The sequence below is a fragment of the Engystomops pustulosus genome, chromosome 6, assembly GCF_040894005.1.
Source record: "Engystomops pustulosus chromosome 6, aEngPut4.maternal, whole genome shotgun sequence".
NCBI lineage: Eukaryota > Metazoa > Chordata > Amphibia > Anura > Leptodactylidae > Engystomops > Engystomops pustulosus.
The window spans coordinates 34,069,225-34,141,313 of record NC_092416.1 but is presented as its reverse complement, the minus strand read 5'-3'; the positions used below and the strand labels follow the sequence as shown (position 1 = coordinate 34,141,313).

Below are 72,089 nucleotides of genomic sequence, written 5' to 3'. Positions count from 1 at the left end.
TAGCCTGCCTCTCCCTTTGACCTCTACCTCTCTTTGTGCCCTGTTGCCTGGGAGAAAGCCTGTTATTGTGACTTTTGTCATTTTCTCGTTGTGACCTCTGCTTCGTTCCCTGATTTCGACTTTCTGCTGCCTATCTTAACCGTTTGCTACATTTCCGACTCCGCTTATATGCCGCCTGTCCTGACCTCCTGCTTGCCTATGACTCTGATGCTGTCTGCCATTTCTGTACCTCGCCTTGACCACTACCACGAGCAAAGTCGGGCATGTGGAGCGACCTGTTGGTATCCTGCAGCAGCAAGTCTAACCTGCATTGCGCCGGGCTCTGGTAAATGGTGGGTGCCACTTGGACTCCACTCCCAGGTGTCGGCTTACATCATCACTCCGGCAGTTCAGTGCGTCCACCACCACCGATCCTGACAGTTCAGAAGAGAGATTGTTACCGTACTTTCAAAAACATACGTTTAAAAAAAGGTTGTTATACATTTCACCATTTTCACGTCCCTCCACAGATGCTAAATTGGGTTTATGTCCAGGCTAGAGTCGAGGAAGAGTTTTGGTTGTTGAAAAACTTCTTCTAGTTAAGGATTATGGAAGCCACTTGCTCTTAGGAACCTTGAGTGCTGCAGAAATTCTTTTGTAACCTTGGCCAGATCTGTTCCTTGCCACAATTCTGTCTCTGAGCTCCTTGGGCAGTTCTTTAGACCTCATGATTCTCATGCACTGTGAGCTGTGAGGTCTTATGTAGTGTCTTTTCTAAACAAGTACAATCAGTTTAAATAAACACAACTGGACTCCAATAAAGGAGTAGAACCATCTCAATGAGGATCAGAAGGAAATGGACAGCATGTGAGTTATATATGAGCATCACAGCAAAGGGTCTGGATGCTTATGACAATGTGATATTTCAGTTTTTCTTGTTAAATAAATTAGCAAAAAATGTCTACATTTCTGGTTTTATTCTGTCAAGAGGGGGCAGAATATGAGCAAAAAAACCCTTTTTTTGATCTTACCAATTGGATGCAATGAAACAAAGTGAAAAATGTAAAGGGGTCTGAATGCTTTCCATACCCACTGTTATCTGTTCTTTCAGTTACAGCTATGTGTCACCATGGCATATGACCACTGGGCCACTACTTACTATCTGTAGCAGCAACAAGTTGGTCACCGCAGCAGCCAGTAGTATCAGACTGGGGTTCTTTGGGCCCACCAGGAAAACCCCTAAGATACATATTCTGCTTTACTCCAAATTACCTACTGTATCTATGTCCAGTATGTTTGGGGCATAGGCCCACTGGAGGATCGTCTGGTACACTGGCAGCTAGAGATTGATTTCAGTGATGTCAATACAGGCAGCCCACTACTTAAGAACACCCAACTTACAGACTACTCTTAGTTACAGGCAGACCTTTCTGCTCAATGTGACCTCTGGTGAAACTCTCTGGATGCCGGTAATTTACTGAAGCTTAACCCCAGGCTGCAAGTATCACCCTTAAGTTGTTTTATATGAAAGCTTTATTATTAATCCTTTTTTCGATAACGTCCGTAATTTTTAAAATCCAAATATCACAGGGACTGAAAAATATTTTGACTGGAGTTGAACTCACAAAATGTGTTTCGATTTACTTACAAATTCAACTTAAGAACAAAACTACAGATCCTCTTCTGTATGTAACCCGGGGACTGCCTGTATGTCACTACTACAGCCAATAACTCAATTTACACTAAGAAACTAAGAATCAGGTACAGATATGGGTAAGGATAACTTAAATTGTGTTTTGTGCATGTTGTTGGTGCTACTAGCTCAACTCCACAGTCAAGAGAATGGTAATCATTCACGTAGCAGTCATCCATAGTCAACAGGGGTGATGATTACGTGATCCAGAGCCGGCGCCAGCACAAGGTATACCCGGGCTAGTGCCGGGGCCCAGAGCTGTTAGGGGGGCCCACATAAGGCTGCACATAAGGAATCCATGGGGGTGAGGTGGGTTGTATCTAATGAATCCATAGGGTGGGAGGGGGGCTTTATATAAAATAACCATCAGGGGAGCTGTATATAAAATACCCATGAGGGGGCTGTACATAAAATAACCATGAGGGGGCTGTTTAGGATGAGAAACTAAGGAATATTTTCAGGAACTGGAGTCTGTTTTAGTTTCTGAATTTTTAATGCTGCCATGTGAGTTCACTGCAAAGCGGCCCCCTGAGGCTCTGTTGCCCAGGGGCCTACTGAAACCTCAAAATGACCCTGATCTGAGCAGCTGTTTATTGAAAACAGGGAAGAACCTCCATCTACATAAGTAAATGCTATCACTACCCTGAGGCTAAACAGGGATACTATCTTGTTTTCCAGCAGACAATAAAATAGAGCTGTCACGGGTGCTCCCAGGGCCCGTATCGTGGGTTGCGGGCCCCTCGCGGGTTGCGTGCTCCTCCCTGTTCGTGCTGCGCTTGCGATTCTCACCTCTCCCCGATCCTGATTCCGGTCCGGGTCCCTGTGTGCGCGTCCCCGTCTTCTAGGGCGTGTGCGTGCTGGCTTCAGGAAGTTTAAAGGGCCAGCGTGCCGTTAATTGGAGGGGATACAAGGCTAGGACTGTTGCATTTCAGTATTGGGTCCTTGGTTTAAAATTTAAACCAGTGATGACATATTTATAATATATAATATATATTGCAAGGTTAATTTGGAATTTAGATGATGATGAGCCCCTATGGGGATAAGAAGAAGAGGCAAAGTCGCACTGTAAAGATAGCTGTATACTGCCTATTGTGCTCAGCAGCCCTAGCTTTTCCTGGCTGTGGTTGAAATCCTATACATCCTACAACACTTAGCAGTCCGGGTAACCAGACAAGTCAGGACAGTCCAACTGGATTATGGACTTGTCATTAACCGGAAAGGTCACGACCTGAAACTGGCGGAGAATGTAGTAATGTCACTTTCCATAATGGCCAAGTCAAGCTGTTATGCTTAAAATGTAGTTAAATCTGCCAATATATACATATTTGTGGGAAATATAACAGAATTGTATTAATTGTTTGGCTTAGGAGTCCAGTATTTTGAATGGGCACCATTGGCGCATGTTTGGGGGCCCATTGATGCACTAGGACCCTTCTAATGTGGAGCATTAACATTAGAATTCTGCTTAACCCTAATTACATTGACCAGAGGACATGTGTATAGAGTAACAATGACTGTCCGAGAGTAAACAACAGATATAACAATAGCCCAAGGGGAAAATGGCTTTTTGGCTTTGTGTTGCATTGACCACAGAGAACAAGTTTTGTATATACCACTGGCCAACTTCAGAAACAAGCCAAGCAGGAAACCGAGCTGTAATGTGGAACATTTATTCTGTATGCAGTTCTTTGCAAACTTATTTCTGTTGGTACTACTATGTGAAAGTTACTTCTTTGGGCTATAATATTTGGGTCTTTTGGCACTATTATGTGGAACTTTCATTATGTGGGCACTACTATTTAGGACTTACCGGTACTACTTGGCACGGGTGGTCCCGAGACCTATATCATGGGTCGCGAGCTCACCCGTGCTCTTCTGCCCCCGCCAGCGCATCGCCCGCCCTCCTTTCCCGCCTCGGCTCTTGTCCCAATCCCGTCCACCGTGCACGCGTACATAACTCCTATGGCGTGCGTCGGCTTCTCTTAATTTAAAGGGCCAGCGCTCCATTAATTGGCGCTGGTCAATTTCTTTAATTCTATTTAAGCCTGCCTCTTCCTGCAAACCCTGCCAGATCTTTGTGCCTACACCATTGAGAAAGCTTCCTTGTGACAATTCCTGAGTATTCCTGCATTCCAGTGTGTTCCTGCTCCTGCGTAGTGTGTTGCCGTGTTTATGTGTTACCAGAGTCCCCCCGTTTTCCTGTGTTACCTGAGTCCCTCTGTGTTCCTGTGTTACCAGAGTTCCTCCGTGTTGATGTGTTTCTGCATTGCTGTGTTTCTACGTTCCTGTCTCCTGTGTGCCTGAAATCCCATTCCCATCTGCCTGGACCTCCTGTTGCTTACCCCGGATTGGACTTGACCTTGCATCTCTGCCACCTGCCCTGACCATGTGCCTGGACCCGACCACGAGACTGTCTTTCATTAAGGTACCTCGACCTCAGCTTCCACCGCAGGCAAGTCACACCTGTGGAACGACCTTGTGGCACCCCGCTGCAGCAAGGCCATCCCGCTTTGCGGCGGGCTCTGGTGAAGACGGGGTGCCACTTAGATTCTGGTCCCAGGTGTCGGCCAGTACAACCTCCCGTGGTGGTCCAGAGGATCCACTGATCCCGAACCCTGACACTACTATTGGCACTACTTTGTGGAACTTTCATTACGTGGGCACTACTTTGTAGGACTTACTACTATTGGCACTGCTATGTAGGACTTACTACTATTGGCACTGCTATGTAGGACTTACTACTATTGGCACTTCTATGTAGGACTTACTACTATTGGCACTGCTATGTAGGACTTACTACTATTGGCATTGCTATGTGGAACTTTTATTCGCTGTATTATGTGGAACTTACTAGTGTTGGCATCACCATGTATAACTATTCTTCTATTGGGAGTACTATGTAAACCTACTACCGAATGAAACTGTGTACTACAAAATGGAACTTAATAGAGTTGGCACTACTTTGTGTAACATTATTTTGTTGGCACTACTATGTGGAATTTTTATTATGTTGCAGGTACCATATTTACCTTCGTGTCCTACAATGGGTACTACTGTTTGGAGCCATTACAATGTCTATGGACAATACGATAAGGCACAAGAATATGACACAGGTTCATCAACCTAATTGCTTCATGTTAGGATGAAAATGTCTAATTGGCTCTAAATATTGCAATGAAGTGCAAGTTTCTTACCTGCAATAGAGCTGGACCTTAGAAGAAGGCAAGTTGAGATGCTCCGGGCAAAACCTTAGATCCTGGCAAAAGGTGGATGTTACCGTAATATCCATATCGCATATCCTCAAACTAATGCACCCATGGAGCACATTGATGACCACAATATACCATCAGAGTTATTTTGGCGGGGTCTGCACAATATCAGGCAGGCGTTGTCAGTGTTTAGCTGATTGATGTGAAGATTTCCTTTGTTATACCAAAAATATTATAAAGTTTTATGCTGCATTCTTATTTTTGTGCTATTCATCTGCTACGGTGGTGATTTCCTCCGACGACCCACCATGTATTGTACGTTTTAGGAGATAGCTGCAATTAGTCCTGGCAATGTATGCCTTCTTTTTATAGGATTACAATATGGTAATTGCTTTCTCCAGTCACGCTCATTGCTGGATTGTTTTATCGCACACAGTCTGGCTCTTTTTAAGGAAGCCTTATTATTTTTAGTTCATTATAGGCAGAAAAGCAAGAAAAATATTTCACTGTTCAGTAATTGTATCAATTAGACATACACAGAACTTTACTTGTAATGTTGGCTTCAGGAGTACTCCGTAATTTGGCCTATGCAGCATATTATGTTATATTTCTTCTTATGAGAATTTAGCACGGATTCTTTCATATAGTTTTAATTTTATCTTTGTGGCATCAGGTAGCATCAGTTTCAGAGCAATGTTCTTGGTGTCCGCATTGCCCAACACTAAGCTTCAATATGTAAACCATAGTATATATGCAGCACCTTCTCACCTTTGGATACGCTATGGCAGTGATGGTTCCAGAGGTGGCACTCAAAGTCCTTTCTGTGGGCACCCAGGTCTTTGCCCCAGCACAAAGTTTGCCAGACAGGACTCAAGGCTCCTGTGGTCCAAAACTGCCCAGGACATGCCATGCTCAGTGCTATTTTAAAGTGAAATACTTGGCTGACAGTACTACAGGAGGAGCAAGAAGGTGTGGATAAAGATGGATTGTCATTGGAGCTCCTGCACTGGGTCCCCTGATTCATCCTCTTCAGGAGACCCTGAAAGTAAGCTATAACCCAAATTTCTCCATCTTCTTATTATTGTATTGATGTCCTCAGGATGCAAATACGATTGAAACCTGTGATACAGCAAGGATTAATAAGTTACTGCTTAAATTGTCATGTCAGCACTGTGCGACATATAAGTGGGTTTTGATTGTAGTTTGGGCACTCTGTCTCTAAAAGGTTCACCATCACTGCTCTATGGCAATCGGAATGGAGCTGCCGTCATATGGGAACCACTCCTTCTACTAAAGTGAATCCCCTATCAATCCCCTTTTGCTCCCATACCACCACTTTCCAGTTACCTCCTTACACATACATCCTGGCTTCCAAGGATGGACATGTGGATACGGTGGACAATCAATGACTGGAGGATAACCTTAATAGTGCCCAATAGTGCCAACGATTGGCTTCAGTGGTCACATATCCATGTTAATATGTTATCTCCCAAGGCCAAGATGGGGTCCAGCAGAAGACTTGGAAAGAAGTGGTATAGGAGGATCAGAAGATTGGCGAATGTCATTCAGGTGTTTTACCTGGTTTAGAAACCCATATTCAACTATTCAAACCATTAAGTGACCAGTAGTAGAACGGAAACAAAACCGGCTCTGATATAATAATGGAATGCTCCTGTGTGGGCTGGAGATCTTGAGTACTCTGGATCTAATGCTGGACAGAAATGTGAATCATCAAGGAAAATAGTGTTAGAAAGCTCCAGCACATTGCAACAACCATAACAGATGGTTAACAAGTTCTGGATTCCACCGAGTCCTTTCTCAGAACTATGACTTGGCATAGTCTAAAATGCGTTAATTATCTGTGATGATTGGTTTTATCCTGCTGCGTTTACAATAAAGATCTATTTTAGAAGATACTGTGATATGCTAGGTCTTTCTACCACTATTAAGTGACCATTAGATTAGATCTTGTGAGAAGCACATACTTATTTAATATCATATAGATTGGTTTATTAAAACATCTTCCTACTTAGGAAGGCGCCTAAGTAATAGTGTACCTATTCTACAAAATCTGCCTTTCCTGACCATTCTTGTTTATTAGGAGAAAATGGGTGGCGCACACTGGTGGAAGGGAGGAGTCACATCGATAGTGAGATAAATTAAGAATATTTATGTTGAAAATGTCTCAAAGGCACCAAACATTTCGGGGTTACCAAATACCCCTTTTTCAACTGAAAACAGACTGAAGCTGGGGGCAGTGGGATATCTGCCCTAAGCTGGGCCGTAGCAGTGAACATACCTTTATGGAGGTTAAAGTGTTCAAACCAGAGGGACAAATACATTTAGGACAGCGCGTCTGCACCTGACATCAGACAAGATGACATACAATGGGGGGCACATCATGCATATACTGAGAGTCTCCAAGACAGGCTATAGGTAATGCACCGTCACGGGGCATCGCCAACCCACACCAGTCTACTCACATGCTATTTCTTGACCTTCCCCACTCCATTGACGTCAATGCTGTCAGGATTGGAGGTGATGGAGCCACTGAACCACCGCGAGCGATGACATAAGCCAACACCTGGGAGGGGATTCTAAGTGGCACCCGGTATTCACCAGAGCCCGCAGCAAAACAGGTTGGACTTGCTGTGGCGGGATACCCCCAGGTCGCTCCACAGGTGTGACTTGCTTGCAGTATTGAGGTACAGAAACGGCAGGCAGAATCAGAGTCGTGGTTAGGCAGGAGGTCAGGACAGGCGGCACAGGATCGGAGTTGGGGACGTAGCAGAAGGTCAAGACAGGCGGCAGAGAATCAAGGTCAGGAAATGAAGCAGAGGTCACAACGGATAGATCACAATAGTCTCAATCTAATGCTTTCTCTAAGGCAACAAAGATACGGCAGGGGTCACAGGAAGAGTCAGGCAAAATATCAGGGCAGCGATCGGCCGCAGCCAAATAGCAGGCCCCTTAAATTTCACGGAGCTGGACCACAGGAGCTGTTACTGGAGCGTGGACAGGTAAGAATCGTTGTGGCTGCTGCGCTGGGATGCTGCTACACAGGGGCACACGGGTGCACCTGCAACCCGAGACGTGGGTCACAGGAGCACCCGTGACAAATGCAATCCTTGATAATTTCCCCATTGTACAAGGCTAACTACCTGATGCAGGCACCATTGTATGTTGAGGGTATTCAAGTGCAATCTCTGGTTCTTCTCTGGTGATATAGCATAATATATTGTTTGACGTCGGATAAATTATAAGCCAACATAAAACCTTAGTATACAACATATGAAATCAGAAATTCTCAAAGACATTCAGATCTCCTAGACTTGTCTAGTCTTGAGTCTAAAGGAAAATTCTCAGAAGACAGAGTCTTATGAAGCTTTAGACCTCATTGGCACTAGATATAGACAAGAAAATCTTACCACTAAATTTCACAATTTTAACATTTTAATGCTGCCAAAAAAAAAATCACATTCTCCTCCTTCAATCCGGCAGTAACTGGGCTATATCCATGCGTTCTACATATTTATTTACTCTGTACTTATATTAGTCGCGCTTGCGCCAAGGAAAACAACCAAACCTTGCAAAAGTGTTGTATTATGAATAAGACATTCATGTCTCATGAGAATTAACTTTTTCGTCTGTCGGATAATGATTTGTGTCTCACGTTATCAAAAGTAATTAAAAAATTACGAAGAATCTGGTAGGTCGCCAAATGTAAATGGGCTCTAACCTCACTGATGATTGTTTCACAATACATTTCTGCTGACATTGATGTTGCAGACATGACGCACTCCATTATTTTCCCGTCAATCGATTAAGTCAACCTGTGAGTTATGTTGGCTTCATCACTAAAGAGAATCCCTTCTGAGATCCTCAGATAACTCCTTACCACTGCTACGTTGTGACTCAGAGCTGTAAACCAGCCGAGGGATCGCCTCCAGGTGTCTGGATTCACTGGCTAAATATCTCACAACTGCTCTACCTTGTTTTCCTAAGCTCTACTCTACTGGCTGGGGTTACATGCCATGACTTTTTTTAATGTTTTTCATTGCGTGCAGTCCCTGAGAATGTTGACTTGATATAGACATTAGGTAATATGTGCTCCCCCGACCCCCAGGCATGTTCTCAACATGCAAGGCAACATCTTTCAGGCTGATTTTTCTCCCCTTCGTCAAGTGTCCCGTCTATATATGTAAACCTCCAATTCCCTTCTATGTCACAGGGAAAAACTATATAAATGCCAAGTTCAGTATGAGCATAGCAAAGGGGCAAGAGCAGGGCAGAAAACAGGCAGAGTACTGTGCATCGAGGAATTCAAGGAATTTTCTGCAGAGGAGCAAAGGAGTTTAGGGGAGATAAAGCGTACTCCTCATGGGCCGGATTTCAGGACTAGCGAGAATTAATAGTGAGGTAGAAAGATAGGCCTATCAGCCAATCACTGGCTCCAACACTCACCAACTTCTTCTGTTCCTTGGCTGGATCTGACGAAAAGGGAGGTTCTCCCTTTGAAATGCGTAATCCCTATTTACTTGAAAAGTAAACCTTGTTGTATCATGTATGTTTGGCACCTATATGTTCGGTTTTTTTTCTTTCCTAAACCCGATGTACCCCTACTGGATGGACTCCACTCCAGAATAAAGACACTGTACAGCCACCACTATTACAGTCATATCTTTAGCCTGTATCAGGTAACTACCCACTCATAGGGGTCTGGGATACCTGTGGGAATACATGTTCTATTAAATACTACTCTATGGAGCGCAATCGTATCTATTTATCTTATCACAGGCTGAGGTGAGTATCAAGGATTGGCTGAAAAGCCTTCTCTTGTGTCAGACAACCAGTGAAGGGGGGGGCAAGAAGCATTGGTAACAAAGGGGTAGTGGGTAAGGAATGTTATTATTTATTAATTTCTGTTTACTGGTCTCTTTTAGAACCCCTATTGAGTAAATATTATTTACTGGACAAACCAGTTTTATTGCTATCCCCTGATAGTGGCTAAAAATCTGATTGGTGGCCATCCAACCATTGGGACCTCCACCGATGACGAGAACAAGGGTTCAGTTCTTCATAATGAAGTGACAGGTCAAGCATGCGAAGGAAGAATTAAAAACTGTGCTCAGTAATTTATGATTCTTCCTTAGTGTTGGATCAATCCATCAATCAATCAGTGAGAATAGAACTCCAATTCTTACTTCTATACTAGGGTTAGGGAATAACAATTGAGGTAAAAACCTTTACGTTGGGGGCTAGAATGATTAGAAGTGAAAACATGTTAACTGCAGGATTTCTGGAAAATATGTAAATATGTTTTCCAGGTTGGGACGAGGAAAACCACGCCTCTTTTAGCTACCTTGTAGGGCAGATCACTTACCATCAAGCATGACTTTCAAGAAGCCTAATGGCCTGGAATGGAAAGACGTGGAATTAAAGCCAAACCAGTATATCTAGAAGGAACAGATTCCCAACTGTAGACAGCACTGTTTCAATGTGGTTGAGTCTCTTCAGTACAGTGTAGGGATGTAGAGTATCTCCTTTTTTTTTTCTTTTTCTTCCATGGCCTCCATTCATTAGCTCAGAAAACCCATGGGAGCTTGGTTTTCTTTTACATATAAATGACATATTCCAGCCATAACTGATATTATTTTAGAAGCCTTGAAATTCTATTATACTGTAGATTGAATGAGCATCTTGAGTTATTGTGAATGACTGAATAAGATAAGTGACATCGAAGTGACATGGTGCTTGTTAGACAGTGAATGTGCAGAAAGGGAAAGGTTAACGAAAGGATTTTTTCGCGAGCAATGTTTCCTTCTGTCTTCTGGCTGTGTCTTATCATGAAATACATCTTAAAGTATAATAAACTCTATATAATGAATAATTTTAGGACAGTTTCTTCCTAATTTTCTCATGTAACACCTCTGTTCTCTGAACCTAGGACAGATTGGGGCAGATTTACTTACCCGGTCCATTCGTGATCCAGCGGCAGGTTCTCCGATGCTGATTCCGGTCTGTCCAGATTCACTAAGGCAGTGCACCTGATGTCCACTAGGTGTCGCTGCTGCGCTGAATTCCGTCGGAGTTCACTGAAGTTCACCAAGCTACCCTGGGTGCAGGTAAGTGCTTATCGACCGACACATTTTTTAAAAAAAATATGCCGATTTTTACGAATCCGCCGGGTTTTCCGATCGCCACCCCCCCCGATTTCTGTCGCGTGCATGCCGGCTCCGTTGCGCCACAATCTGATCGCCTGCGCCAAAAACCTAGGGCAATTCGGCGCAAATTTGTAATTTTGGGGCACCCCGACGGAAAAACGCGATTCGGGCCCTTAGTAAATGACTCCCATTATGTCATATACTCCCGGATGAAATTATGTCTAAAAATAATGATGGGCTCCCATTGGAGCCAATGGAATCTTTATGTGACTCAAGTCTTATCTTGAATTTTTTCTTCTTATATGATTGAATAAGGAAACTTATTGTTTACATGTGAATGCAGCATAAGTTATTAGTTGTTCTGTCTTCTCAGAATTAAAGAGAGACTATGATATTTTTGTTCGGATAGGGCTTCAATATCAATGATCAGGGCATCAATCATATTACAGCATTTGGGTGAGCTGCACACACTCTTTATTGGTCAGCAGTGCTATATATTGTATAGTGGCTGTGACTGGTATTGCAGCTCAATTCCACACAAATAAATGGGACTGAAGTTCATCAAATTCATTCGACCACTGAAGAAGAAGAAGTCATTGTCATGAGAAGCAATAATGAAACTCAACTCAGTAGTGGGAGATACAAGCGTCAGACCCTCGCCAATCTGACCATAGTTTATAACTATCCCTTTAAAATGGTGTAAAACAATAAACTTAGCATTACTCACCGTAACGGACCCCACTCCTGTGCCGCTGTCAGCAATGACCTTTCAACTAGGACATTTCAGCCCTTTGCAAATGTCGGAAAATCAACAACCGGAACTTGACATATTCTTAATAAATCCCTTTAAATTCTAACTTAAGGCATTCTTTATTCTGAACATTTACTTTTTCCAACCAAAGAGGGAACTATATCTAGTAATGACCTTTAAACCTGAGATATGGAAAGGTATTCATGTTACTGAACCTTGGACGGATAGAGGCAGATAAGATGGCAGGCTGTAAGAGCGGTGACAACCTGCAATCTACATGCCGGGATTGTAGCAATTACAGATCGAGAATTCCATTTCTGAAATAGTGATCATATTTCCATTCCATCTATACAGGAGGAATAATATATGATGAAGATATTGAGGCTGAATATGATCTCAGCAGCCATTTAACCCACGGTTTGTCCATATGTCGCAATTTTACAGTCGATTTTCTCGAGATCTACGGCTATTTCTAACACCGGTGATAATCCTGCAAACTACCGGGGAAAGTACCGGGATAAATCACCCACAAGAAACATTTCTATGTAGTCACAGAGTGGACGGATAAACTCTGTCCCGAAATGTATGAGCCGCATTCGTACAAATTTTATGTTCCCACGGTCATGTGTAGAGTTCGAAAAAATATGAGATATATCATATATATCATTTTTATTTTTTCTTAAAATTGCAGTCCTACCAGTTTTTCAACTATGTAAAGTTTGTGTTATTTCGAAAAAAAAAAATCTTATTGTAAATTGGATGAATTTTTTTATCTAGTGGAAAGGGTTTTACAGAAAACAAATGATATTAAATAAGTCTTATCAAAATTATACAAAACACACTTCGACCTTTGTACCCTCCTCCCCACCACTTTTTTGCGTATTTTTTGGTTCCAACACAGAGACTAGTGACAGAGTCAATATTACAGTCAGGGATTGGCTGCCTGCAGCAATGACATAACCCTATGGGATCCCATTGATGGATTAGGAAGTTCAACAGCATTGAGATAGAATCGGTGGTAGACTCCGTAAGCGAGTATTGACTTTTTCTATTTATATACTGTACAGAGTTAATGACCGACTATATCTATAGGAATGCTTCCCTGAAAATGGTTTTCCTTGTTATTGTTCATCTAATGTTAGGAAAGGTAATTTATATCAAATCAGTGGGGGTCTGGAATCCTGCCGATCAATTTTTTGAGTGGTTGGGGTGCTCCCCTGTTGTAGATGGTGAAGGAGTGAAGAGCTTGCTGTGTTCCTCTGAACCTTGCACCGATTAGCGAATATATCAATCTAAAATAATCACTGATCCAAAATATAGGTATGAAAAATTTATAGAATACCCCTTTAAGCTCATTGCCGTTAACATACGGAATACGGTTCTATAATCCCTATAAATGTTACCAAGTGAGTGTACTTTGCTTTACAGCACCTCATACGTCCAATTCACAATCTTCATTGTGTTGTCATGACATTGTACTGTTGTTGTATACACAGTAAGCCTCACACAGATGGTCCCTTAGGACCTTCAGTTGCCATCTTCAGGTGTATTTTTGAGTTTTCTCCAACTCTTCTAACTACTACGCAAATACAATATAAAATTACAAAGGAACAGTGGCTTTATTTGTGGTTTGACTTTGGATAAACTTGTATTTAGGACATGAAGTACCACATCAGCAGGTTCTGAAAGCCAGAAGATAATTGTCCACACTAACTACGAAGACAGGTTACAGCCAGCTGGAAAAATAATTAAAAAAGACGTCCCATTCTGTAAAAGAGGGCAGGGCAGGAATGTTCTCAGGGCTTCCTGGGTGTGGATCAGATTGTGTAACCTTAGCTGTCTCATCTCTTCATCATATCTTCTCTGCTGTCGTTCATCACCATCGACAGGAATCAGGTTTCTTCTCCAGGCTAGGTGTGAGTCACAGTCAGACTACTTTCTTCTTTGCTCTACCTGTGATCCTTAAGTATCTCCACAGATTTAGAAGCACAAGGAATCTAGTGTTAAGAAGAGTCCTACAAAATCCAGGGTACTGATAACAATGGAAGATCAAGAAGTAAAGACAACCAACGGCTCCCTTTCTGAAAATGGCAACGAGAGTAACCAACAAAACTCCATAAACTCACCTATTGATGAAACTCCAGAGCTCCTCAATAGCCCAGGACCCGACCAAGGAGGGGTGAAAACAACAGTGCTGAAATCTAGTCCTGCATCTGGAAGTATCAAATTCAATCGTCTGAATCTTTATGGTGGATCTGATGCGAAACCACCTGGAAGTCCTGGTCCTGAGAGTATAGAAAATCGCAGGTCTGTTCGGGTTAGTTCAGGATCGACTATAGATTCTGATGATGTCCTCTGTGATTCCTGCATTGATGACAAAAAGAAAGCTGTTAAGTCTTGTCTGGTCTGCCAGACCTCCTTCTGTGAAGCCCACCTTAAACCCCATTTGGAAGGAGCTGCTTTCCGGGACCATAAGCTCTTGGAGCCCATTAGGGACTTTGAAGCCAGAAAATGCCAACTTCACAGCAAGACGATGGAGCTGTTTTGTCAAACAGACCAGACATGCATCTGCTACTTGTGTATGTTCCAGGAACACAAGAATCACAATACCGTGACGGTGGAAGCCGAGAAATATGTGAAAGAGGTAAGTGTTGATATGGGATAACTTTTACTTACAGTTGGCAACTAAACTGAATTTTAAGTCATAACACATTAGATCGATGATGACTGAACAGGTTGTTGATTTAGGTGGGACAAGGTGACCATCTCACATGTAGTGCCCCAACTTTCCCTCACAATTCGAGTGAAGTAGGATTAGAAGGTTGGATTTTAACATGCACTACATTTACATGATACATTTTCCTTATGAAAGATACTTCTTGGAGCACATGCACACCCAGACAACATGCACAGCCAGGAGAGCATATAGATGAGAGATCTGGAGGAATAGTTGTTGGTTAGAAGAATGTTTTCTCGACAGCTTTCTTATTTGTATGACTGGCCTTAGACTGCCCGATAATAAGGATCATCCCATAAATAAACTACGATGAAAATATTTTAAAGTTATACAATGGGAAAATCACATTTTGAATTTTTTAAAAAATAATTTACTACCATAATTAAAAAAAAATTACTTTGTAGAGATGCATTTTATTTTCTTAGCTGTATCAATCTCCGGTGGTGTAAAATCGGTATTGACACCCCCACCATAATGTATTGTTTATGTTACTTTTCTCCATTATGGCTCTTGAAGACCTCTAGGCCTGGATGAGACCGCAACTAAATATCTGTCCCACCGAGGGGCACCCCTAGAACATTAAGTCTATCAAGGAATTGGATGCTACACCATAGGACACTTTTGAGTAAACCTGAGCCAATACATTGTAACAAAACCATCTATTCTCCTCTACTATAATTTAATTCTGAGGTTCATAGTTATATTACGGCTAAATGGTCTTTAGAGGTTTGAGATTGTGTTCTTTCGAAAAAACCCTCATACTTTCCATCTGTTGTCTATAATGACTTAATCATTTGGTATAATTTCTTTGGAATCTTTTAGACTATTACGTTAACATCCATTTAATTTAAATGGCTTAAACATTATGTAAAAAGTGTCATTTATCTTTTTATTATTAGGTTGGAAAGGCTTGGGTTGTTTCATTGTGGAATGCGCAGTGTAGAAGGGGTTAAATCCATAAGGGCTCAAATTTTGCTGTGGTCCTGTCTGAACAAAACATAGACTGAGGGCGTCTCCTTTATTACAACATTTCATGAATGCCTCTGTATAATAACTAAAAATCTACCGGCTGTTGTGCTGCCACGCCCTGGGTGTGTCTCCACATTATGCAGACAAGCGCCTTGCCCGTAGCCTAGTAGCGTATGTGAGCTGTGAGTTACGCAGACTGACATCACTCCGACCCCACCTGCCGAGCCGATAAGTGACAACTTGCCGTTGTTACCTGTATATGCAAGCATGTTATCTCTCTGCTTCTTACCGTAATGGCCCCAGGCTTAGAAACTGGATGATTCCAGATCACTGAAAATTTAAGGTGGTGAAACATTTGATAAAATTGAAACTTGGGTAACTGCACTTGGGTAACTTGCGCTACTAGGCTAAGTCCTCAGTAATTGACTGTAGCCATGACATGTGTATAAGGACTTCCCTGCTGCCATGTGTACATGACTAAGGTAACCGTAGACTATGGTTACTATAGGCTACAATTACGCAAAATTTTATCGAACTTGGAAAACCTCTTTAGGTTCCCTTCAACCGGGCCTATTGGATTTCCACCATGGTGTCTACTATTTAACCAAGCAAAATAATACAACTGTGGCCAAGCATGTGTTTGTTTTCAATAGGAATAAGGACTCATGCCCACGATGGTGGAAAATAGGGAAAACATACAAATAAAATAAGACATTACAGAGTAATAACATTGTCATTTTAAACTATAGGAATGAGGGTCCTGCTTGCTAGAGCTTACAGTCTATGAGGATGAGGAGGTGACACAAGAGCTTACAGTCTATGAGGATGAAGGGGTGACACAAGAGCTTACAGTCTATGAGGATGAGGAGGTGACACAAGAGCTTACAGTCTATGAGGATGAGGAGGTGACACAAGAGCTTACAGTCTATGAGGATGAGGGGGCGACACAAGAGCTTACAGTCTATGAGGATGAGGGGGTGACACAAGAGCTTACAGTCTATGAGGATGAGGGGGTGACACAAGAGCTTACAGTCTATGAGGATGAGGGGGTGACACAAGAGCTTACAGTCTATGAGGATGAGGGGGTGACACAAGAGCTTACAGTCTATGAGGATGAGGGGGTGACACAAGAGCTTACAGTCTATGAGGATGAGGGGGTTACACAAGAGCTTACAGTCTATGACGATGAGGGGGTACACAAGAGCTTACAGTCTATGAGGATGAGGGGGTGACACAAGAGCTTACAGTCTATGAGGATAAGGGGGTGACACAAGAGCTTACAGTTTATGAGGATGAGGGGGTGACACAAGAGCTTACAGTGTATAAGTATGAGGGGGTGACACAAGAGCTTACAGTCTATAAGGATGAGGGGGTGACACAAGAACTTACAGTCTATGAGGATGAGGAGGTGACACAAGAGCTTACAGTCTATGAGGATGAGGGGGTGACACAAGAACTTACAGTCTATGAGGATGAGGGGGTGACACAAGAGCTTACAGTTTATGAGGATAAGGGGGTGACACAAGAGCTTACAGTTTATGAGGATGAGGGGGTGACACAAGAGCTTACAGTCTATGAGGATGAGGGGGTGACACAAGAGCTTACAGTCTATAAGGATGAGGGGGTGACACAAGAACTTACAGTCTATGAGGATGAGGAGGTGACACAAGAGCTTACAGTCTATGAGGATGAGGGGGTGACACAAGAACTTACAGTCTATGAGGATGAGGGGGTGACACAAGAGCTTACAGTCTATGAGGATGAGGGGGTGACACAAGAGCTTACAGTCTATGAGGATGAGGAGGTGACACAAGAGCTTACAGTCTATGAGGATGAGGGGATGACACAAGAGCTTACAGTCTATGAGGATGAGGAGGTGACACAAGAGCTTACAGTCTATGAGGATGAGGGGGTGACACAAGAACTTACAGTCTATGAGGATGAGGGGGTGACACAAGAGCTTACAGTCTATGAGGATGAGGGGGTGACACTAGAGTTTACAGTCTATGAGGATGAGGGGTTGACACAAGAGCTTACAGTCTATGAGGATGAGGGGTGACACAAGAGCTTACAGTCTATGAGGATGAGGGGGGGACACAAGAGCTTACAGTCTATGAGGATGAGGAGGTGACACAAGAGCTTACAGTCTATGAGGATGAGGGGGGACACAAGAGCTTACAGTCTATGAGGATGAGGGGTTGACACGAGCTTACAGTCTATGAGGATGAGGGGGGGACACAAGAGCTTACAGTCTATGAGGATGAGGGGGGGACACAAGAGCTTACAGTCTATGAGGATGAGGGGGGACACAAGAGCTTACAGTCTATGAGGATGAGGGGGGACACAAGAGCTTACAGTCTATGAGGATGAGGGGGTGACACAAGAGCTTACAGTCTATGAGGATGAGGGGGTGACACAAGAGCTTACAGTCTATGAGGATGAGGGGGGGACACAAGAGCTTACAGTCTATGAGGATGAGGGGTGACACAAGAGCTTACAGTCTATGAGGATGAGGGGGTGACACAAGAGCTTACAGTCTATGAGGATGAGGGGTGACACATAAGCTTACAGATATGAAAAAACAGGTGCCTAATAGACACAATTCAGTCATAAAAATCAGGAGTAAACTTCTGTTTTTCACAGATGAGAATCTGTTTGGTGATGTCCCTCTGATTCCTATGGCAGCAATTTATTCTACCAGAAAAGAAAAGATTCATTCTTATTAAAATCCAACATCTCTAATACTTCTTTGCATTAAAATCTGACAAAGAGCCCGGAGGCTAAATAAACAATAGATATTAAGACAAAAATCTATGGGTTTGGCCACAGTATCCTGAACCTCACATTCACCCTTTGTTTGGAGTAAACTCCAAATTTTTGGAGACTTGTCTCCAAAGGTTCAGCAGAAGACAACCTAACTTGGAAGCTAGTAAGACTTCTATTGGAGCCAGATCTATTATCTATTGTAGACTGAACAGTTTCTGCCTTTTAGGCCTCAAGGATTCACTCATTGTACAGATACCGGTGTGGAAAGGATATGTGTATAGGTAGACCACTATACTGCAAGGACCTCTATCTACTCTTTCTTCTTTGCCAAAATAAGCCGGTTTTACTCCCTGTTATCATATGGAATACAAAGATTGAATGCATTTTCTGCATACCAGCACTTATGGGCTTGTTCACATGGTGCTAAAGGTCATTGTTGTCATAGCAAAACAGGTTCAGGGACATTCACGTTAATTCATTATACTCTATAGCAAATTGCAGCTTTCTTTAAGGAGTTTCCTGAGCCTCCTCTCAATTTTTAACACTTAGATCCCATCACTGGTCTGTTGGCCCTGAAACCTACACAGTGGACATAGATGGAAGCAGAAGGCTCAATCCACTGTATGGTGGTGGTGTCCTAGTACTTATGGGAATAGGAACTGTGTTGCAGCATCCCTACAAGGACTCCAAATGGTGGACTTATTTTTCGACTTCCATAATTGCCCTCTGTATAGGTTCCAACATATAAAGGCAACCACAATGGCTGATTGGTGTGGGGTATTACATTGTACCATGGGGATGGGTCACAAGTATCAAAACAGTGTGGGCCAAAATCCTTCCTTAAGGTGGTCTTTAGATGTTGGGGGTGGATGATCACAATGGCAGACTTTGGTGGTTATGGTGGGGGAGGGTGGGTTGGAGGATGAGGCAGTTAGATTTCAGGACACCTGATCTTTTTGGTTAGGGGGAAGATAAGCTGCATTCTTTGAAAACGCATGGATTCTCGGCCAAAATTAGTTTGCACATGTACAAGGGAAGTGGGTTGGGTAGAATAGGTATGCGTCCAGGTATTAACTCTCATCTGAATTCTTTTCTTCAATTAAAGTGACACATAACTTAAAGGTGTCATGATGCAATGGTAGTCATGATTTGTGACTCGGGACCTTCAGGGCTACAAGAAAATCAAAATTCCTAGCACCATGACAGCAGACTACAGGCTGCTTGTTCATTGTGTGTGTAAGTAGGGTGATAGCCTGAATTTTAAACTTCCTTGCAAATTTTATCAGATAATTCCAACCTGAAAGTGGAAATATTATGATAAAATTATATCCGAAAAATGTGACTTATGCAATTTTATAATTAAATATTTCAAAACTACATTCCCTGAATAATGTATGAAGCGCAGTTTCAGATACCTGATATAACACATGACAAGTTACAATTTGCTATAAAATGCTGCCACATATTTCAGATTTTCATTGAGAGGCCTCCTATTCCCTAAATACTATGATTCTTACCTTAGTGCTGTCACAGTCCCAGTTGTATCTGATATATTTAATGGGTATTTTGGGTATAAGCTTTCTAGTCAGAATAGTCCTACAAAATATCTCAGATTGGGGTTATTCGGGGCATAGATCTTGACCTTTTAGGAGTTGACGAAGATGCAGACGACTGGTTTTTCTATCCCATTTGCACAAAATAATTTGCACAAATGAAGATATTCGCCTGGGTCATCAGAAACGAAAGGTGTATTGAAGGTTTTAAAAAAAAAAATATAATCCAGAATGGGTCCAAAGATTTGGAAGTAAGTAATGAAACATCTAACTTAAAGGAGTTGGCATGTATCAAGACTGGTGGTTTTCAAGACGGTCTTGATACACCCTTGGCTTGTCGAGAATGTGTGCCTAATTTACAATGAGGCTTCATGATACTTGCCCCACATTGGGTGAGAGGTTGCATTTTTTTTACTCACAGGATAAAAGTCTGTCCTTATTACAGAAGAGATTTGTCCTGGTTTTTCTCATCCCTACTAAGATCTATTCCTTTCTTCAGATGACGGAAAGTATCTTTAGGCCACTCTAATGTTCTATAAAACAGGGTCCAGGCGTCAGTCACATTTATAGATCACACAGCCTGGTGAATTGAATCACTGTAACATATGAGATTTGAAACATATAGGGGCACATTTACTAAGGGTCTGTTGCACGCATTACCGTCGGGTTTCACAATTTTTTCCGATTTTCCCTGAATTGCCCCGGGTTTTTGGCGCATGCGATCGTATTGTGGCACATCGGCGCTGGCTTGCATGAGACACAAATCGGGGGGACAACCCGACTGATTCGGACAAACCGCGGATTTTAAAAACCAAATTGTGTCACAAGATCAGCACTCACATGCACCGGGAAGAAGAAGGTGAACTCCGGCTGACCTGAGCGGGGAAGCGACACATGCAGGAAATTGGACGCACGAACTAAGTGAATCCTCGTCGGACATTCCGGATCGGCGGCGTCAATGGGATGGGTAAGTAAATGTGCCCCATAATGTCTGAGAGGCATGTCAGTCTCAAACCTCACTAGACGAACACATGTATCATAGTAGGTTGGTGAGTTCCTGAATAGCTGGAGCGCTACTCCACCAACAGCTTTATGTAATCCAGACATTCCAGAGCCTTCTGCATCTTAATTACTATGATGCAGAAGTTTGGACACTCCAAGTAATGTTTCCATCATTCGAACAATGTTTTATGGACATTATGGGGCAGATTTACTTACCCGGTCCATTCGCGATCCAGCGGCGCATTCTCTGTGGTGCATTTGGGCCTTCTGGCGATCCACTAAGGCAGTTCCTCCGACGTCCACCAGGTGTCGCTGCTGCGCTGAAGTCCGCCGAGGCCCACTGGAGTTCACGATCCTATACTTGGTGAAGGGAAGCGCGTGTCCAGCGACACTTTTTTTAAAAAAAATGCGGCGGTTATTCCGAATACGTGGGGTTTTCATTTGGCCACGCCCCCCGATTCCCATCGCGTGCATGCTGGCGCCGATGCGCCACAATCCGTTCCCGTGCGCCAAAATCCCGGGGCAATTCTAGAAAAATCACCGCAAATCGGAAATATTCGGGTAACACGTTGGGAAAACGCTAATCGGGCCCTTAGTAAATGACCCCCTGTATGGTTGAGTGAAATTAGTCTGATGGTGTCCCCTCGTTCCATTAAAGAAGCTCACATGTTTAGTCAGTTAATCACAGTTAAGGAGATATACATATGCATACACAGGGCCACCGTCAGGGGGGTTTAGTGTGACTTTGTCAGAGAAAATCCTCCTCCCTACCCAGGTGCAGCGAACTCACTGTGAACACAGGGCCAGATTATCATTCTGTGGGGGGATGAGGGCCCACAACATTTGCCAGTTATATGACCCAAAACTTCCAGGTGGTGTCACTGTGCATAGATAACAAGGTTTCCCACCTACATGGACTCTAACAAGCATTACGGAGCTCTTGGTAAAGTAGAGATCAATTAGACTCCTATGACGGTCTTTCTCAACCACCGCATCCTTTTGTTCTCAAGGATGTAAGACACAACTAGAGGTACATATCAGTGATTTTCTTCCCTTTTCCAGTTTAGTACTATGCACTACTTAGCTAAGCCAAGAGTGAATGGGAAAATTTGATGAGTTAGGAGTAAGACAATAGTTATCTAAAGTGTATGGCCGACTCTAGTCCTGCAATCAGGAGCAGTTTGACCCATCCCCCTCCCTTAGCATTAACCGACAATGTAAGTTTTTTCGTTTTCACCCCACACCTCTATGAAAGTAGGTTTAGGGTGGAGAATTTGGGAAGATCAAATACAGAGCTAGTTCATACTCTCTCATTTCAACTATATACATATAAACCAGTTAACAAGCCATAAACCGCCGGCGCCTGCTGTGCTGTAAATTTGCTTCCCTATTCTTTACATTCATAATTTATCATAAGGTTTACAAGCCGGAGAGAGAAGTCATTGCTGTCATCCTGGAAGGCTCTGACACTTTATCTTGTCTTATCTGGGCCGTAATTGTAGATAAAATGCTTAGGAGCAGTTCTAAGCTAGAGGATTCTCTTAACTACAGTACAAAAGGTCATTAGTAACAAAAGCAAATGAATACACAAAGCATAAAATCTACACGTCGCCCGCCTTGTGTGTGAGAAGTGCGGGGGAATCTAATTGACTGGGTAGCAAAATAGAATTTTATCATTAATGTTCATAGTTTATTTATGGAGTCAGAGGATCTGAGTGTGGCTTGTTTATCGGAGAGAAAATTGGCTTAAATACATTAAAAATGCATAAAAATAGAAAAACAAAAGTAGAAAAAAAAATAGAAAAAGTAGTTGAAATGAAATCTGCAGAAAATTCGTAGGGTCTTTGTTTAACCTTTGTTAATTTGGAGCTTTGTACTATTTTGTTTTCTTATATGGGGGTAAATTCCAAAGCAGAAAGTAGTACATTGTGGTAGAATTCCTTCTTTTTGGGAGGGGGGGTATAAAAGTAGTGGAGATGACCGGGGTTGCTTTTTAAGTTCAGGCCCTGGGTTTGGGTGCATCCTACGTGAACCGGACAAATTGCTGGATTGGCGGATGGCCACTTCTGGCCAATCACAGCCAGGGGTTTTAAGTCGGGGCAGCAATTTGTTGGACTAGCTGCACTGAACTGTCCGGGTAGCGCGGGACACACCCAATTCCAGACCTGAATGTAAAGTTTGGATTCGCTCACCTCTAATCAGGGAAAGGCCATCAAAACTTGATCAACCTGTGGTATTGTGTAAAATACTATAGCGCTTGACCTCTGTATGGGATGGAGGGGGGTTATTTCTAGTACTATGGGTTTGCCTATTTTAGTGAATCTATGGCCCCTGTTTCCCATTTATAGCTAGGAAAAAAGTAAATTCTCCAAGATCTCAAAGAAGTAAGAGGGCATCAGATAGTGACCAGATAGTGATCAGACAGTCTCGACAGTAATGGAAAGCATTTGCATAAATTAATAGTGAACACAAGAACATTTGTAACAATATTTAATTATTGAAAAGTTTGTTGAAAGTTGGGGTAAAAATTTAAGTACCTAAAAATAAATGTTTATACTCCAAAATGAACAGCTAAAATAAAAATGAAACACATTTACGTTGTCCAAGAGTTATAAAAAATAGCAACTTGAGTTGTAGAGTTATAACAAAATAAACCTGCACTTAACTCCTCAGTCCCTCCTAGTGTCCCACCCCAAGGTCTCTACATGCCGTGCCCCTGTTTGATTACAGGGCACGGAAGCTCCGCCCTTACAGATTCTGGCCGGCCGGGGAAGCGCCCACCTGTCATCATATCGCAGGGCCTGATACAGAAAATACCCTTCATGCACTTACATTGCTAACAGGAAGTCAATACTTGAAGAAGTTTACGATAGACACAATACCATAAAAGTCATGTAATAACATAGCAACGTAAAAACAATCTCTCCTGAACTGGAGTTAATGGGTGTATCTTCTAGCTGATGATTCATCCTTAATTATGATATGTCCAATGAGTACACAATTACATCTGCATATTTAGTTTTTTTAGGGGCATTTAGTGAATCGCTGTAATATTTTTAAAGGGGATTTCCATGAATCATAATTGTTGGCCGATACACAGGACAAACACTGGCACGGGCAGAAGAAAATAGGTGCCATGACTGAAATTATAGATTCCCCAAACTACAAAAGTAATTAGCTTCTATCTCCATCTGTATATCAGGCAGAACAAGTGTTTGGTGTGTGGCTGGATGTTGACCCCCCACTCAGTAGTGGTTTATAATATAGGCGGTCTTGTCGGTAGTCCAGAGCCCAAGACTTCTAGGGTATCATGGCCACCCAAACCACCTACCAAATTTTATACTGGAAGGACCTTCACCCATCTTTGTACATCTGTTCCTGCTCTCAATACACATGTACACAAGAGCCATTTCAGGATCTTTGAAGGATCTCCGAAGGTCCTGAAACCAAAGATTGAAAGCAGACAGAAGGGACACATCCGCCAGTGGCCTTTGGCAGTCTCAATCCAACTCCGTTCGCATTTATCAGATATTGATGACCTTTACGCAGATTATAATTTCTGAACAACCCCTTAAACCTAATATAATTCTACATTAAGACTTTATTGCCTCTGGAAACAAACAATTTCACCTTTGAAAGGAGATTGTTGCAAGGTCAATGAAATCAACGACATTGTGAGACTGTCTATAGCGTTGCATCCAGGGGTGGCATTAAGCCGGTTAATGAGTGGCACGATTGAGCCGGTTTTGCTTCCAGCAGTAGAAGGGCTTCTCCTTGGCAGGCCTTGAGGTCCTTCAGAACAATTCAAAATGCAAATGAAGATGCTAAAAGCTAATTAAGATAACAATTTAGGGCGGTGGAAGGCTTCTAGATGGAGTTGCGAGCAGGAAATTCACACCATTTGCATAATGATAAGTACAATTTCATAACGGTAAAGCATAAATTAAGTGGTTAAGCACTTTAAGAGATGTAGATGGATATAATACATATTTAATGTATGGTAGATGCAGTACTGTAACATTAAATGTAGATTGCATTTGTATTTTACATAAAACTATGATATACACATTGGTCTGGAAGGTCTGCGTCTGCCTATATCTATAGCTGAGATAGTCATCATTCTTCTGGGTCCCTATTACAAATCTATCTCAGCCCCCATTACAATAATGCATCGTTTACACTACCCTGGTCTTCTTGTATGTGGAAGAAACAGCTTATAGGCCTCTAAGGCTTTTGATCCAGTTATCAGAAGATATCATATTGTCACATAGAGAACAGAATGACCAAGTAGGGCCTCAGATCCTAAGAACTTTGAAAAAAACTTGAGATTTTTTAAGGAATTGTGAGTTATTAGTGATTATTAGCCAGACAGGACAGTGCCTACAAAAATATCTTTTGTTTTGGAGGACTTACCATGAATGAGCATGTGGAGATCTTCTACACCCATCATGTGGGGGTAGCCTTGCTTCTCGGTTTACCTAAAGATTACAGCTCAATGCCAAAATGTCCAGTCTTGGGACACCAATAAATCACCTGGGCAAGGTCATTGAGATCAGATCAGTGGGGGGGGGGATCAAGTTCAAATGAATGGAGCTGTCTACCAGTCGTCTGTATGGAGATATATTCTTCTGGTTTGAAACACTGTTAGTTCTAATGGTGGCAACTCTGACATCATCTGGTCTTGGTGGATCCCACACAAGTCTTATTTTAATGAGCCATCCTAAGGACACATCTCAAATGAAGCCAACAGAAACCCTTTAAGTCTCTTGGTGATCCAACAAATGATCCTCTTAACAAGAATGATGCGATTTTGTGATTCTATCTTGTATAAAGTTATATCTACAGGATAATGGCCTGATGATTATACATTGTGTCTCATACTTCTTCTTCCTTCCATTAAAGACAGAGCTGTCTGAAATCCAGGAGCAGATTCACCTCCAGCTACTTGATGTAGATGATGAAGTGGAGAGATGGCACAAGGAGAAGGATCGTATCAGGGTAAGAAAACTGTCATCATTATTTTACGGCTTTGATGTTGCATTTTATTCCGCCATGGTCTTGAAGGCTTTGTCGCGAGGACTAGCCTCACCACAAAAGGATGAACAGATAGATTTTATTTTATCAGCCATATAAGCCGGAGACAGAGGGTGATAAGTCTTCCAAAGACATTTTAACATACCTAGGAGAAAGTATTTGGGTCTTTAAAGACTTTATACTTTTTAGCGGTAAACCTGACATGATAAAGTTTTATAAACCATCTTGGAGCACAGCAACTGCATCAATTGTGTTCTGGTGAAGCTAAAGAACTAAGAATTATCATCTGCTTTCTAAATAGTTGGGAATACAATGTCAAAACACCGACACTTAGAGTCCACAGAGTGTGAAGTTTGATCCGTGTGTTGATCAAATCTAGTGGCCCAAACCCACTTCAGTTGAACTAAATCGGCATGTTGAGTCCAGGTCAATTGTTTGGGCTTATGCCTGTAGATCCAGTTGGAACGTGTACCGAAACAGCCCTTAAGCTGGTCAAATGCTTCCCTGTGTACTTTAACACTTAAAATGAATGTGAGATCTGGCTAATTTCAATAGTCGGGAAGAGTTGGCAGGACTTCAAACTTGTAAGATGGTCCCTTAGAAAATTTGTAGGTTGATCTGAGATAATTCTAATGTGAATGGCCAAACACCTGAAATATCTTTCTACCAGCAGCTTACTTTCCTGATTCCAGGCTATCATACATGTGTTCATACTGGGGAGATGTTTATTAACTAGTGTCAGACATCTTTTCACTGGGAACAAAATAATCAGTCGTTAAAATTCCATACACAGAACATTTCGGCACACCCCAAAGCACATAAAATAGCCTGGCCAACATCAACAGGTTCAGCTGACTTTATAGTTCTGTGTCTGATGCTTCTCTGGCTCTGTTCACATTGTTGTTTCTGGCAATGCTTGCTCTGTTGTCTTCACAGATAGACTCTTCCACTAATGGTTTCATTGAGCTGGTCTTTAGTTAAAATTAGTTATATCCCGATTATGGTAGTTTTAACCATCAGAGTCAGGTGACAAAATGACATAAAGCTTCCATAACGTATGTCAATCCATTTAAATGGTTATTTGTTATTCTAATTGTTTATAATAATTACATGGTGATTCCATTTTTTGGACTAAATAGAAGGAAGTCTACATCATACCTTTATATAAGTCGATACTCTGATTCAACTCTTCAAAATAAACTCTTAGTTACAAGATAAAACATCATGAAAGGGTTCATGGCTACACCCTTTTTAATTCCAAGTCAATTTTGCATCTTTGTGTCTATCACTGTAGCATCTACCCATTTTCTGATCCTCGAATTAAAATGTTTAACCCTGCTTGCAATTTTCACCTTATTAGCAAATGACTGGGATATGCCATCTCGTAATGCGGTGGAAGTCTGGCCTTGGGCACCTCTACCAAGCTGAGAACTAAAGGGAAACAGTATTGACATAGTAATATATCCCACTTCTTTGTTCATCTCCTGCACAGAGACCCTTGGCCACCATATGGTGAGAGGTGCTAAAACAAGGCCCCTCTTTTTGTAATCAGATTCAAACAATGTAAAATGAAAAAAATTGGGACATACGCTCCTAGAACAGCCTCTTCTGTATTCTTGGTTTGCCAAATATAGAAGGTATTGGTGTGTTGGTGATGCTCTCATCTGGTGTTGATACCCTCTGGGTCTACTTTTGGCCTCCTCCAGTCACCGTCTGGGCCTGCCTACTATTCCTCTTGGATTGGGAAAGACTTGGAAAGTGGAAAATAGTTATCCACTACCCTTGACCGATGAAGTCCACAGGCCTGGTGAAGAACCTTCAAATTTATTGCTTGCCAGATTAAAATTAAAACCCTGAAAGTAAAAAACCTGAAGGTTCTTTAGCAAGGTCGTGGACTTCATTGATCTAGGTGGAGCATGGCTCGCTACTTCCCATGGGAGCTTTTACTCAAGTTCGAAGTGATAAACTTTTTATTGAAACACTTTAATGTGAACTCAAAATAACACCCCCAAAAAACACACAGTGCACACGCAGTTCAGAACTGATGTGCAGAGAAAAGTTAAAATTTTTTTTTATTAGTTTTGATGAGGATATCAGCGGTGACCCCCCCTATGTTTTCATTACAAATTGAGACTTGATTCAAAAACAGAAATAGCAATTCGAACAGATGGAACTATTTATACCCCAAAATCAATGTCTCTTAACACATAAAGATTGATAAAAGATTGATATGTTGTACAACCCTATGAATAAAACAAAAAAGAGCATGTACCAAGGCATGGTCTACGTTGAGACACACAACTTTGTTAGATAAATGGAACATTACAAAAATCCTATATACATACTCACTAATAAGCCTTCTCTTACTGTCGCACCCCAAAACCAACAATGCACGAAAAACATGAAGAAGGAGATAAAAGAAAGTCAATATAAAGAAATAGGGATCACGTAGTGTTCCACATGAGACGGACAGGCTCTTTAAAGTTGACACCTTCGAGTCTTTGCACATCGAGATGAATGCAGTTGACTACAGTAGTTAGTTGAAAATTGTTGAAACAGATGCATAATAGAAGAATGTGAAGCCACCCTTCAGAAACCGACATCCCCTCCCCCACTGCAACAGATGTGATCATAGACTTCATTAGTCCAAACGATAGCACAGACTCTATTAAAAAATAAAAGCACGTCTGGTGTGATGGTAACCTCCCTGCTCCCGGTGAACCTGTTTGAGTAGATTTCTCTGCCGAAGGAGACCTCCTCGGAGAGCTATTTCAGCCTCTCTCTGCATTTCAAGCATTGTCAGACCTTTCTGCGCATAATTTTGAGTTTTCATACCTCTTATGTGACATTTATACAGGAATGGGGTGGCCATTCTTCACTTAGGTGTCACACTTCCCGTCCATGAAGCTATTTCTCTGCTGTTGAGCTGCAGGCGCACACCTGCCTTTGTGGAATGCAGATGAGGATGTTCAGGATGAAAAGTTGTAAAGAACATTTTTGTAGGTCTTATGTGCGAAAATAAGCCAAGATGAAAGCGGACGCCTTGCCAGCTTCCTTCGGAAGTGTTGAATGACTACAGATTAGCAGAAGAGGCCATAGTACAGTCACTTGCAAAAAATGCTATTCTTTTTCCCCAGCCCGTCTTATAGCAGATGGATGCTATGGAGCGGCTGTTCTTTGTGATAATGATATCGATTCTGTAGTGTTTGGCAGCTGGATGGCGTTTCGAAGTAATAAGGGCTTAAACACTTTCTGTTTGTTTCATATATTGAAAAAGGAAAAGTTTCTAAGAGATTTAGGTCTGTGGATATTTTACGCCAAAAAAAAGAACTATGGTTCAGATTTTGTTGCGGTTAGTGCCAGTGTAGTTTCCAAAATTGGATCACCTAGAATAAAAAGAAAAAAACGAATTGGAATACTCAGTTAACTAATTTAATGCAGCCCTAGTGCCTATGCTTGCTCGCTATTTCTTGTAATTATAACTCAACAGGCATCAACAATCCCACATCATGTCATTAGGCTTTATGTTAAGGAGGCTGCCTTACAAGGTAGCAAAAAGAGGCATTGTTTTCTTTGTCTCATTCTGCAAAATGTATTTGCATATTTCCCAGAACCACCTAGTGGAGCATAAATGGTGATAAGTCTCCACACACCTGCAAGGCAGCCTTAATTGGCAAAATCAGTATGAGGAGAACTCTTACTGCCTGTCAGGCTCCAGGGGCAGTGGACCCGCCGGACCACCGTGGACGTTGACGTAAGCCGACACCTGGGACTGGAGTCTAAGTGGCACCCAGTTTTCACCAGAGCCTGCCGCAAAGCGGATTGTACTTGCTGCAGCGTGGCACCACCAGGTTGTTCCACAGGTGCGACTTTGTCCACAGTGGCAGCCAAAGCGAGGTACAGAAACGGAAGACAGGTTCGTGGTTGGGGACAGGCAGGAGGTCAGGACGGGTGGCACAGGATCAACAACAGAGGCAAAGCAGTAGGTCAGGGCTGGCAGCGGAGGAGCATAAACAAGAACAGGTCAGAAGTCACAACGGGAAATCAATACACAAGCACGAGGCAACAATACTAGCTTTTTCAGAGGCATGCAGCACAAAGATCCGGCATGATGTGTAGGGAGAGGCAGGCTTAACCGGTCTTCTGGGAAATGGCCAGTGCCAATTAACGACACGCTGGTCCTTTGAATCTTCTGAAGCTGGCGAGCGCGGGCCCTAGGAGTCGGGGACACATGCACATGGCAGAGGCAGCGGAGACAGGAGCCGGGACAGGTAAGGAGCGCGGACGCCGCGCCAGTAGGGGAAGAGTGGCACTGGTGAGCCCACGACCCGCGATATAGGTCGCGGAAGCACCCGTGCCACTCCCTGACCCTAGTGGAAAGCCTCTCACTAAACGAATCCCTACACTGTACGAAAGAGGTGCAACCATAGCGAAACAGTGCTGTCTACAGTTTTGAGTCTTTTCCTTCTAAAACAGATATACTAAACCCACATCATGCTATTAGACTTCTTGAAAGTCATGCTTGAAGGTAAGAGAGGTGGCTTACAAAGTAGCTAATTGAGGAGTGGTTTTCCTTATCCCATCCTAGAAAATGAATTTGCATATTTCCGACTGCCCCCAAGAAAGTCTTGGCACAGGAGGCTCAGTAGAGTAGATGATGAATAGACAGATTTCACTTGATCGTGTACACTTTCTGGTTAACCATAGTAGAATCCTCAGCACTAACATTTGATTCTGACTTGACCGATTAAGGCCGCCTTACAGGTGTGTGGAGCTTTACAGTCATTGACGTTCCACTGTGGAATTCAGTAAAAAATATTAATATTTTTTCCAGGATGAGCTAAGAAAAACATTGCTACTTTTAGCTACCTTGTAAGGTCCCCCCTTAACATCAAGCATGACTTTCAAGAATCCGAATGACATGAGGACAAACTATAATATATCTATTGAAAGATGGGTGCTTCTCTGCATCCCAAAAATTAAATTCCCTCGCTAAATAGAACAATTTTATTCTCATTGTTCATTGTGAATATTCCTCTGGTCATAGTCAAAGTGAACTCCTTGTACTTACCCTTTAACCAAATACAGGGATCTGAAATCTGGATATGTTGCAGGGAAACCACCAGGTTACTACCTCTTGAATCAGTCTCCTTTCAGATCATAAACAATCACTCTCACTCGCAATTATTCTTCCACATTCATGCTACAACAGATGTTGTTCAAATCATGTACTATGAGTGAATGCATTTATTTTTACATCTATGGTATAAATGATATCCATGAAATCAATCAGTGTCTTCACTTCTGGACACATTCTTCTGGTTTCTTATTATTATGATTCTACTAAATGGCAGTGAATGTTTTATTCTCCACTTCTGTTCTTTTACCCGTGACTTTTCTTCCACATCATCCCCTGGTGCTGCAGTCCTTTTAACAAAAGCTTTTCCACTTCTGTGAATGGTTCTTGCCTGGAGCTCATCACACCCGGTGGCTTATCTGGATTATTTGCTGTTCGGATGCTGCCAGCCGTTGTCCGTTCTGTCTGAAAACAGTTCCAAAAATATACTTCTCAGAATCCACATTTAAATTGAAAATTTTGCCAAGACAACATCACATTGTTAAGGACAATATTAACTGTCCCTCCCATTAAGTTTATGTTTTTCAATTCTATTTCCACTAAAACATACAGATCCAGTTGCATTAGATTTACCTTAATATTTCAGTTTTAAGATTTTCATGAAAAAGTTCAACAAAATGTCAACTTATAGCATTTTATCAAGGTCACACTTTGTTCAGATTGATAAACACTACAGAATTTGTTTTGAATGGCTTCTGGGTATTTTCAAAAAATAAATTCAATCTGAATCTTCAGTTTGATTTTTTTGCCACCCAGTTGGTGAGCAAACAACTGCATGAAAAAAACTGGAACAAATCGAAAAAAAAGGTTGAACAGCAGAAATATGGTGATAATCACATGTGTAATGTTTGGTTTGCCTAAAAACTTTTCCATTCCGGATTGAAACAAAAATTGTACATGAAAATTTGGGAAACTACCAGAAATTTGGGGTCGTACGTGAGCAAAACATTTTGACACATAAAGTGAAAACTGATTTGAAAAACAATTAATGATCATCATTAAAGGAAATCTACCATAAAAATCCATCATGATAGACCAGGGACATTACTCATAGACCCAGGCAGCCATGACTGTGGTAATCTTCTTATATTTGTTATCCTCCTTCCTTCTAAAATCTACTTATTATACTAATTAGCCAGAAGGGCTCTTGGGGTGTTAAGCAGAGCCCCTCTGTCCTGTCGCTTCATAGGTTGTTACTCTGTGCAGGAGCACTTCCCCTTCCTGTGTGTTGATCCTTCCTCTTCTGCTGTAAGATTACACCAGGCGGAGGGGGGAGGGTCGGGAGACAGTGTACCACCCTGTTAAAGGAAATCTATCATCAAACTCAAACATAATATACTATAATATACTCATAGATCCAGGCACTGTGACTGTGGTAATCTTCTGTTATTTGGAATCCCTGGCCTCCTTCCTTCTCAATCTTTAAAAATTATGCTAATTAGCCAGAAAAGCTCTGGGTGCGTTACCGGTGCACATCCATACTGTGGTTCCACAGGCTGTTACATAGTCTCACCCACCAACCTGCTCCCTAGTCACTTCCCACCTCCCTCTGCCTGATATAATCCCAGACAGTGTGAGGGGGAAGTGCTACTGTACAGTGTAACAGTCTGTGAACCCGCAGGGGCTCTGGTAACACCCTCAGGAGCCCACAAGGCTCATTAGCATAATATACAAGTTGATTTTAGAAGGTAGGAGGCCATGGATAACAAATATAAAAATATTACCAGAGTCACTGTGCCCGGATCTATGAGTAAGTGCCCCTGGTCTGTCAGGATGGATTTTTATTGTAGGTTTCCATTAATTTATGTATAGAATAATATGAAAAGTTTCCCGGTTCCCTCATACATACAGTACAATCTTAAAATTCAGCCCTTCTCCCAATATCACCTGTGAATGGGGATGTAGTAGGCGGCGAGTAACGATAACAGTGATTACATACATGATTAAAAGGTGCCTCCTCGTAAAACATAGTATTATAGCGTCCCACTCATTTTACAAGCCTCCATGGGAAAATCCAAAACTTTGTGCTGCTCCATGCAAATCCCGACCTGGATTTTCAGGTTATACATGAAAAGATATTCTTACCACCCACGTTGTACTAAATGCGCTGACGGTAATACAATGGTTCTTATTTGTTCACAAAAAGCCTTGTTTGAAAACCAAATGACAAAAACTTTTTGTTTTAAGTTTTTGAATTTAATAAATGTGGAATCTTCTCCAGGCATTTTTGTTCTCATTAGTTAGATTTTTTGTTCAGTTTACAAAACAGAGAGGTCCATCGGGTTCACGCTTTCATGCAGTCTGGATGAATCATAGGAAGGCAGAACAATCCTCCGCGTCCTCGATGACACTAAATCATCATTTTTGAAATTAGAAGCTGTACAGAATAGCATGAACGTATTTTTGGAGAATGACGCCTGCATAATGAATTGTCTAAAATTATTTTCCAACTCGCTTACACACCGGGTGCATCAATGTATCAGTGGTCAGTCACTGATGTGCCATCATGTCATCGCCAATGACCTGCCCTAGAATGTCATGTGACAATGTTTAAACGTGAGCAGGAGCTGGCACCAGGCCCCAGGCGCTGGAACGCAGGGTCTGGTGCATTTATTTTTATTACTTTAACACAACATCTTTGTGTTTCTCATGCTTTGATCTCATGCACTTCCTATGTGTGACAACACTGTTTGTTGAGAGTCAATATGCATGAGGTCATATTTGGATACTGTGTGGGCCATACTATTTATTTCAACGTTGTAGTCATAGACATGAACAAGCCTGTTAGGTTCAGGAAGTGAGAGTTCTTTGCCAATTAAGGGACGTCTTGCAGGTGTGTGGAGATTTACAGCCATTGGGGCACATATACTTAGGCTTTGCGCCGCTTTCCAACAAAATTTTTTCGGACTGTGCACTATTTTCAATGGGAAAATGGTTTGCACAGGTATTTAAGTAGCGGGTGCGTTGCGATTGTGTCACACGCTAACCTTTTTTTTAGTGCAGCTGCGCTGGCTTCCACGCAACACAATTTGGGGGGCATGCAGTCAGACGATCAGACTGATTCAGACTGATCACGGGATTAAACTTTCAAATTGTGTCGCAAGCCCTAGCCCTAACATGCACCACTAAAAAGATGGTAAACTCTGTCGGACCTGAGCAGAGAAGCGACACATTCATGATATCGGGCACACGATCTTAGTGAATAATGGCACAGTGCATTGGAGTCGGACAATGTAATTTCTGTGAACTCCGGTGACAGGGTAAGTAAATGTGCCCCATTGACTTTCCACTGTGGGATTCTGGGAAATATGCTAATATTTTTTCCAGGATGGGATAAGAAAAACATTGCCTCCTTGTAAGGCAGACCCTTAACATCAACCATGACTTTCAAGAAGCCTAAAGGGTTGCGGGATTAAGGGGGGAAGGTTGTCTTACAAGTTAGTTAGAAGAAGCAATGTTTTCCTTATCCCATCTTGGAAAATATGTTTGCATATTTCCCAGAATTCCCTAGTGGAGCATCAATGGCTATAAGTCTCCTCACGCATGCAAGGCGGCCTTAATTGTCAGTCTTGGCAAAGACCCATCTTACTTCACAACCCTAGTCAAAAGCCTCTTACTTAAACTAGTTCAAATAGTTCCCTATGCTGTACTGAAGACACACAAACACATCTAAACAGCTCTGTATACAGTTGGGAATCTGTTCCTTCTGCAATAGACTGGTTTGGCTTTAAACCCACACCATGTCATTAGGCTTCTTGAAAGTCATGCATGGTAGTAAGCTTTTTTACTTCCATTTCTAGAAGTTTCTACTGAAGATCCATAATGCCATTAGGATAGGTGGAGTTGAGAAGACTTACTTAGTATCTCCTTACACATCTCATGTAAAGATTGAGTGTTAGGATCCACTGACAGACATCCAAGGTTGCCGATCCAATGGTAGACAAACACACAAGGTTACAGTTGTGTCCTGTCATGCATGTAATGATTATGGAGATGCTTTCAATTTTTTTCTGGGTTTGGGATAGGGAAGGTTCAGCAGCTGGATTTGAACATACTTAATCCTTTTCCTCAAGTCATGATCAGATAGATGTATTTTTCAACAGGCTACTCTCCTCGATCCATTCGAAACCACCATCATCTGACCCGTGCATGCACATAATGGGGGAATCGTGTGGCGTAGTTGTCAGCCAACAGCCATCTAGAGTTTACGGCCATCTTAAGAATCCACCTAAATTGATTATTGACATGATTTCTAACATTTCGGTATTCTCTGTCCTATAAGTCCATCGTAATCACTCTTGATTTTTTTTTACATTTATATTTTGTACATCTTTTACAGTAGCTCTGTATGGTATATGGTTAATGTACAGAATATTGTAGGAGACTTGCAGCCAGTTCTCCCGGTGTTGTGAGAATGCTCTTCTCGTGAAGCCTAATCACCTGTAAATGTGCAGTTACATCTCCTCCATCTCATCCTGCCAAGTCTATCCATGCTTAGCCAATCCATCTGCCTCATGCCCAAGGAAGTGGTTTGTCAGCTATAATATTTAATCCCATTTGCCCATATAAAAATTAGACACATATAGAATACTGCCAGGTAAGCTTAATCTCCTCTCATTTCACAATCATTGAATTAATTATTTCAAATAAATCCAGTACATACTATATTAATATTATATATAGTCATATCATATTTTAGCTTAAACTATCTATATCTTTCTGTGTACATCTAATATTTAATAATTAATCATTAAATAGTTCTAATTTACATAAATCATATTGTCGTTTATGTTTTTTTACTATAATTGTGTGACATGATGCGGGATTAAAATTAAACCACTATATCTATTCCAGAAGGAACAGGTTCCGAACATCAGTTCCTTCTGGAATAGATATACTGGTTTGGTTTTAAACCAGCATCATGCCATAAGGCCTCTTGTAGGTCATGCTTGATGTCAAGGTAGCTGCATTACAAGGTAGCTATAAGAGGCTGGGTTTTCCTTATCCCATCCTGGAAAACGTATTTGCATATTTTTCCATAATCCCCTAGTGGAGGATCTATGGCTATAAGACTCCACAAGCCTACATGGTGGCCCCTATTGGCAGTCTTCTTAAGGAGAACTCTTACTTCGCGAACATAGTACCAGGCATCTCTGTGGAAGCCAATACCAGATGCTTCTGAGAAAGCCAATACCAAACAACTTTGAGGAAGCAGCTACCAGGCACTATCAACACCTCTTAGGAAGCCATTTTTAGGCACCTCTGAGGAAGCCACTACCAGACACCATTGATTAAGCCACCAGCAACACCTCTGAGGAAGCTACTTCTAGACACCTCTGAGGAAGAACCTACCAAACACCACTGATTAAGCCACTATCAACACCTCTCAGGAAGCCACTTTTAGGCACCTCTGAGGAAGCAACTACCAGACACTATTGAGTAAGCCACCAGAAACACCTCTGAGGAAGCCACTTCCAGACACCTCTATGAGAGAAGCTACCAAGCACCACTGATTAAGCCACTATCCACACCTCTGAGGAAGGCACAACTTGGCACCTCTGAAAAAAACGCTACTGTCAACATCTCTGAGGAAGGCAATACCAAACACCTCCGAGGAGGCTACTACCACCTCTGAGGAAACCACTTCCAGGCACCTCTGAGGAAGCAAGTACCAGGCACGTCTGAAGAAGCTGCTACCAGGCACCTCTTAGGAAGCTACTACTCGCACCTCTGATTAGGCCACTATCAACACCTCTGAGGAAGTCACTACTAGACTCCTCTGATGATGCCAGTACCAGACACCTCAGAGCAAGCCATTAGAAGGCACCTCTAAAATAGCCTTTGCTACGCACCTCTGAGTAAGCCACTAGCAGACACCTCTATGGAAGCAACTACTGACACCTTTGGGGATAGTTTATCTTTTCCCACCAAGGGGGGGTGGGGTGCTCTGAATGTCTGTCAGGAGACATTTGGGCTGACCTCATTCATATCATATAAGATAAACGCTTTGTTCTAAATGCATTGTATTTCCAGCATATTCATATTTCTTGTGTTGAGGCGTGAGAACTGTCTGGGGATGTATAAGTAAGTATGGCAGGTTTTGATATATGAAGTCTGTGTGGTAATATCTGAATAGTTTCCTATCTTAAACATATTTATTACTGAATATATGCCATTCCATAAATATCTGGGATAACCGATACAATAAATAATGGGCCAGACTCGACAATCAATTACCTATTACCACAATGCTTGTTACCGACTCTGCATGTAATTGAACGCACAGATTACATAGGACATTCATGCATAAACATGAGCATCTCACAGCTTGACATCCAATTTCCATACATCTGATGAATAAAGTACGTCAGATCTATAATTATTAATAAATCAGCTCATAGAGACGTAGGTGTGTCCATCAATGAATTCACTTGTCAAACTGTGAATAGGATTAACTAATAAGATACTTCAGGATTGCAATGCTTCAGCTCCCGCATTGTTCTGGTAGAGAGGTGGACATGCTTGAAGGATGACCATATTGTCACTTATGTCTGACTTTGACGCGAGTAAAAAAAAAATCTAAACTTTTCTTCTTCTGTAAGGAGTATACTAACAATGAGAGTCAGTTTGGTCTGTATTTGATTAATGACCATACACAATAGATCAAAGTTGGCTGAACCAAACAATTTTTGGGGCACCGACTAAGCATGTAACGTGTACAGAGGCCCTACTTTTTCTCAATCTTAGATATGGAGAAAGAGAAGGATCAGGCAGAACGATTTCAACATAGTCAATCGTCCTGTTCATGGAGAAGATAAGCCACCACAACCATGTCTGGTCGCTTCTCCTCATTTGAATAGTCATAGAATCAAACTTGCATATAAATGGGGGGCTAAGATACTCAGTATTGTGACAACAACATATCTTTTGTCCAGAAGTAGGCCCTAAGCTTCAAACGAAAGGAGCTTTAAGGTGCGTGTAAGCCACAAATGAAGAATCCAAGGTTTAAAAATGGCTCTGTAGAGGATCTGAAACATTGTTTTTTAACTGGTGGTGACTATTGGAGTGCGGCTTTCTTGGATTCTGCGTTTGGGGCGTTAGGATTCATATCTGTAGGGCAAATGAAGCACACAACCATGTGTTTTAGCACATAAAAAAATTGTTAGATTAGCAAAACCTTTCAAATTTTGGTAGGACCAGCTTCCTTGATGATGTTTGGATAAAAAAAGCATCAAAATTAGGCTGTATGAGGTAGTCTGGAGGGATATCCATACTCTGGTTGAACCTTTGGATGACAGCTATTGAAAACTATGACTTCAGTTCTTAGGATATTGCCACGTGTGTTTGAGGAATGGTTTGTTTGGTCTATAGCTATTCAAGGTCTTTGGGCATCTTTAGACATATGTACCTGTTGTACGTTTTTATGTATGTTGATTGTTTACTGAGATTGTGTTTTTTTTTTTTTGAAGGGTTAATCCAACTTGCATTTTATGTTATGACATTTGTATATAAAGTCTAAAATGAAATCCAAATTACGTTGTCCCGCAAGTATCTGCATGTGTCACCTACATTTTCATATACGTTTGCATATTTATCAGACATAGGAGATTGTTCTACAGGTTTTGTGTAAGAGGTCCTAACCGTAGATGACCCTAAAGGGTATTCCATATTACCACATTTCCAGGCCCAAATCCTAGCTATAGTCCACTCAGGGCTATATTTGACCAATCTCAGTTCAGCATTGTCTTTCCAAGTTCTGTGAAACTATTATCTTCACTTATACAAACTTCCTAAATTCTTGATCTAAAATATGATATTACAATTCATGTTACTTTACAAGAGTTAATGTTTATTGGCTCACACAGGGCCAGGCATTTTTTCGTTGGTATTGGTGGGCAGTGCATGTGCACATTGGCACCAACAAGCAGAGTATTGCCTTTATTGGCAACAGCTGGTTAAAGCTGGCTACATTTCCGTCTGCTCCATTACTCTCCGACAAGGGGTCGGACTGAGGTAACTGGGACCCAATCGGTCTCCTCGTTTTCGTGCTGTGTGGGGGTCTCATCACTGATACCCCTACCGATCATCAAGTTAGGCTGTATCCTGTGGGTTATGTTCCTGGGCAGAGACACAAACCCAAAGAGGCTATTGGCTAAGAGTCATGTGACTGACCTGTTCATTAGCAGCCAAATCGCAACCTCATATTACATGCTAACTAGTGAGTGACTTATGTCCTCCTGACATGGGGTCATGGCCCACAGTTCCGGAAACATGTTCTTGATAATATCAAACTTGAAACCTAAAAAATATTTTTAAAAATTCCTACACATCTACACATCACAAAACGTTTCTAGTCCTACAATAAGGGACACCTCCCCCTGCAGCCTTTAAATTTGATTAATTTCAGGCAAAATATGGCTCATTTTCATAGGATGTTGGAGGAGATTTTTTTACAGGTAAATGGATAAAATTTCACATAAAAGAGGGAATTTTAGAAAGAGCATTTAATACCCTTCCTGACTGGGACCGTAGTTTAATGGGGCAAAATATTGTGACATATTTCCCTTAACCCTTAAAATGCATATTAATATTCACATTCTGTTGACAAATGCTGATGTGTACGAGAATCCTCATATGAAGTGATGGGAAGTGACATTTTAAGTTGAATTTTTTTAAGTTTGAATTTTCATTGTTAATTAAAGAAGAAATTTTTTATTTTTTAGAATTTTACGGCCAACCAAAAGTCTGCCGTGGACCACAGCTTCAAGGATCTGATCCGGGAACTTCAGAGACAACAGGAGGAAGTGAAAGCCAGCCTAGAGCAAAAGGAGAGGGCCGCCGTTGACCTCATCGAGCAAATCATCGGAGACTTACAAGTAAAGAGAGACCAACTCCAAGACAAGCAGCACGACGGAGACAAGCTGTTACACACCACAGATGATGTACTTTTCCTACAAGTGAGTTCACGAAATGTTAATAGAAAGAAAAAGCCGAAAATTAGGGAGGAGGGATAGAAATGCCACCGCTATGGCCTCTGGACCGGTTTAACATTGTGAAATATAATGTAAAAGCTTCGACCTTTCCGGTTCCACTTGTTACAGATAGTGTATCACACAGGTAATGTCAGGTGTGAATGTCTATCTAGCAGTCATTCCTGTTAACATGTGATCGAGATGACCCCAAATGTTCCCTAGTTCTGACTGAGAGATAATCAGAAGATTCTCTACGAGAATTGCAAGCAATAAGCTTCGGGGGAAGGTGATAATGACAGTACTGTATTTAAAAGGATTTTATGTTACACCCAATCACATGCATGCTTTCACAACACATACGTGTTTTCTGAGTTTTGATTTGGATGGCCTATATTTTAAGGGGTTTTCCACCACGTCTTAAAAAAAAGATATGGAGATCAACCAGTCCTTCTGGCTTCCAACATTACTGCTACCACTTCCACTACTGAATATTTTTTACATGGCTGAAGCTTATACACTTACCTTTGCTGTAGCCATCATTTTTATGTGTCAGATCCTGCTTTATAGCAGCTGACTGCATCTCTGATGCTGCCCCACTTCTTGGTGTAGGTGGTGCCGCCTGAGGCAAAAGGCTCAACTCGCCTAATGACTGGTGCACCCTTGCCTCTATACTATGTAAAGCCCTGGAAGCAGACAGATTCCATAGTGTAGTGGAAATCTAGGCCTGGCAAACGGTAAGTCTTAGGCTACATTCACACGATGTATGCCCGCCGTACCGTAGTACGGCGGGCATACATCGGCGCTGCGGAGAGGAGCAGGGGATGAGCGCTGCTCACCCCCGCCCCTCTCCATAGGGAGATACAGCGCACGGCGCCGTAATACGGGAAAAGATAGGACATGTCCTATCTTTTCCTGTGCTACGGAGCGGTACGGTGCCGCACGTGTGCTGCACCGTACCGCTCCCGTACAGGGCCGTGAGCCCATAGGAGTGTATGGGGGACGTATATCGGCCGTATATACGTCGGCCGTATATACGTCCCCCATACGTTAGTGTGAATATAGCCTTACTGAGGTGAATAGGAGCTGCACCTGAAGTTACACTTCAGATAGAGCCATCCGTTCCTGGCTCCTTTCATAGTGGGAATCAGCTGATCAGTGGGAGTGTCTGAAGTTACACCCTTACTGATCACCTATTGATGAGTTATCCTATGGATGTCCAGTTTTCTTTTAGAGGGTGACATTATCCTTGTATCTTTTTTATCCATAGGAGTTCCAAATTGCTATTAGAAATGCTCCCCCGATCCCACCACTGCCTACCTATACTGTGACCCTGGAGGCAGAGAGGCTGACACAAGCAATGGGTGCTTTAAGAGAAGAAGTGCTCACAGTAGGCAAGAAGAATGTGGAGAAATACAACAAAATGGAAGCTAATCGGAATTTGATTGAAAAGAATGGTAAGTGCTGCATAAAAAACTTGTGTTAAAGGAATTCTACCACCATGATTAAAGACTTTATGCAAATGAGCCTGAGGGGCTCCGTGAACACCTATGGAGCCTGGAGCTCCTAAGACTCATTTGCATAAAGTCCTTAACCGTGGTTGTAGATGCCCTTTAAATAAACCCAGTGATACTACGTAAGTGCTCCCATGTTGTATTCATTGCATAACCCTGAACGGCATTGGTTTCCATGAGCACCGCTACTGTTGATGTTTACATCCTCTCCGGATCACGCCTATGATTTTGTAAGTAACTACCTATTAGTAAGAAACATTCTAGTCACTGGTTAATGATCTTTTATTGCAATCAGTGATTGTGTAATAAAAGTGTCCCGTACAAGGTGTAGATATCACTACAGTGACTCACCATGTAAGGGAATGTCTCTTCCACCGCCATCTATTCAATCCCGTTCACATGTATGTTGCGCCCTGGAGCCAATCAACATAGAGAACCTGTCACCATGTTTATCCCATTAAACTACCATGTGCTTTCTAGAATTTCCTCTATTTTTTGTAAAAATCTCACCGTTATCCTATAACAAGTCTTCCCCATTGACGCCTAAATATAAGTCCTCTCATCTCATTTTCACGTGAACTAAGTCAAGTTTACTGGTTACTGAGGAAGCGTCACTTTAGAAGCCCCGATCTTCTGTTCTATACTACCTAGATACCTTTTGGGTCAAATTAAAGATAGAAATCTGAATTTCCTTCAGATCATATCAGGCTTATGAATCTGTGATCTACAGAACCAGAGATATGGGTAGCTAAAGACATTGGAGTACATTTACTAAGGGTCCGAGGACCGCATTTCTGTCGGATTTCTAGACTATTTCCGATTTGCTCCGATCGGATTTTGGTGCATATCGGGGGGCGACACAAATCGGGGGGCGCAGCCATCGGACAACCCAACTGATTCGGACTAAATTCAAAAATTCAAATTGTGTCGCAAGCCATGCACTTACATGCACCACCAGAAGGTGAACTCCGGGGGAACCTCAGTGGGGGAGCGACACATGCAGGATATCGGGGGCACGATCTTGGTGAGCCATGCCGGACTTCATCCTCGTCGGACAGTCCGGATCGGTGATCGGGACAGGATCGGGTAAATAAATGTGCCCCATAGTTCGGAATGTGATCTACAGATAAAGATATTTTTATTGCCTGTATCTTCAGTTCTGTAGCTCATGGAACCACTGATGAGATGTAAGAGATTGGATTCTTATCTTTAATATGACACAAAAAAAACATGTTTCTTAGCACTATGAACAGAAGATATGATCTTCTGAAGTGACACCACCCCTGAAACCACTGAAAATGGGATAAGAATATTCATATTTGCCTGACTGTATAGGTAAAAGTGTGAGATTTCACATAAGAGGGAATGTAGAAATGACATTTCATAATCTGTTTGGGGGGGACTACTAGTTTAGTGGATGACAGGTTCCCTTTAAGCTCTGGGGTCTTTATTTTAAGGATATTGTTTTTTTTTATTTTTTCATTTATCGAATAGGTAAAGCCTTTATCCAGTTAAAATACAGACAGTCTCCTACTTGAGGACATCCTCATGATGGACCTCTCTGGCCACAGTGTTCTCTGGTGAAGCTCTCTGGATTCTAGTCATTTAGTATAATTTAGCCCCAGGCTACAGTATTCTCTAGGCCCCTGGCACTATGTCACTCTAGGCCCCACAGTGATGCTGCGCCGGACCATACAAATCAGTACACACTATGGCTAAAGTGAATTACTGTAGCCGTGTCCAGATACCTACACTAGGAAGCCACAGCTGTAAGAGTTATCAAAGATGACTTTAATGAAGCTCTAATTTTCATCCTTGGTCCCATGTACCCCAAATTTTCAAAATCCAATTGTCACAGGAGCAAAAGCAATTTTCTATGGAGTTATATGTAAGAAAATAAACCTGTTCTGACTTATATACAAATTCAACTAGAGAACAAACCTAAAGAACCTATCCTAAACCCCAGTGTCATGCCCAAGGTATTGTGGGAGTTGTAGGCAACTTTGCTGCTACCATAGAGAAGATGGATGAATAGAAACCAAGATAACGATGTTTTCTGATGATACAATCTGAACTAAAGTGAAAACTGCTGTGGTTAAAGTTGTGAGTCAGGAGTTACGAGTATCAACTGGTAGGACCTTGTCATGAGTTTGTCTATGTTCTTACTTGTTTGGGTCTATATTGTGACCCTTGTAGAGAATTTCTATTTAGGGGTTCCTATCTGGAGGTCAGTATTTAGTGGCTTTGTTTGGTGGTCTGTATATTGTGGTCTTGTCTGTAGGTCTTATCTGGGAATCTGAAATTACTGTTCTTAGGGTTTTTAGTGCCCTTAGTGTTCTAGACTCCGGTCCTTCTATTTGTTTAAGGGATCTAGGGTTTGTGTGGTTCGTAGTGGAGCAGAGTGGGTGCACTCAAATTTGCACAGCATCCACCAATGTAGTGAATGGCCCTGAATTGGCCCAGTATCTATTCATTATCAACTTCCAGTACTGAGTCCATATATTTAGTTCAGTGAACTCGTTATAACCCATAATAAATGAATAAACACTAAAGTACTTCAATAACAATTCAATTACAGCTGCCGATTCCCCTATAAATAAAGCCATCCGGTGAATCCTAAGGGATTTAATGATTCTATGTGCTAGGAATATTTCCTCTCTATGAAGACTAGTCATAATAATCCGCTATTCTTTATTTCCCAGGATGTTGTGCAGAAAATAGGTGCCATGCAGAGGAGCTTAATTGCTTTTCTAAGTTCATGTTGATGAGTTCAGAAACTTTTCGTGTAATAATAATTTTATTCACTTCCTTTCCATGTTCAGGCTGGAAATGAAATAGGTTTTGCGGTGATATTTTGAAAACTAAGGGTCATTAACTCAGAAATTCTAATTTTGGGTGAAGTTCACTTAGCAAGTTCTACCAGAAGTTTTGAACTAAGATGTAGGGTTATGCTAAATATTTAGATTTTATTTATTTTTTTTAAATACTGTAAAAAGATGTATAGGGAGTGTTCACACAGCCGCGTCTGAATTTTGTCCAAAAATACTAAAAACCCGCTCTTGGCTCCTGCTATCTTGTAATATTGGTAGAAAGGTGGACTTGTTCGTGTAAAAAAAATTGCAGATTAAGTGCTATAGAAATCCAAAATTCTGTCCAGGTGAATTCCTGAATAAATCTTTGTAATGGTTGCTATAACATGTTTATGATACTGAACCTCAAATCAAATGAATATAGTGAGGAATATAAAATCATATCATTTTGTCTGTTGGCTGCCACCACTAGAGGGAAATTATATTTTCTTTTAGTGTACAAATGGTACAAGTTCCCCTTAGTGGTAAATACTAATACGTTATGGGGATTTTTTTCAAAGCCAGTGTTTCACATACCAGTCTTCACCCGCTGGGTGCGTTAAAAGGGGTTTTCCCATCTTATGACTCAAGACTCGTATTTATGACTAGAGAAGAGCAGACCTGATGTTCAAGTGTCGGGTGCTGCATTCAGGTTCGGCCACCTGATCCTGTGTCTGCCTGGCCCATCGTAGTCATGGCTAGTTGCTAAGGGTGTACATTTGCCGGATTGGGTGTTCCCATCTGTCAATATGTCCAGGTAAGGTGGCCGAATCCGAACATTGGGTCTGCTCATCTCTATTTTTGACATATTGGGGCACATTAACTTACCTGGTCCTGCACATTCCCCGATCTGGAGTGTTCGACGCAAATGCACTGTGCCGCGATTCACTTACATCGTGCGCCCGATACCCTGCATGTGTCGCTCCCCACTCAGGTCCGCTGGAGTTCACCATCTTCTTCCCGGTGCATGTAAGTGCATGGTTTGCAACACAATTTTAAAGTTAAATCCTGCGCTCGGTCTGAATCGGCCCGTCCACGATTTCTGTCGCATCAATGCCGGCGCCGATGTGGCAAAAAACGATTGCGTGCAACACAATCCCCTTCTACATCGTTGTCCCAGCTGCGCGATCCCCGAAAACACTCTCCACCTCTGTCTGTAGAATTGGTAGTCCTTATAAATTGGAATTCTGCAGCTTGAACACCCGAACATAGTTGAATTTGCTATTAAAAGTGCTAAAAAATATAACTTTCTGGATAGTTAAGATTTTCTGGCAATGCAATCACTGATGGCAGCTGTTATCAGGGTCAATATGTGTTTCATATGAGCATTATTGTTCATCTGAATGATCATGCAGCGAGCGGCACAGCAGGACCCCTGTGTGAACGCTAAGCGCTCATCCAACCATCACTAGTATCATTGATCTCAATGCCAGAGCACCTGTTGTACGGCGCCATCATAATAGGGTCAGCTCTATTGACAGAACCACATTTGATCTCGCTACATGAGGCCTTTCCTATCCGAGATAAGAACATTTAACAATATTCCAAGCACTAAGGTCAGGATTAACTCCATGATTGTGTGTTCAAAGACGCTTCTGCAGGCAGTGAGCAAAGCATATATTCTATGGCGCACTACTATCAGAACCACTCAACGGTCGGGTCCGGACCGTGTAAAGCGAGACATTGGAAATGTACCTGCAACTAATACCCTCATCCCTAGTCAATACTGCAAGGAAGCGTAACAACCCTGAATGAAAGAGTTCAATAATTTATGAGCTCTCTGTCCCTTTAATTATTCACAATACCAGGGTATAAATAGTTACAGCTGTCACCTCCACAACACAGGGGTAAAAAATATGCATAATATTAATAAACATATAAATAGCAGATTGAGGTAGAAGGTCGGGGTCTCCTCTCGGGAAGTTAATTTCGCTTGGGTTTACGCGTTCAGTCGCCTTTATATACTCAAAAGATTCACACATCTGTATATATAAATAGATAGATACATACAGCAATATAATAATGAATAAATAAACCACTGAAAAGTGATAGAAAACAAAAAAAAACCTGTAAATTCATCTATTTTTCAGCTGCATCTATTATTAATAGGTACAAAAAGCAATAATGACAGAGTTATGTGTTTCCATATTGATAGGAAATAAGAAAGTAGTGGGATTAAAAGTGCGAAGATTGAACGTCAATGACGTAAAATAAACATAAAACAACAATTTGGAAGTAAACGGTATATACAGTGTAAAGTAATGGAAGGAAACAGTGTGATGGGTATATAATATACTTATAACCCTTACAAGATGTGGTTATTAGGTGGGAGCAATTGTTAGTGTATGAAATATTCTACAATTTATGATCATATTTTATAGTAACGTAATCTACCCTTCTAACCAGAAAAAAATACATAATTAAAAAAAAAATACAGTTTTGAAATTGAGGTTCATCACTTAGACATTTACTTCAATAACAATTTTTTTTCTCACTGAAAGATTTATATAATCCTAAAAGACTGTAATGAAGCGTAAACACGTGGCAGCCAATCAGAGGATGCAAAGCTGTAAGGGGGTGGGGAAAATAGAAGCCTGAACCAATGAGAAGACAGGGGGTGTGAGATTCAATGTAGACACTCTATCTAAACTGTAGTTAGAGATTACATATCACAGATATGAGATATGAGAAATTTACGTAACTAGTAGTCATTACTTCTAGGCACTGACTTACATAACATGTTGGAACTTCTGACTGGACAGTCACTTTCATTAAAAATTTTCTCCTATGTGTCATCAGCTTCCCCCCTCTCGTCCAATTTACGGTGATTACATTAAATTACAGGGTAAGGAGCGTCTCTGGTTACTGCTTCTTTGTTTGTGCAATGGGGAGGAGGCTGTTGTCTTAGACTTCTGTCTATATTAGTTGCTATGACAATTTAAAGGTGTTTTTTGGAGGGACTGGGCAAGAACATGATAAAAAAAAAAATTATGCATTATGAACCAAACATACCTTGAGAATGCTGCAGCTACACTGATGCAGAAACATATCTTGTTTAATCCCTCAACTGAGTTGTTTTGCTTAAAAAACAATTATAAAATTTTGCGTTTTGGGAAAGCTGGGTGCAGGCTGGCTGCCGCACATAAACACATATAAACACATACTCCATGGTGTATGGGGTTTTATGTGAGTTTTAAATATGTGATGTCTCTGGTGAATCGGTGTATTGCGGATGTGACACTTTAAGTTCCCGTTCGGGATAATAAAGTATTATTATTATTATTATAACTTCCACAAACACAGGAGCTGCCTGAACTGTCCAGACAGGACTAATCATCCTGACTCATACTCAGCAGCTGGAGGATGGTGCAGCAATTGATTACTTCTGCCTGTCAGGGACAACACAGTGATGATGTATTCTCAGCTTATGCTGGGCAGGACAAAAGCTGGAGCAGTGCATAATTAGGGTGTGGAGAGCAAATTATTTTCAGTGTGAAAATCCTCCCCCTAAAATCTTTGAAATACAGAAATGTAGAACTAGATTGGTGGGAAATTTTTAATCACGCCAAAGTTGTGTAATCTTTGATTTTTTATGCATCCTTATATACTGTAACGTAACGTGCTGTAACTCTCCTTACAGTGGAGAATAGATACATGATGAAGGACCTGGCCAGTGACTGGACTCCACCTAACGAGTCGTTTGGAAGGTTCGGCTCTCTCTTCAATGTCAAAGGTAACATTTTGTCTTACTTACAGCGAGAAGTGTTTTTTTTTTTTTGCGTTTTCGTGTTTAGTGCTGCTTTAGTACTTCTTCTTCTGGAAACTTTTGTGACTTTAATATTGATGTGTTCTACACATATTATAGCAGTATTGACATAAGGAATAAGGATGAAATCACGGCCAGTGAATTTCCATTAGTATTAATAAATAAATATCGTTCTGTGATGTCTGGGAATAACTTGGAATCAAATATTAGTCAAAGTTGTTATGTACTTTTACTGGTGACATAGGTTTCTCTTTGTAAAGTATTTTCGGAAACATCATTGAGACATGTCAAGGGATTAAAACGCTAGTAGTTGGGTCAGACTCCACCATCAGAGTGTAGTGGACCTTGGCTCTAGGAAATCTATCAAAATCCATCATGATAAACCAGGGACACTTACTCATAGATCCGGGCACCATGACTGTGGTAATCTTCTTATATTTGATATCCATCTAAAATCAACTTTTATAATGTATGCTAATGAGCCTAAAGGGCTCTGGGGGATTAGAATTCCGAAATGCTGCAGCTTCACCGGCTGTTACAGTGTACAAGGGGTCCTTACCCTCTTCCACTGTGTGCCCTGTAATTACAGGCAGAGGGATGAGGAAGTGCTGAGGGAGCAGAGGGGAGTGTGTAACAGCCTGTGAACCTATAGCATGTAGGGGTTTGGGTAATGCCCCCAGAGCCCTTTAGGCTTCTTAGCATAATTTCAAAAGTTGATTTTAGAATGAAGGATGCCATGGATAACAAATATAAGAAAATTACCACATCCACGGTGCCTGGATCTATGAGTAAGTGTCCCTGGTTTATCATGATGGATTTTGATGGTAGATTTCCTTTTAGTAGAAAAGTTACCATTTTCATATTTCCATTATTATAACTTATTGTCCCTTTTTAAGTGAACGTATACTCAATCCCATTACATTACTTAGTTGTAAACCTCTGATCGTTACTGGCAAAATAATTAGATGAGGGCAGTGGGGAGCGGTGGTTTTGTTGGAGGGAGCGCTCAATGAGAGCAGCTCATTAACTGGAAAGCTTTAAATAAACAAGACTATGCTATATATTAGAGAAACATATTGCAAGTAAATGACGAGACAGAATGAAGAGCCTGAGTGCGCAGAACAGCAACGCTCTACTCGTACCAAGTAATTAATTACATTGGCGCAAGGAAAATAAACCAAAAGTTCAGGCCCAATAATTTAGCTGAGCGTGAAAAGTTATGGGACCCTGATCAATCAAGTAACTGATGATGTTACTGCCTCAATATATCCAAAAGCTACAAAATTGAGAACATTCACTAAGCTAAATCTACCGGAATTCAGGCTTAAAGGGAACGTGTCGCCAATTCTTCTTTGACATGAGACAATGTGAACTAGAAGGCCCCTAAATTCTGGTGGGAATCTTAAGGCTTTAGATGTTGACTGAACATTCGATGTTGGATGTTGACAGAACGATCTTCAGACTCCCTCATGTATATATATGGGGGCTTCTCCGATAGGGTATCTCTAAAGGAGAATTGAGAGAGCCGCTAACAAAGAAATTGGATGATTACATTTCCACCCATTTTTTTTTTTAATCGGAGGAAAGTCGGGGAGAGGTCCTGATGGACTTGAGTCCTGAAGAACTTAAAATGGAGGCCATAGGATTACTAAGCCCTCCAAATTCTCTCCTCCCATTTAAGGCAAAGGGATACAGTACGGCCCCCTAGAGTTCTGAGTACTCAGAACCCTATGGCCGGACTCCTACTCATAAGATGCCTCACTTGTAAGGCATCAAAATATTATTATTATTTTTTTTAATAAAATTTTTTCCTATCAATTCCAATACTTTTTAAATGATTCACTTACCGTATTTATCGGATTTATCAAAGATGCGCCTTATAGTCCAGTGCCCCTTATATATGAACCGTATTTACAGACAACAGCTGCCTTGAACTGTGCACAGGTCTGCCACCTGCTGGTCATTCATCCTTATAATCAGGTGCGCCTTATAATCCGGTGCGCCTTATATATGAACCTAGACATTTTAGCAGGCATTTATTGATGGTGCACCTTATAATCCAGTGCGCCTTAGAGTCCGAAAAATATGGTAAATTTTAATTATTCAATCATTTTTATTTAATAATAATCTTTAAACGGTATATATAGAATTTTGCATAGATTTTTTATATATTTTAGTTTAAGATCATAAAATATGGCTACCTGGGCAATTGAATTATTTTGTCCGATTTAAAGAGTAAATTAGTAATATCTATTAAATTCAAATAAATTGTACACAGTACATGCATAATATTTTCTCAAATTATTATTATTTTTTCAATTTATGTATTTCTTTTCTTTGTAGCTGGCCGTCAATCCTATCAGCCCTCACCTGTGCGGTCTCTGACTGACCCGGCTTCTACAGGACTAAACAGCATCTATGGAAACAAAGGTACAATTTGTGGAGTATTATTTTAAAAGAATATTGTATGGTTTGGGTATTTATAGAAAACACTGAGACAGGAAGTCCAAGGTAGTCAGGGATACAGCTCGTGCCTTATCCGGCTGCTGCTCTGCTACAGGGGGCGTGGCTTAGACTTCCTAGTCAGCCAATGGGAACCCTTTCTTGGCATTAGGAAATATTGTACATTTGAAAAGTAATTGTCAATTGATTACAATGATCAAGGGTTTCACAGATGTGAGATCTGTCATCTATCAGGTCACTGGTGACCCCGGTGATCACTATAACAAGAGTCCAGAGCCTCATTACACATTGAGAGTGAGGAGGTTTTGGTGATAGCACATGTACATTGATTTTCCAATCTAATGAAGATTGCCGAGTACAGTACTCTAGGCTAGTTACGTGCCATAACTTATTGATCAATCATGTGTTCACTTTAATAGACGGATCTTAGCCTCTTTGACATTTTCTCTACACACAACCAATCTATTGATAGGCCATTTTATAGCTTTTCGTTCTCTATTTTCCTTGTAATTTACTTCATTGTACCGGGAAAATAAGGGTGTATCCACATGCGGAATATGTTGTTGCAAAAATCTTTGTGAATAAAATTATGTTTTCTATGGGACTGGGTTTGTTTTGGAAGCAGGTACGTGGTCTTTCGTACACGGCTTTCATACGCATGTATCAGCCATCGAAAAGTCTAGAACAAGTCGGCCACGTGTTTAGAAGCTTTTTCTAGACACTTTTAACTACTTTATTCATTTTGCAATAAAGAAGCACTTAGAAAAGTGCTTGTTCCAGATAATTGGCCTGATGTTGTGTTCACACTAAGTGGATGGAGATCTACCCAACCGGTGGCGCCAAATATGTTGAGTCATTCTGTAGCTATAACTGGGTTATACCTCACTTTTATCTGTAAAAGCACAAGGATATTTTGCACCATGAGTGGTCTGGGCCATGTGTGGCCATGTGAGAATTCTACAAAATAGGGGGATCCGGTCCCAGGCAAAAAGAGTGTATTTACGAGCCCGTTTTCCAGACTTTAGCGCTGATGACTTGTTCAGTAGTGTCTGGGGTTATAGGACCTGCTTTGAAAAGTCATTAGTTTCCTCGGACCATTAGAGAAAGTGATATGTTATGGCCTGAGGGGGCCACAGATTATTTCAAATGGAGTCTGTGAGAGACAACACTTCTGGCCAACCATCGGTAGCAAAGACTGAAAGACATGGAAGCACCATGGGAATCGGGAGCCGAAGCAAAGGACATACATGATGAATGAGCAGATCCCTGTTTGTCAGCTGATGGCAAGATTCAAGCAACTTGAGTGGAAACTATAAGGAAGTATTTCCTTTCTGGAAAACTTTATGTCTTTATGCCTGAGACCTGGAAACAATAACTTTTTTGTTTGTTGGTTGTTGGACGAGTATGAAAGAAGAATTATACTTATTATTTAGCCAGAGCTTAGAGTAAACTCAAGCTAAATACTTTCAAAGGAGCCTTTAATCTCACACGACAACAGTGATTTCTCGTAAGTGGAAGGTTGGCAGCTTGCTTCTATTGGCCACTCTCTTACCTTATTCAGAGGGCATAGAGCAAACACATGAGATTACTAAAATCTTAGACGTACGAGATGAACCAGTAGTAAGTGAGTTGCTGATTTGAAAAAACACAGCTTTATTAAAAAATTCCAACTTGCTATCAATAGTAAGGAGATAAATAGGTCTATGGAGAGGGAAGGGGGATTAGGCGAGTCAAAGCAACTATCACCAACCAAGTCTACAAAATGCAGAAAGAGGTCAAAGGAGGAAATTTTTTTAAAAAGATACCACTTAGGCTACATTCACACTACAGTATGGGGGACGTATATACGGCCGACGTATATGCGGCCGATATACGTCCCCCATACACTTCTATGGGCTTGCGGCGCCCTACGGGAGCGGTACGGTGCAGCACACGTGCGGCACCGTACCGCTCAGTAGCCTGGGAAAAGATAGGACATGTCCTATCTTTTCCCGTATTACGGCGCTGCGGCCACACATCGCTATGGAGAGGGGTGGGGGTGAGCTGCGCTCACCTCCACCTCCTCTCCCCGCGCTGCCGTGTGCCCACCGTGCTACGGTGCGGCGGGCTCACGGCAGTGGGAATGTAGCCTTAATGAGCATAAAATATGTCCTTTCTCACAGGCGTACACTGTGCGGCTCATTTTATCAAAGCATGAAAGATGAAGAAGACTTACCGTATTTTCCGGACTATAAGGCGCACTTAAAAGCCTTGGATTTCCTTGGAAATCCAAAGTGCGCCTTATAGTCCGGTGCGCCCTATATGAGGCAGCGGACCCTACTTACATAGGTCCCCGCTACCGGAGACAGCAGATCTCCAGCGGGAACTGCAGACCACGCGGCACGAACAACTGCAGTTCCCGCTGTAGATCTGCTGTCTCCGGTAGCGGGGATCTATGTAAGTATTCTATTCTTTACCTCCCCCTCACCTTCCCCGCTCACCTTCCCCGCGTTCCACGTCTCGTCTCGGCGTCGCGTCTCGTCCCGTCGGGTCTCCGCTCCGCCCCCGGACCTCCGCCACGCCCCCGACCCTGCGCCTTATAGTCCGATGCGCCTTATATATGGAATTATTACATATATAAGGCGCATCGGACTGTTGCGCCTTATATTCCGGTGCGCCTAATGGCCCGGAAAATACGGTAGGTCAAAGTACTTGCTTTTTTAAGGTGTTAAAAAAAGTGTTTACAGGTTGAAATATTGTCACCCATTCTAGAAAATGTGAAAGGTGAAGACAGGTTTAAAAAGAAAAAAAAAATATGTCGCATTCTTGTACAACTTTGTACTTAGATATTCTAAAAATAATCTGAATTTGCTTGGAAAAATTACAGGCTGTAGAAAAATCTTTGATAGGGTTTTACTTTAGCTTTTTCTGATAAATATATTTGAAAAGTTGATTTTTTTTTATTAAAGGGAACCTGTCAACACATTTTCCCAATAAAATCCTATTAACTAAATACCACCCTTCTTTTAGCTAAATATTGTTTCCCTCAAATCCCCATAAAATCCACCATATTATCTTACCTGGCATTAGCCAGAGGGGGTGTGTCCTGCTTGGCCATGTCAAGAGACTCCTCCCCCTGCTTCCTACTCGCCATTCAGCACTTCTTATCATGACCAGGGACCTTTACCCACTAACATTTTCAAATTTACCCCATGTATGTATCTGATCAAATTAAATCATGGCATACCTCCATGGAGAAGTAGAAGTCCATGGTGGCTGCTGTGATTTCATGTAATCATATGCATAAGGTAGTACATAGGGTAGATTTCGCAAACGTTAGTGGGTAAAGGACCTTAGATGACATCACCCTGGTCACATGGCATGAAGTGTTGAATGGTGAGTAGAACACAGGGGGAGGAGCTGCTGCACTGGGCCAAGCAAAACATGCTCCCCCTGACTCGTACTGCAATCTGTCTGTATGCCTGGTAAGGTAACAAAGTTAATTTTATGGGGATGTGAGGGAAACAATTTGAAGCTAAAAGAAGGGTGACAGAAAACAAGGGCCTTAGTAAATGTGCCCCTGTGATTTAGGTAATCTTCTTATATCTGTTAACCATGGCCTTCTTACTTCTAGAATCTAATGTTAAAATGATGCTATTTTGACAGAAGCCCCAGAGCCCCTACGTGTTGCAATTTCAGAGGCTGTTACTGTGTCCCCTCCCCCCTGCTCCCTCAGCTCTTCCTCTTCCTCTGCCGGATGTAATGTCACTGCAGCAGAGAAAGTTCCAGCACACAGTGGGAAGGGGAAAGTACTCCTGCGCAGTGTAACAGCCTGTGAATCTGCAACACAGAGGGGCTCTGGTAACACCTCCCAGAGTACTTCTGGCTCATTAACATAATGGTAAAAGTCGATTTTTCGAAGGAAGGATAACAAATATAATAAGATTAGTATAGTCACAGTGCCTGGATCTATGAGTAAGTGCCCCTGGATTATCATGTTGGATTTTGATGGTAATTTTTCTTTTAAAGACATTGTAACCAGTTAACAAAAATTAACCTTTAAATGTCATCTTTAAATGTTTGTTTCAGTGTCTATTGTTTATATGTTTGTTGCATTGTGCAGTGCAATGTGTCTTTGCTGTGTACTAAACTGCCTATATTGTGTTGCCTTTTGTTATCTACTAGTACTGTATGTCCTAACCTCATAACACATCTTTTTAGTATGTAAATACAATAGTCATATAGAATGATACCCCATGAATCATGGAACATGCCATGGATGATGGGGCAGGGGTATCAAAAACTCAAAAATTGTAAAAATAAAGCATGTTTATCCTGTTTCGGATCCTATTTCTGGCTTTGTAGTGCTCGTTGTTTTGCCGAAACTCCTGGCCGGCTTGAAACTGTTGATGGGCGTGGCTGCAGCCTATCGGTGGGCAACGGTAACATGACTAGGGTCCACTGAAGCCACTGATTGGTTGCAGCAGGTACCGGGCTGGCCTAAATGTGGGCTGCCTAATGGGCGCCACAATGCTCATATCAGGAGCCAGAACCAGAACCCAGAGAAGGATAAGTATGTTTTTGTTAATCCTGCCCTAGTTCCCATGGAACTTTCCTAGATTCTCAGAAAACCCCTTTAAAGGGGTAGTCTTCAGATTGAAAAACATGGCAACCTTTCTTCAATAACAGCTCCTCTCCTCACCATGGGTGCTGCAACTAAAATCCATTCATCTATATACAGCTCAGGTGCAAAACCGGCCCAAACCATGGGCTGTTTTGGGGGCGAAAGCAGCCTTGTTTTTCAACCTCCGGACAACCCCTTTAAATTTAGCATCCATAATAATGAAGTATAGTGTGGCTCATAAAATAAATCCTTAGTGTTATTCTGTAGACTACTTCGTAAAGGATAGAACTTCTTCTTATAGGTTCCTACAGGATGTGGGACCAGTCCCCCAGTCAGACCCAGGAGGACATTCCCAGCTACTCAGCCGCAAACTTTTCCCAGAAAGGTACTCCTGCCAGTTTTGGCCAATGTGAACCCTATCACTTTAGTATAGATTACAGCGGGATTAATCTGTGGGCTTCTACCTCTCTTGATCACGGCTCTCGCTTTGCTTGTTGCTTTACGCTTCTCTCTGGTGGTGAAATGTTACACTAATTTCCTAATTCTATCCTGACGTCTTGTAACTCGTGTTTTTACAGAAAAAATTCAATCAACGAAAAAATGTTGAACTCACAATGGTGTAAAATTACAAAAAGTCTAACCCACAGCCAACCAGTCTAACTTTGTCTAAAAATTGGGCAATAATGTTTTAAAATAATAAATTCAGTTCCGGCTCTGTTGCTCTGGTCCTCCTCACATCATTAACATCATATTGAAATATGTGATAGCATCGACCAATCACAAGCCCCGGAATTAAACCTCTGAAGCCAGTGATTGACTAAAACTGTTACATATTATAAACATGACATAGATCCTGCAGCAAGATAAACAAAGCCCTGCAGGGGGGACCCAGAGCAGCAGTGATGGATCTGGCAAGGATTTTCTTTCTTTCGGTCATTTCATATCTCCATTTTTTGTTGATACTGGACAAATCCTTCAATAAGTTCAAAGAAGATCTTAGTCCTTGGCCTAATACAGTTAGTCTTGACTCACAGCTCCCGTTCCAATTGAGCTGTATAGCAAATAGTTAGTATTTTTATGATGTCAGAAGTGGCCTGCCAATGTCATCATCAAATATTTTATATACTGTGTCGAATACTAAGACTTTCCTTCCTGTCAGTGATACATAAAACATATAGTTCTTATAGAAGAACACATGCTCACCATAGACATTTACTTTGATATATTTTCTCATCTGGTGACATGAATTTCATTATATTTATTTTACGGCTGTTACTATGAAATACTGCTGTGCAGATAAGTGTAAGCTTGGTGAATGAGTCAGCCAGGAACTTATTTCAAAAGGCTCCTTCTCTCTTTAATCTTCACAGCGGCGCTGAGTATTTAAGCCTTGTCCACTGTAGATAAGGAATGGCGCTGTGTACAAAATGAAAGCTGAAGTATGATTGGTTCCCATGGGCTATTAGAATAGTTCTGCTCAGACAATTCTGATAAATCTCCCCCAGTTGGAACCATCTTAAGGTCATGCTCATGGTTTCCAAATTAATACTTAAAGGGGTTTTCCAGACTAAAAACATTGATTACATCCATAGAATAGGTCCTCAATATCATCATGATGACAGTCTGTCATTCCCACAAATCAGATGTGCTCAGCAGCTGATAAATCGAGAATGTAACACAAATCAGACAGCGCTGTTCTCCGTGTAGTGGTTAGACAAGGTTACTGCAGACCAGCTCCCATTCATTTTAATGAGATCTAAACTGCAGTGACTCAGTTCGGCCACTACATAGAGATCGGAGCTGTCTACTTCCTTTTGCTTTGTTGAGAACATATTGGGGCAGATTTACTTACCCGGCCCATTCGCGATCCAGCGGTGCGTTCTCTGCGGTGGATTCGGGTCTTCTGGCGATTCACTAAGGTAGTTCCTCCGCCGTCCACCAGATGTCGCTGCTGCGCTGAAGAGCATCGGAACGCACTGGAGTACACCGAGCCGGGCTGAGTGAAGGTAAGCGTGTGCCAAGCGACAATTTTCTTTTTTTTAAATGCGCCGGTTTTTCCGAATCCGTTGGGTTTTCATGCGGCCACCCCCCCCGATTTCCGTCACGTTCATGCTGGCGCCGATGCGCCACAATCTGATCATGTGCGCCAAAAACTCGGGACAATTCAGGGAAAATCGACGCAAATCGGAAATATTCGGGTAACACGTCGGGAAAACGTGAATCGGGCCCTTAGTAAATGACCCCCATTATCTGTTGGGTTGCTAGTTGTTAGATTTCCATAAATATCATACTGAGGACCTATCCTTAGGATGAGCGGCCCCATGGGGTCCAGTTTCGGGAGGATCGGCTGAACTTTAAAAAAGGTACAGTTAAGGTACCAGAAGTGAACCTAAACCGACCGCAAACACCAGCAGCAACTGCCACCACTGAACCCAAACCTGAATTTCTAGCTGAACCCGCAATGTTCCGCACAGGACCAGGTCCCCTCATCCCTACTCATTGATACTATTAGCCTAAAAACTTCTGATTGGCTGCTTTTTTCCAAAAACAGTGCCACGCCTGTATACAGTTGTCATGCGGTATTCCAGCTTGGCCTCACTGGCGGTGTAGCTCACACATCTTGCAATATCAAATGTTGAACATCAGTGTAGAGGTTGAGGGTAGCAGGGGTCAGCCTGAATAGAAAAAAGTCATAGCCGACCTCTACAAAAATGTGGGTTTGACAGAACTACAGATTTGGGCACAAATATATTTTTCAGTTCTATTTGACGATTCACATTCTATTTTCCTCACTTGAAAGTTACAATACATTTGATGTTTGTATGTTAAATATCTAATCTCCACCCCTTTTTTGATTATTTACTTAAAGGGAATGTCTAGTATTCTCTATTGGATAATTCTCAGCATAGACCATCGATATCTGATCAGTCGCTCCTGCTTTGCGCCTAGATTGTGCACACAGCTCCGTGCTCTGTGTAGTGGCTGGGTGCCGTTACAACAGCTCAGTTACCAGCTACTCAATGGGAGGTCAACCTGTAGTTACAACACCTAGCCACAGGACTGCCACTAGGAAGTTCGGGGACCGTGACTGGCAAATGTTGTGGGCCCCCACAGAATAATCATCCACCCATGTGTACACAGTGAATTTTCTGCACTTGAAAAGGGAGGGGTGTTTTCTGTGACTTAGGGCTCCTTCTCCTCCTTGAAGCCCCCTAATCCCCCCCCTGATGGCTTCCCTGCCGAGCCACTACACAGAATATGGAGCTATCTGCTTTCGGCACCATTCAATGTTTCGTACCTTGACGATTCAATCAAATATTGAGGATAGGTCTTTAAAATCAAGTACTAGACAACCATTTTAAGGTGGACATACATATCAGATGAATGTTGGACAACAATGGCTGGTTGTCCATCTGATGCGTTTGGGGATCCTTCAACCCTACTCAACAGCAGATGTTTGGGGGAAACAAGGAAGGGTCATGTGATTCTTTAATGCTCTTCCTCTTAGGGGAGACACTTGCCGCCATAAGTATTTCCCTTCTTCCCATTATGAGCACATGTGTATCGTCCCGAGAACCTTCATGTGTATCGTCCCAAGGACCTTCATGTGTATCGTCCCGAGGACCTTCATGTGTATCGTCCCGAGGACCTTCATGTGTATCGTCCCGAGGACCTTCATGTGTATCGTCCCGAGGACCTTCATGTGTATCGTCCCGAGGACCTTCATGTGTATCGTCCTGAGGACCTTCATGTGTATCGTCCCGAGGACCTTCATGTGTATCGTCCCGAGGACCTTCATGTGTATCGTCCCGAGGACCCTCATGTGTATTGTCCAGAGGGCCTTCATGTGTATCGTCCCGAGGACCTTCATGTGTATAGCCCCGAGGACCCTCATGTGTATAGTCCCGAGGACCTTCATGTGCGTTATACTTATCTGCAGATTTGCACTGGCTTGATGCATGCTTTTCACAATACGTATGACTTACATTACGAGGATATCATTTTATTATACTGTAAGTGGTTGTGGAATCTCTGTAGTGATTTACATCTTACATTTTTCTTCTGGTAGCCCCCAACCAAATACCTTCCTTCCAGTATTCATCCACCGTGACAACTACAGAGACCAGCAACCAGCAAGACAACAACCTCTATAACATGAACGGTGAGTATATTCCATTAGATTCCTTTAAGGATCGCCCCATTCTTCCACCCTCATTCCTCTTATCTTCCCATTAGGACAGTAGGGGAGCCCGAGGTGTAACTAGGAGAGGCAGGGCTCCATAGAAGACCTCTGAATAGGGCCCCTGTACCTCCTCAGAAAATATGCTTATTAGTTTACTCACATATTAATACACTCGCACACATTTAAGCACTGATATATACATGTATATACTTACACGGATCCCTCCCAGTAGCTGCAGATCACATGGGGTAAGTAGGTGCAGGAAAAAGAGATGAGAGATTCCTAGTCCAATGTATCAGCTTGGATGATGGGGCCCCCTGACACTGCGGGCCCAATAGCAGCTGCTATGGCTGCTACCACTGTAGTTTTGCCCCTGGGGGGGCCTGTATCCTGACATTTTGGAGTAGAATAATGCACTTATGGAAGTTTTTGCCCCGAAGGTGGGGAAAGGGTAGCACTGGTTTGCACAGACAGAAAAAGGCGTGAAATTAGCAGAATCTATTCCAAGAGATGGTTACCATCAAGGGTTCACCAGCCAGGAGTCAAGTTGAGCCTCTCGCCTTAGGCAGCACAAACTAAAGGAAGGCGGGGTTAACATGAGGGGCACAGTCACTTCTACATATCACAACCTGACAATTATAAATAGTGCCTTTTCACACCTGAGGTCAACATGGGTGTTATACTGCATGAAGAACTGACATACTAAAAAAATAACATGATACATCATTATTGGGTTGGAAGGAGGGGCCACCATTTTATTGTTCACCTCGGGGAGTGTAGGTTCACCCCTGGTTATCAGGCCGGGAGCCGAATTTATGAAGTTCTCACCTCTCTGCCTTCATACCTACCCCCAGTGTGTGGCCAAGCATAGGCCATACCTAGTGTATAATGGAGCCATTACACTGATCCATTTATTGAATATTAATGCTGATCTTCGATGAAATCTCTTTAGTGTATCCACTGATGACGAGACACCAGCCAGCAAAAGCCCTGCCACAGACATGGAAGTCGTCAAAGCAAAGTCTCCTGGTACGTTGTGATTATTATTGTGTCTGAATTATATTGTCTTTATTATACTCTATATGAGCTTGTATCTATTTTGCCTTATTTTAGTTTTTTTAATATAAGAACTTTTTTCTTCAGAATAATCTAGTCCGGTCAAATGGTTGCAGAATACTGTACATCAGATGTTGTTAACATTCAATGAACATTCATTAACTTCAGTTCAGTTGTTCATTTGGAGCTTTGTACTATTTTATAGTGAATATTAAAGGGATTTTACATGTCCAATATATTAATGATATGTGGGAAATCAGTCGAGGTCCACTTTAAAAGAGCCGTACGAAGATTGATTGGTAACAATTTGATGTGTTTGGATCTGACTGCTAGAACCCATAGAGTTGATCCGCACTGATCACAAGAATGGGAATCTTGTTCTTATTGATTGATGGAGCGGCCGGGTGAGCATGCATCCTGTGGCTCCATTCAATACTTTGGGAGTGTTGAGTGCCAGGACTCTTATTCAATTCTCTTTGGGAGTGCTGTGCTCAGCTTGACCTGCCACTCAATAAATTAGTGAGAACGGAATTCCCAACGGTGGGGTCTGTTTTTGTGATTGATGGTGGTCCATTTTCGTGATTGGTCGTAGTTCATGCTCGTGATTGGTGGGGAGTCCATTCTCATGATTGGTGGTGGATCTGTTCTTGTGATTGGTGGTAGTCTTTTCTCATGATTGGTGGGGAGTCTGCTCTTGTGATTGGTGGTAGTACATTCTGTTGATTGGTGGGGAGTCTGTTCTTGTGATTGGTCATAGTATATTCTTGTGATTGGAGCTAGTCCATTCTCATCATTAGTGGTGGATCTGTTCTTGTGATTGGTGGTAGTCCATTCTTGTGATTGGAAGTAGTCCATTTTTGTGATTGGTCGTAGTCTACTCTTGTGATTGGAGGTAGTCTATTCTTGTGATTGGTCGTAGTCTATCCTTGTGATTGGAGGTAGTCCAATATTTGTGATTGGTGGTAGTCCATTCTTGTGATTGGTGTTAGTCTATTTTGTGGTTGGTGGTAGTCCATTCTTGGGATTGGTGGTAAGCTAATTCTTGTGATGGATCAGTTCTTCTGGTTGGTGGTAGTCCACTCTCATGGTTGCTGTTAGCCCATTCTCATGATTGGTGATGAACCCATGCTTGTGATTGATGGGGAGCCTATTCTTGTGATTGGTGGTAGTCTCGTGATTGGTGGTGGATCTGTTCTTGTGATTGGTGGTAGTCTCATGATTGGTGGTGGACCTGTTCTTGTGATTGGTGGTGGATCTGTTTTTGTGATTGGTGGTAGTCTCATGATTGGTGGTGGATCTGTTCTTGTGATTGGTGGTAGTCTTTTCTCATGATTGGTGGTGAGTCTGCTCTTGTGATTGGTGGTAGTACATTCTGTTGATTGGTGGGGAGTCTGTTCTTGTGATTGGTCATAGTATATTCTTGTGATTGGAGCTAGTCCATTCTCATCATTAGTGGTGGATCTGTTCTTGTGATTGGTGGTAGTCCATTCTTGTGATTGGAAGTAGTCCATTTTTGTGATTGGTCGTAGTCTACTCTTGTGATTGGAGGTAGTCTATTCTTGTGATTGGTCGTAGTCTATCCTTGTGATTGGAGGTAGTCCAATATTTGTGATTGGTGGTAGTCCATTCTTGTGATTGGTGTTAGTCTATTTTGTGGTTGGTGGTAGTCCATTCTTGGGATTGGTGGTAAGCTAATTCTTGTGATGGATCAGTTCTTCTGGTTGGTGGTAGTCCACTCTCATGGTTGCTGTTAGCCCATTCTCATGATTGGTGATGAACCCATGCTTGTGATTGATGGGGAGCCTATTCTTGTGATTGGTGGTAGTCTCGTGATTGGTGGTGGATCTGTTCTTGTGATTGGTGGTAGTCTCATGATTGGTGGTGGACCTGTTCTTGTGATTGGTGGTGGATCTGTTTTTGTGATTGGTGGTAGTCTCGTGATTGGTGGTGGACCTGTTCTTGTGATTGGTGGTGGATCTGTTTTTGTGATTGGTGGTAGTCTCGTGATTGGTGGTGGATCTGTTCTTGTGATTCCTGGTGGGTCTGTTCGTGTGATTGATGGTAGTCCATTCTCATGATTGGTGGGGAGTCCGTTCTCATGATCCATTGTTCTCATTAATCAAATTGTTATCCCCGATCCTGTGGTTTTCATAATGTTCACTACATCTGCATAACAATACAAATATAATAAAACTATTAACGATATCACCATTATAATATGCAATGAATATCCAGATTGCGGATTATAAATTCACAGAATATTGCCTTAATCTTTCTTAATCTTCACATAACAATTAAAGTCATTATCCTTTCTGCTTCGTCTGCAGACCCAGCAACGCCCTTTCTATGTGAATAAAGGAAACGCTTCAAACACTGAATCTCCATAAACCCCTGGGACCATGGAAGCCTAAGCCGCTGTCCTTCATCTTACCCAAGCTATTTGTCAGCAGTGAGAGGGTGCGGAGTTCTGCTTAATTCTCCTCTTGCAGTGAATGTGTCGTGACTAGATTTGGCTGGGAGGGAAAATAAAAGAAAAAAAAACAGGTTTTTCTTCTTTTTTTTTTTTTTTCTTCTTTGCCATCGGCAATAATCTCCTATTGGAATTCCTGGGTTGGGTCCGGGCTTGGATGAGTCTCTCGCTCAGCGTCGGCGTTTAACCCTTAAGCGCTGGGGTAGGACTCATGACTTCATTAGTTACTGGATATTGCATTGATTAAAGTGAGATATTTGACATTATGATCTGGTCTGGACACATTTGTATTGTTTTATTTTTGCATCGCACTCCCCCCTCCCCCCCCAAACTTCTTATTCCACTTACATGACGCCCAGCGCCCGCTCCGTTTATCCGCTCTTCCCATTAGACGGCGATGTACTCTCCGCAGGCGGCGCAGGCCCCATTTTTCACAGTTTCCTTCCAGTGTAATCTTCGCAGTTTAGAAGATATTCCCTCCTGCTTCTTCCCCTCCAGATGCTTTGTGAAATTCTTAAATCAATTTTAGGTAATGTAAGATTTATCTCCTGCATCCTTGAAGGAAATAAGCCTCGGTATTTCGCCTCGCCGCGCGCTTTCCGTCGCCTCGGACTATTATACCGCATGGTGTCGATATCGTTTCATCCGGTCTGTTCTAAGAAATATTGAAGACAAATTAGAAGGGGTCAGAGGAAAGGAGGAGGAATTTTTGGGGACTAGTCACAGTATATGGACTATTTCCCTTGTAAGTCTTCGAATGCACAACCTGTGTGGGCGACATATACAATAGGCCCCAGGTCATGTGAGAGGACAACAGATAAGAGGCTTTTGTTCTTAGACCACATTAATTCGGGTTCTACAGGAATAACTTGGAAGACACCTGGAAATTTTCACTTAAGGCAGAATTCCAGATTTTTTCTAGAATTTCACCTGAAACTATGACAGATAAATTACAGTCTTGTAAGATTCATGCTTCAACTTGTCTCCTTTGCAGATATAGACCATACACACTACCAGCAGTTATCACAATGTCACTGACCTGATCTGCAGACAGTAATGTATAGATCCAGAGAAGGTGATCAAACTCTACACAGTGTCCTATCTGCAGGTAGCATGGAGGAGCTGAGCAGATTGTACATAGTGTCCTATCTGCAGGTAGCATGGAGGAGCTGAGTAGATTGTACATAGTGTCCTATCTGCAGGCAGCATGTTATAGAGCAGGAGGAGCTGAGTAGATTGTACATAGTGTCCTATCTGCAGGTGGCATGGAGGAGCTGAGCAGATTATAGCATGTTATAGAGCAGGAGGAGCTGAGCAGATTGTACATAGTGTCCTATCTGCAGGTAGCATGGAGGAGCTGAGCAGATTGTACATAGTGTCCTATCTGCAGGTAGCATGTTATAGAGCAGGAGGAGCTGAGCAGATTGTACATTGTGTCCTATTTGCAGGCAGCATGTTATAGAGCAGGAGGAGCTGAGCAGATTGTACATAGAGTCCTAACTAAAGACACCATGTTATAGAGTAGAAGTAGGTGAGGAGATTGTACATAGTGTCCTATCTGCAGGTAGCATGTTAAAGAGCAGGAGAAGCTGATCAAATTGTCTACAATTTCCTATCTTCTGACAGCATGTTATACAGCAGAAGGAGCTGAGAAAATTGTACATAGTGTCCTATCTGCAGGCAGCATGTTATAGAGCAGGTGGAGTTGAGCAGATTGTACATAGTGCCCTATCTGCAGGAAGCATGTTATAGAGCAGGAGGAACTGATTAAATTGTCTATAGTGCCCTATCTGCAGGCAGCATGTTATGGAGCAGGAGGAGCTGAGCAGCTTGTACATAGTGTCCTATCTGCAGGCAACATGTTATGGTTGATATACAGTTTTATGGGGAAATATTAATAAAAACTTGCATAGTAAGGGCAGACATGTTTATAATAACACATGACGTACACCCAGATGTTTCCTGCAAAACTATATATCAAATATTCAGTTCAACTTGTGTTTTATTCATATAAATCCCTGCTCATTCTATACCTAGCAGTCTGGTGGGAGGGTCTAATCGGTGACCGCCCACTGGACTCCTAGACATGTAAATTAACAATACCAGATACACTAAATCCTTTGCTAAAAACAATATTTCAATTAGCTCAGCCCCTTCTGCTCTATAAGATGCTGCCAACCATTAGGTCTGCATGTGCGTCCTCTTGCATCTCCTTGTATTATTGCAATGCAGTAGCTTTAGTGTGTGATATCTGATGGCATAGGAGGTCTAATGAAATTCTCTCTATGTCTATAGAAAGCTCAAGTTTTCCTTCCAGTCCGTCTACTTTACTCCACACCCAGACACACAATGCAATACTGGTAAAAAAAAAAACCCAAAAATGATCTTCCTGCCATATAAAACACCAGTAAAGAAGCAGAATACAATATTCCTTCTATAAGCTTTCTGGCTAATAGTTCTATATTCTTTCAATGAACTATAAAATATATGAGAAAAAAACTTAAAAATTGTAATATTTTTTTTGTTTATGATGTTTGATGAAGACATAACGGTTACATTTTTTGTGAAAGTTCTGATGTAGTTTAGTTTGAGTACTAGAGGTTTAGATGTCATGTTCTTATTGTATTCCAGCATTAGGTTGAATTGCAATGAACATTTTAGAAGGTATTTTTCAGGTATTTTTGGTTGTTGTTGTCATGGTTTCTCTATGACCTTAGGGCTTAATGAACAAAGTTGGGATGGAATGTGAATTATGTTCTAATAGGAGCAAAAAGTCAGCACAAAGGAAGAACATACAGTAGTGATGTGGGACATGACGTGCATTTCTTTCTAACAGCAAAGTCGTTGGCAGGGCAATATTTCTATTACATCCATAAAAATACACATATACCTGCAGGCAGCATGTTATAGAGCAGGAGGAGCTGAGCAGATTGTACATAGTGTCCTATCTGCAGGTAGCATATTATAGAGCAGGAGGAGCTGAACAGATTGTACATAGTGTCCTATGTGCAGGTAGCATGTTATAGAGCAGGAGGAGCTCCCCGCTTTGAAATAAGCTTAATGGGAAAAGATTTCCTTAATTATTTTTTTATTCATTTAAATTTCTTCTGGTTCCCGGATTAGTTGTCAAGTGGGTGGTCCTTTCTGTGAATGACACTCTCAACCCCTAAAAATGTAAATATAGAAATAAATAATGGATGAGTTCTACTGAATCGTAAAGCTATATATCAATCTGCTCAGACTCACCTGCTCTGTAACATGTTAGCTGAATGTTCAACACAGCAGGTTCCCTTTAACCTGCAAACTCATTGTAAGGCTGCATCTCGGCGGCTGTGGTCCGGTGCACGGGGAAAAGCTAAATTTTGGTTAAAAAATGACATCAAATCCCAAATAGTATGGTAACTGGACTTTCATTCTAATATTAAAGAGATTTTCCCATCACTTTCTGATCATCGCTGGTCCAACCTCTGGGACACCAACCGAGCCTGATAAGGTACACAAGTGCAGTGTCATCTTCAGTCTCAGGATCAGGGGTTTTCCAAGAGATCATAAAGTAATGTATGGTAGCACTGGAATATCCCTTTAAGCAGCGCTGGACAGTGTGTTCATTTACATATTCATTAGAATGTTCCTGTTCTCATGTTGTGATATATCTAAATACAACAATGGTTAACAATAAAGTTTTACATTCAAAAAACTAAAGCACTATGAGTTTTTTTCTTTAATAAGAGCATCAGATCAAACTGTTATTTTGTTTCTAGAAATTTTAGGTAAATGTAAAGGTAGTTGTCCGTCCTGTAGAGGTCCCTCCACCTTTGAGCACCAGGCTCACTGAAGCTTTGGTGGTCCACCATGGCCAATTGTCCAAACTAAAGAACGCAACGGAACAACCATCAATTCAGGGGTGTAACTAGGAGAGGCAGGGATCCATGGAAGACTTCTGAATGCGGCCCCCTTCACGCTTAAAAATGTACATATTACAATCATATTTAAAAACACATTTATTTACCCATGTACCTAAACATACAGGCCTTAACTCATACACACATTTTTATACACACACATTTATACACTCATACACACATACTTATACACACACATTTATACATTCATACACACATATTTATACACCTATTTATACACTCATACACACATTTTTATACACACACATTTATACACTCATACACACATACTTATACACACACATTTATACATTCATACACACATATTTATGCACACACATTTATACACTCATAACCACATATTTATACACCTATTTATACACTCATACACACATACTTATACACACACATTTATACATTCATACACACATATTTATGCACACACATTTATACACTCATAACCACATATTTATACACCTATTTATACACTCATACACACATATTTATACACCTATTTATACACTCATACACACATACTTATACACACACATTTATCAACTCATAACCACGTATTTGTACACCTATTTATACACTCATACACACATACTTATACACACACATTTATACTTTCATACACACATACTAATACACCTATTTATACATTCATACACACATATTTATACACACACATTTATACACTCATACACACATATTTATACACACATATTTATCCACTCATACACACATATTTGTACACACACATTTATACACTCATACACACATTTTTATACACACACATTTATACACTCATACACACATACTTATACACACACATTTATACATTCATACACACATATTTATGCACACACATTTATACACTCATAACCACATATTTATACACCTATTTATACACTCATACACACATATTTATACACCTATTTATACACTCATATACACATACTTATACACACACATTTATAATTTCATACACACATACTTATACACCTATTTATACATTCATACACACATATTTATACACACATATTTATACACACATATGTATCCACTCATACACACATATTTATACACACACATTTATACACTCAAACACACATATTTATACACACATTTATACATTCATACACACATACTTATACACACACATTTATACACTCATACACACATACGTATACACACACATTTATACATTCATGCACACATATTTATACACACACATTTATCCACTCATACACACATATTTAAACAAACACATTTATACACTCATACACACATACTCATACACACATATTTATACACACACATTTATACACTCATACACACATATTTATACACACACATTTATACACTCATACACACATATTTATACACACACATTTATACACTCATACACACATATTTATACACACATTTATACATTCATACACACATACCTATACACACACATTTATACACTCATACACACATACGTATACACACACATTTATACATTCATGCACACATATTTATATACACACATTTATACACTCATACACACATATTTATAGACCTATTTATACACTCATACACACATACTTATACACACACATTTATACATTCATACACACATATTTATACACACACATTTATACACTCATACACACATATTTATACACCTATTTATACACTCATACACACAGTTATACACACACATTTTTACATTCATACACACATACTTATACACACACATTTATACACTCATACACACATACTTATACACACACATTTATACACTCATACACACATATTTCTACACCTATTTATACACTCATACACAAATACTTATACACACACATTTATACATTCATACACACATACTTATACACACATTTATACACTCATACACACATACGTATACACACACATTTATTCATTGATACACACATATTTATACACCTATTTATACACTCATACACACATACTTATACACACACATTTATACATTCATACACACATACTTATACACACACATTTATACACTCATACACACATATTTTTACACCTATTTATACACTCATACACACATATCCATACATGAAAAAACAATCCAATGGTCCAGCCTGATTCCAAGGCAACTTCAATCTTTATTTGATCAGAATCTCACATCCAAAGTGCAATTTCATTATCCACCAAAGCGTTTCAAACGGTCAAGCCGTTCTTAGTCATGGTTTGAAATGCGTTGGTGGATTATTTATACACTCATACACACATATTTATACACCCATTTATACTCTCATACACACATACAGCATATACACATCACATATACACACACATACAGTGCCATATACAGATGTACAGCATATATACACACATAGGGCTTCTGCGCCATGTTAGGGGGCGTGAAGGAGGGGCACGGCCGGCCGGAGGCGTGGGCTTGGCCGGTGGGTCGTTCCTCTCCGTGCACCTGTACACTCGCTGCAGACGGCCAATTTTCATATGTGAAAATTTGGCGGCTATATTTATTTCTACGTCAAGTGGGGCCTGGCGTTGAGATAAACACTGTGCAGGTCCTGCTGGATACATCAAGATGCTGGAGTCTATTGATGTATCTAACTGTGCCGGAGCAGCGCCACGGCGCATGAGCACCATTGTATGATAAATAACCCCCATACAGTATATACACATAACAGATACACACATATACAGCATATATACATCACATATATGTTATATAAATATTATACTGTACCATGTGAAGATTAATATGTATATAATGGTGCACATCCTCCATTCTTTAATGCATCAGGTTGGATGCCGGGGCCCCCTGACACTGCGGGCCCCATAGTGGCTTCTAAGGCTGCCCACACTGTAGTTACCGCCCTGCATCAATTTCAGGTTATAGTAAATTCCTACAACAAGCTGGGAGTTCAGTGATCCGGAGAGAACAGTGAAAATGCCCATTGAATAATAACTAGATCTTGAATCGGAGGGAAGTAATATAGAAAATGTTATCACAACATTAACTTAAACCGAGAAACATTTGTAAGGCAGGTCCTTATAAAGCTGGAGATCTGTTATGGAGGAGATGGATGACGTTGTCCCGGACTACACACATTCCTCTAGTACTCAGCCATAGGCGTGCTCGGGGGGTTTGAGCTATTGAGCCATCGTCTATGGTTATGGTGACAGGCAAGTAATACACTATATACATTTCCCCCAGAAACGGACATTAGCAGCACAATCACGTCTCCCGATATCGCCTATGTAACGTTATGGAAGTGATGGGTCTCCGCACTGAAGAATCAATATACATTTTTCTATTTTATCCCCACACAAATGTGCCGCTGTACTAATCATTTACTTTTATGGTTATTACCACGTGGAATAGTTACTTTTATGTGAGTAATAGAAGAAAGTGTTTGGGTTCAGCAGTGTCGGTCTAATCTCCGACAAGATGAATCGCTTACTGTACCTTACTTACCATTAAAGGGATTCTTCGACTTGTAACTGAGTGCAAAATCTGTGCCAGGACCATGACTATGATGTATGGTTTACAGTGCTAGTCTTCTCATATGGGAAAGTTGTGACACCTTATGGGCCCCCTAAGCATCTTGGGCCCCATTGTGACTGCACCCTCTGCTCCCCCTCAAGTTACGACCCTGATTTGGCTAATTACACTAAGTCCTTGGTAAAGCAGATGCCCATGACAGATAAAAGAGGTTATGCATATTTATGACTATTCAATTCCAGAACTGACATAAGACTAGTCCTGACCACTCCTGTTAAAGTAAATTTTGGTTCCTTAAGAGACAAGCAAAGGGCTTAACATCTTTCGAAAACACTAAACCTGGAACTAAGTAAATAAAATTGTATACAGATATTCCCCTACTTAAGTGCACCCGACTTACAGGCGACCCTTAGTTACAGAGGGACCTCTTTGCTCCATGTGACCTCTGGATGTTACTTTAGTCCCAGGCTGCAATGATCAGCTGTAAGGGGTCTGTAATAAAACTTTATTGATAATCCTTGGTCCCATTACAGCAAAACATTTTGGGCCCCAAATTTTTTTGTCTGGAGCTACAATTATAAAATATAAAGTTCAGACTTACAGATAAATTCAACTTAAAGGGGTTTTTCCACTGACAAAAGTTAGGCCATTTCTCACGGGATAGGGCATAACTTGCTAATCAGTGGGGGGTCTCAGTGCTGAGACCCCCACAGATCATGGAAATGAGGGGGCCGATGGGGTTCCATGTACCTCAGTCGGACCCCTCGTCACTTCGTCAGACAAATGAAGCAGATGGCCGCACTTTACCGTTAATCTCTTTGGAGCGGTTTCGGTACCGGCTTTATCCAATAAGTGGCCTGAGGAAAACTAAGAAAGTGAAGTTCTGTGCTCCAAGGAGGCCACTCATTAGCCAAAGAGGAGACCCTGACCCCTGGAACTTCTGGCTGGACTCAGTACTGAAAACCAGAAATACCAAAGCAATGCCAGAGCTAGTTTTCCATATCCCCGAAATCCCCAGGGCCGGTGCCAGCACTGGGCATACCTGAGCAAGTCCTGGGGCCCAGAGCTGCTGTGTGCCCACATAAGGCTGTACATAAGTGGTGAGGGGGGCTGTATCTAATGAATCCATAGGGGATGAGGGCAATTTTATATAAAATAACCATGAAGGGGCTGATTAATATGATAAACCAGGGACTATTTTAGGACAGGAGACTGTTTCAGTTTCTGTATTGTGAATCCCCCCACATGATTTCACTGCAAAGGGGCCCACTGAGGCCCAGGGGCCTACTGAAACCTGGAGCTGACCTTGGAAGTCCCCTTTAATATAGGGTGATTGACATCTGTCTCCTGGGTTATTTTCCATCTTCTAGGATTGGACTTCTTTCTTTAATTTCAACCTTCTCTACAAAAATAAGTAACTTTATTTACATAAAACCAGAAAACTCCTATTAAATATACAAGACATAAAATATCCACCTTCTACCTTTCCCGTTATATATTTTGCTGCTTTTCTTGCTATTGCGGTTTTGTTGTCTGCAGAGGATTTTATGGTTGTAATACAAGTTACATTCGGCGGACGCAGATAGCGATATGATATGTATCTGCGCTCTTAGAACAATAACTGTATTTCTCGGAAAATTAATGCCGGAGCCGGCCCCACCGTATCTTTATCAAAATGTGTGCAGCAATTCAAGTGACTGAATCCATTACCGTTATTACCGTGATTAAAAAACAATCAGACATAATCTCAACAGCAGAGCCGCCGTGGAGATCCTGGGATGCGGGCACGGTAAGACTCCCCTGAAATAATAA

The 72,089-nt window shown here is 41.5% G+C and overlaps 1 protein-coding gene across 2 annotated transcripts; it reads left to right on the top strand.

Annotated features, from left to right (window-relative positions):
• The first annotated feature begins 13,621 nt into the window (after positions 1-13,621).
• Positions 13,622-63,133, top strand: TRIM29 (tripartite motif containing 29). 2 transcript variants are annotated; one of them, XM_072155620.1, is made up of 10 exons: positions 13,622-14,440; positions 25,726-25,821; positions 39,718-39,951; positions 41,234-41,420; positions 47,967-48,059; positions 50,436-50,522; positions 55,460-55,543; positions 59,228-59,320; positions 60,294-60,370; positions 62,725-63,133. In XM_072155620.1, exons 1-10 carry the CDS (start codon positions 13,838-13,840, stop codon positions 62,782-62,784), a joined length of 1,614 nt encoding a protein of 537 aa, XP_072011721.1. In that variant the 5' UTR covers positions 13,622-13,837; the 3' UTR covers positions 62,785-63,133. The 2 variants fall into 2 exon arrangements, with proteins under 2 accessions (XP_072011721.1, XP_072011723.1); XM_072155622.1 differs by lacking the exon at positions 55,460-55,543 and having other exon boundaries at positions 13,623-14,440.
• Positions 63,134-72,089: the final 8,956 nt, after the last annotated feature.

Coding starts and splice junctions, on each gene's coding strand:
- TRIM29 (XM_072155620.1), top strand. CDS start 13,838: ATGGAAGATCAAGAAGTAAAGACAACCAACGGCTCCCTTTCTGAAAAT. Junction 39,952..41,233: donor ATGATGTACTTTTCCTACAA/GTGAGTTCACGA, acceptor TTTTATCCATAG/GAGTTCCAAATTGCTATTAG. Junction 41,421..47,966: donor GAATTTGATTGAAAAGAATG/GTAAGTGCTGCA, acceptor CTCTCCTTACAG/TGGAGAATAGATACATGATG.